The sequence below is a fragment of the Carlito syrichta genome, unplaced genomic scaffold, assembly GCF_000164805.1.
Source record: "Carlito syrichta isolate Samal-C Ts95f unplaced genomic scaffold, Tarsius_syrichta-2.0.1 Scaffold304710, whole genome shotgun sequence".
Classification (NCBI taxonomy): Eukaryota; Metazoa; Chordata; class Mammalia; order Primates; family Tarsiidae; genus Carlito; species Carlito syrichta.
In genome coordinates, this window is record NW_007248806.1 from 10,647 (window position 1) to 82,735 (window position 72,089).

Sequence of the window (72,089 nt, forward strand, 5' to 3'; positions counted from 1 at the left end):
CTCTTATGAGACTCAACGGTAATTAACCAGCATAATTAGTGCATAACAGTGTAGAAAAATAACATGGGGACTGAATGTTGGCAACTAGAGGCTTTCGGCCTCCTGTAGTTAGAAGCTCTCACAAAACCAACATAAGCCACAGGTTCCCGCAGAAAGACTCTGGATGTGTTTTTTGTTTTGTTTTTCCTCTACAGCTACCCTCCAAAGTCTGAATGATACCATTTATACTCATTCATTCCTCCAGATTCTCTAAGCTCTCCTTCACACCCGTCCCCCATGGCCATGTATGTGGACGATCACTTGAGGTCCCCACAGAACAGCTGCACAGAATGATCGTTATGCTTTCAGATCCTGTTTAAAAACGGTTACAAGGGGAATGTTGTTACATCTTTTGTAAAACTGTTCTTAAAGACAATCACTATTATCTTGTTCAATAGCCCTTATATAAAGATTTACATGAAAAATTCATCTCAGAGCTGAATGTCAAGAAATATAATTGTCTCCCTTAGTGAAATGTTGTGCTTCCTTTTTAAAAAGAGATGGGTTATATAATCTCTTTCTTCCTCTTGCTCTCTCCCCGCCTCTCCTGTTTTCACTTTAGCTGCCAGGAAGTTCAGATTTAAATGTTCCAACTGAGGTCTGGTTCCTAACCTGCACTTTCTGATGTCGTCTTGGAAACTGACAGATATATGTTAGAAGTGGAGTAACAGGCTGGGTTTCAAGTGACTGAGGCTCTACTATACAACCAAGAGGCATATGGAAGTTTAAATGATCAAAGTCAAATTAGAGTCACCTGGGAAGAAATAGTTCGTTTAGAAAAAACCGGATGCCAAAATGCTGGGGGGAAAAGAAATCATCTTCATGTAACTTAGTCCCTCAAAGACTCTCTCCAGAGGGCCATTACAAGCAGGATCAGGAAAACAATACCACGTAAAGACTGGAGAGTGGCTCTTAATTACTCTATGTTTCAGCCAATCACATCAGTGGCTCTCCTGTCACCCTATAAAGCAAGAATGAGCAGACATGGCCACCCCTGCCATCACAGAAGTAACAGAAGGCCCAGTCAGACACTGTTGACCCTGGTCAGTCATCACCTACCCATCTGAAAGCTCAGTCAGAACGTTTTTTAAAATAAGAAAAAAAAAAAATGCTAGGATTCCTGGTTCCTGCTCAGGCACTAAGTTCACCAGGAAACTCCCCCTTTTCTCTCCTTGTTATGCAGCCCAAGTAGCGGGTGTTCCCAGTTGAGACGCTGCCCACGACAGGCAATTCTGTTCCTACTCCACCAGGTGTGGGCCTGAAGCTGGAAGCAGGAGGAATACGGGCTCACAGGCCCAGCACCCAAGCCTACCTTCTCTGGGAATACCCCTCACTCCACAGCCTCGGCCGGGGCCAGGGTGTCGGAGGCTTCCCCCCAATGACTTGGTGGTGTATTGAGTCTCACAGATTTGTCATTCAATACACGGCTTCTCTGCACAACCACACAGCTAGTCCCTGTACTATATTTCTCTCAGTTTTCCCTCCTCCACCCACACTTCTGCTGACTTCTCTCCACACAGGAGACACAGAACAGCTGAGGAAACAGCAGAGCAGTGGAACATTTTTGCAAGTGTTCTGAGCCCACCCAACCTGAGGAGAGCATTCAAAGAAAAACAGGAAGAGGGTGAGGAGGAGCTCCCTCAGCCCTCTGCACACAAGCCGGGATTGTCACTCCCGCCCACCCCAATCCCCACAGGGGCCCACTGCTGGGCCTGAGCCTCATGCCCACACACAAGAATATGCAAATGTGTTTTCTGGGAGGATTATAGGATGGAGGCGATTGCTCAGCTATTTCAGACACTGCGTCATGGAGCGCGGGGGCAGCAGGCTCAATCCATTCAAACACCCACCGTGGGAGTCTGAGCAGCACCTTTGGTCTTAAATTGGAATCACTGGAGGCCATCACACAGGCAGAAGGAACGCAGTTCTGAAGATGGATGTGCTTCCATTCTGGCAATCACATTGGACTGCCCAATCCAGAGGACAGACAATGCTGTCTCCGTGTGTGTGATTTAATATTACTCATCTTTCTCCCTTTTTTTCATTTCCCTTCAACTTCTCTTTCAACACTAGACCAGAGCTTTTGAGGCTGCCCGTTTTTTCAGGAATTGGGGGTGGAAAAGGGATGTAAACTCACTTAGTTCTTGCTCCCTCTCTCTTTTGAGATCCCAGCCAGTTAGATGTCTTGAAGTAGGCAAGGACGAAAGAAGATTGGCTAATCTTTATTAAGAAACACAGATAAGTTCTCCATCTTCACCCAGTTTATGGTCTGGGCTCAGTCAAATTGAGCCACATCCAAAGGAAGTCATCACTGACGTCCCTTACTCCCTTTCAGTGACCTCCGGATCAATTATTGGATCTGGTTTAGTAGTATAGGGTTTTTGCGTGAAACCCAAAACCTGTATAAGGGTTATATAACCAATGAATAAGCAAGATTATAAAGGCTCTTGCCTATGAGTGACCCATGAGAGGGTTTCCAGTCCACAGATTAGACTAGTCCTGTCTCCTGATTAAGTACCCAAGCACTAAAATTAAGTCAGTCACCTATTCCTCTTTACTTTGTTGGCATAATTTTTTTTCCCTATTTTGAATAAAAGATTATTTTCGAAGCTGGCCTATCTTTTATAATTAGTCAGTACTACGTGTTTGATGCTGATCTGTATTTACCCATTCAGGTAACACATTTTGGTTGAGTAGCTACAATATGGCGGGCGCTGTCCCAGGCACTGAGGCTACAACTTTACATAATAATGATCCCATCGTGGAAAAACAAGGGTATAAGATCAGACAACTCTTGGCTTGCTGTTCTTTCCAAGAGGCAAAGTAACTTTACATACCCATTGCTGTGCAGAAAACGAAAGTGAAGAATATAGTTCGAAGACATCGAGGAAAAAGGAGAGAGTGTTTGCACTGGCTGACCAGAAATGATCAAGTTTTAAGGTTCTATATTTACCAATTCTGCAGTCAGACTGGTTCTCCATGGCTGCCATCTTAGAGACTGATCTATATAGACTGTAGTTAAATAGTTGATATTTTATAGCATTTTGAAACATCAGACCTTGTAAGGAATGTTTTAAAGTTGGTTGTGAGAACCAGATGGTCAGAAGATACAACACATGGCCATTCCCAAAGAGTAGAATTTTCTTCTCTCCCAAACTCTTACATTGGAGAATCAAAAAGATATATATGAACTTTGCAGCTCTGGGCCTCTTGGGATGAATTATTTCACAGTCTCTCTTGATACCAACCTAGAGAGTAAGACATCGAGGCTTGTATGGATGAAGGTGGCTCTGACGTGGTGTGTCAGCAATAGACTTAGCAAATGAACAGGGTAGTAATTTATGGTCAAGAAAATTCTGCACTTGCTTCCAAAAATTATCTATTGCCAGACTCAGCAGAGATCCAGAGGCTGGAGATTCAGCCCTGGGCTGAGGACTGGACAGACCATTGGCTCTCCTGGCACTGAAGGCTCTTTTAGCACCTAGCTGGAAAACAGCTCCATTTCCAACACAGCTTCAAACTATTGACAGGGCTCTGATGTGGAATTTCCCTTCGCTTCCTAACTTGCTGGACTACATCCACTCAGTAACAAAGAACCCCTTGTGTTGTTCTGTAACTCCTATAAAATTCTGCTAAGCCAGCCCCTCATATACTCTCCTGCAACAAGAAAATTCAAATGAATTCATTGGCAAAGTCTCAAATAGAATAATGAAAAGTCTTATGTTTTAATAAGCACAACTTTGGTCTTAATGAAATGGGTCCTTTCTTTTCCCCCCTACAAATGGGGCTCCAGGATGATCGGGAAAAAGAAAAACATTAATCAAAGGGGATATGAATGGCAGTGCATTCTCTCTTCATATCTATGTTCTTCATGCGACAAAAGAGACTAAGGATACTCAGTGAGTCCCAGGTGTCAGGCTGTGAGGTACGTCAGCACAGCCTGTTAATGACAACAGTTTTTAAAAGAGTGAAAAAAATAAGACAAGCCTGGGTTTTAATCCTGACCCCCAAACTCTTACTGGACTTCCTGCCCTGGCCAGACTATTTGCCCTCTCTGAGTCCCGCATGACAAAGATCACCACCCACCCCACAGGACTGCAGAGCTAATTAACGGAGAGAAGAAAGCTCCCTGAAAGTGCGCCATCCCCCACTCTTCCCCTGCAGCCTTCTGCATGAGGTGGCATCACAGTCCCTCAGAGAGAGGGCGATGAGGTCTCAGGGCTTCAGATTTCTGCTGATGTAAGTATCCAACTGTGCTGATGTGATGTATGTAAACGCCAGCAAGGGGCTGAGGCAGCAAGAGGAATGAGGCCCTTCAGGGCCCTCCCCTCCAGGCTGGTCTTGCCTCAGAGCGAGCGGGGTTGAGCGGGGCTTCCTCACTGATGGCAGCAACGGTGGGAGAGAGCACTCCGGGGCAGGGCAAACCTGATACAGAGGTCTCATAGCACCAAGGGGTTTTGCAGGTAAGGCCCAGGACTCCCCTGAGTGACATAAGACAGGGTTAGCAGCTGGGACTTTGAAATCTGACAAAATGAGGTCTGAATCCTGATTGCCACTAACTGGCTGAGTAACCTCTTAAAGTGTCTGTTTTCTGTTAGAGTTCTCGTGAGGATTAAATGAGGTAACACCTGAAGCACTTGGGACAGGGACTGACAAAGTAGATGCCTGATAAAAGTCAGTTTCTCTCTTTCTCTCATTATCTCTCTCTCTCTCTCTCTCTCTCTCTCTCTCTCTCTCTCTCTCTCTCTGTCCTGGTCAGAGGGTTCACCTCTCTGCTATCTGCTAATTCCTGAAGCCTGGCTTCCAGCAATTGGCATGTTAACAGAGATGTTGTTTTTTGTACTTCTGCCAACATCCCACCCAAATGCACCCTGCCTGATATTAATTCATCCCCTGATCATTATTTTGTGACACTTGTCTTCAACTTGAAAGAAACTATAATTATTGTTCAGTCATATGAAACCTCACATAAACAGTTCTTGACCATGAACATAATCAATATACTTTATTAAAAAGCTAATTTCATGCCATTATTCCTAACACCCATATCCTAACAAAATAGTTTATTTACCTCAGTCAATTTGGCTAAAAAGAAAAACTAAAAATCTCTCTATAAAATATGAATATAAATACTAATCTAGGCCAGACATGATGGCTCAAGCCTGTAATTCCAGCACTTTGGGAGGTTGAAGCCAGAGGATTGTTTGACCCCAGGAGTTCAAGATCAGCCTTGGCAACATAGCAAGACCTTGTCTCTACAAAAAAAATGAAAAAATTTTTCAGGCATGGTGGCCCACACCTGCAGTCCCAGCTATTCAGGAGACTGAGGCTGCAGAACCACTGAGCCTAGGAAGTTGAGGCCGCGATGAACATAATCATGACATTACACTGAATCTGAATTTTCATCATGGTACATGAAGTTGCTCTATAGCTAGAAGATGGGAGGTTAAGAAAAGACCACCTCAGTAGATAAGCCAACATTTACCAAATGCCTACTGGGGGCACAGTCCTTTTTTGAAAAATGTTAGCTTCATAATTTTCCTGAGAGATCTTCCTATGTCTTTTTTCCTAGAAGAATCTTTCAGATTCGACATGCTTTTTGGGGAGGCAGGTATATCTGTGATCACATACAATTAATTTGTTCCTTTATGCTATCAATGCATCATGAAGATGTTCAGATTTACATCATACACAAGCTTGTTATTAGTTTCCTGAGTCAAGTGGTGCCGATTCTGATACCACTAGTAAAAAGTGCATAAAATATGCATAAATCCTGTCTAATGACTGAAGTTAAATATACCCCAAAGAATGTTCTATCATTAAAATTCGCATACATTTTTCTTCCAAAGGAGTGATTATTCTGTGTGGCAGCATCTTTTTATCACAAGCGTGGAGTTCATTGATGAGGAGTGATGGGGCTGCAAATCAGGTCAGCAGCTTACCTAGCTCAGCAGGATTTTGGATGTTTTTGTCCCTTAGTAAGCTGAGTTTAGGGCTCTGAGCTCATCCTGGGGCTCTAGACACCCCCGTCCCCTGCAGAGAGGGCCCCTTACCTGAGGCCCTCACCCTCAGGAGAGTGCTGTCTGCAGTACTCCAGAGTGTAGGTCTCCGTGGCCTCCAGAGTGGCAGGCTGCCAGCGGATGGTAGCTGTGTTCCAACACACGGTGCAGTCCTCAGCATGGATTACAGGTGTCGAGGGTGCTGTAGGGACAGAAACAAGACAACCGTGGGGCAGTGCTAGCTCTGCTCTCCAGCTATCCAGGAGGAATGCTTGGGCATGATTTTGCTTTTAATTTTTTATCAGAAAGTTTATTCTGAGTTGAAAACCCAAAAGGTATCAAAATGTATAGAGTGACATCTTCTGCTTTCCAAATTGCACAGTTCTCACCCATTTCGAAACAGCCTCTAACATCAGCTTCCTATAAGTCCCATAAGAGTTCCTTCAAACATCTATAAGCAAATAAGATAAAAATTCTTGCCCCCTCCCTCTTCACAAAAGGTAGCCATGTTCTTATCATCAGCAGGTGCTCCATAAAGACATGTTTTAAAGGGCAAGAGGAGAAGATGAAGGGGGTAGGCGATTAGCTGTTTTTCCCTGAGGCTGTTTCGGTTGTCTTAAAGGCCATGCAGCCTTGGTTGAGTCTCCTGCTCAGCCCTGTGAGGAGATTTTATCATGAGAATGCACTCCCGTTGGAAACAATTGCTGAAACCTCTGGGCCACCTGGTAACCATGTACTGCGGCCTGAGCCCCTCCCCTGGCACACACGGCCTCAGATGCCAGCCTTGTGTGCTTTGGTTTTAACTTTAGGAAGCAATCCCACACTTCCCACAGTGCCCTATGTGCCATACTGTTTCTTCCCTCCATGCCTCTGCTCATGCGTCTCCTTCAAGTGTAACCTGCTCCTTTATTTAGCACAGCACTTCTTGCTGATCTTCTAAAGCAGGGGTATCCAACTTTTTGGCTTCCCTGAGCCATATCGAGTAAAGAGGAATTGTCTTAGACCACACAAAAATTATATAATATAGTATACATACATAATAAGACTTTAAAAAATATTTTTATTATGAAGTTTAGAAAAGTGAGAACATATAAAACTAGAATATAAAACTAGTGGGAAATTTGGCCTTGTTTTATAAAACCAATCTGCAAATGTCTGGTTTGATGGAAGTGGTCACAATTCTTAGTGAGTTCTCAAGGTGCTTAGAAATTTTTGTTCAAATTTTGTGCATAACTGAAAACAGCTGCTCACAAATGCATATGCTGCCAAAAAGCAATGTCATGAATAAGGCATGGTTATGAACTTCAAAAATGGAACTATACATGAGGTCACAGAGTAAATAAATGCTAAAAAACACATGATGTTAAAAGATGTTTGTGGGACCGTATTGCTAGCTGTCCTGGGTCACATGTGGCCAGTGAGCTGCAGGTTGGGCATGCTTGCTAGAAAGCATTTCATGCAGGCATCAGCTCCAGGAGAATCTCCTTCCCCTGCCCTGCCAGGTTGTCTTGTCAGCCTTCCTCAGGAAGGCTCATGGAATGACCTGCGCATACCTAGACCATGGCCCTCACCACACATTCTCTATCCTCTGCTTTTCTATCTCCCCCACTTGACTATGAGCTTTCCAAAAACAGGATCCCAGTTGTATTCATCATTGTTTACCCGGCACTTTGGACAATACCCAACACATGATAGGTGCTTAATAAATGCTTATTGGTTGATCAAGAATACATGTTGCTTCCTAACACCCCTTAGCACCTCCTCACCTGTTCTAAAAAGTGCCCTTTCACTGGGCAGGCTACATCCAGTGAAGTTCACAGCCATCACCCACACTTGATAGCATCGGTCAGGCTCCAAATCTTCAAAAATGCAGTAGGTTTCTTTCACTGTCACTCTGTATTCTTCTACCAACTCTAGTAAAAAACACAATCATAAACTCTAAGGTGCCATCCAAGTTAAATGAAAATTATAGTTATTTGAAAAAAGCAGCATATGATTTCTTTTTTCCAGCAGAAAACTCAAACTGATAACCTTACAGAAATCTCTATGCGATAACTAGCTTTTCAGAATACATAAGGAAACAATAGCATTTTGAAAAGAGATATTTTGAATGACATAGTATTACTTGTGAACACTTACCAGAAAATAATAGCATATTAGGAAGATTCTCAGCTTCATATACCACAATTAAAGTAATTTATTTCAACAACAAATATTAAAATTGCATAGAGTTTGTGTTAGCGTAAATCTCAGTAATACATTCTCAAGAAAATCTTAAGAACGAATGCCAATAATTCAGAAGAGTATATCATTAAACAAGGACAACCCCATGTTTTCTAAACTTACAAAGCATCTTTACAGATTAGTAAACTATTTTGGTATTTAGTATGACTTTCCAAGTTTCAAATTCCTTCTCATTCCAGAATTCTTTCAACTAGAGATTTCTACAATTTACAGAAATACTTAAATAGCTTTGCTACACCATAAGCTATACTAAGAAGCTACTTTGTTCAAAGTTCAAGTGAACTTTTTTATTTTTGTTCAATTTTTTACTTTTATTTGTATTTTTTTAAGACACAGAGTCTTGCTATGTCATCCCGGCTGGAATGCAGTGGTATGATTATAGTTGGCTGCAGCCTCCAACTACTGGCCTCAAGCGATATTCCTACTTTAGCCTCTGAAGTATCCTGGACTACAAGGGCATACCACCATGCCCAGCTATTTTTTTTTATTTTTATTTTTGACAGTAATAGGTAGGGTCTTGCTATCTTGCCCTGACTGGTCACAAACTCCTGGCCCCAGGCAATCCTTCCTCTTCAGCCTTCCAAAGTGTTGGGATTACAGACATGAGCCACCACACCCAGCCTGTTCATTTTTTTTTGTTCAAAAAAGTAGTATATGACTTTACTTTAGATATTTTTATAGTAAATATGACTCAGTAACATTGTGAACTCCTGCCCCTTTGAGCCAATCTGATTATCCTCACTGAAACTTTCTCTCCTTTAAAGAGAATGGTTTTCTTTTTAAAATTAGCCTATGGTAATTTCAGTTATTCTCCCTTACTATTTTTGAATATCACATCTTCAAACTCCTCCAGTTAAGAACCCAAATAGCTTCTTTAAAAGAAATGTAGGAGCTCTTCAACTCAGCTGGTCTCTTCAATTGCCTCTCTCTTTTCCAGTGAGCTAGACTTTCTGGACAGAAAGTTCAATTTAAGGAATGTCATAAGGACTGAAAAGATGTGTCTCCCACAGTCCAGAAACTGTGACTGCCTTTGACACTGGAATCATTTCTTTAGGTGAAATCCTATTACCCTGGCATTCCCTTTACCAGTGCACAAAATATATGCTACTGGCAACCTTGTTACACAGAGTAAATCATCAGATTTGCTAACTGTCATCAGTACATTTTAAGGCACAGAATCCGTGAGACACATGACAGGGAAGAGTTTGATGTGGAGTTGGGGGGAGTGGAGGAGAAGCACATTTAAAAAGTACTCCAGGCAATAACTACTTGTGAAGAGAAATAATGGCGAGCCATGGCATTTCATGAAACAGCTAGATATAGATGGAGATGAAGTGTGTAACAAAGTGAACAGAGACAAGCAAATAAAAACATAAGCTTTGAAGTCTGAAAGATCTGCATTTGAATCCTATCCCTGGCATGTACAAGTCATGTGGCCTTGAGCAAATCACTTCGCCTCACATCAGTTTACTCATTTGTAAATGGGGATCATAACAAAATAAGGTGTGTTTTTACTATAGTATAGAAATAAGTCCTCAATAAAATGGGAGTCTTAACCAACCTTACACTATGCCTACAGTTATGTTTTATAACTTTTTTCTGAATTATCACAAGACATTTCAAAAGACTTAATAGTAATAGTAAGATGCATTATCATGTGCTCCTGATTGCAAATGGTGCTCCTGAGCTCTGCAATGGGACCCCTGTCCTACCATGTGCTCATCTGGATTCTAAAGCATGCAGGTCCGTCATCAACAAGCAACACAGGACGACAGCACTGCCAGCTCAGACTCCCTCCAACTGCTGGCTTCGCTTGAGACACACCATCCATCCACCCTACTAAGCACTTTCACTTCTAGCCACACATTAACTTGGAACACTAGAAGACAGTAATGCACCTAGGCCCCTGCCTTGAGCAGTGTGAACAGTGCAGAAACTTTACAGTTTGTGGCTTTTATCAAAGGTAGACCTGAGAAGCTTCCAACCATGACATCCAATGCTTCATGTGCGTTCAAACCACAATGACAGACTGTCCTTACACAGCTGATTTCTCCTCCATAAAGTGGGACACATGGCACTTGCCTTTTAGACTTCAGTACTAATAAAAACTTCGTTTCCTTGAAACTCAGGTATGTTACCTCCTTTCTGAAAATGAGACCCACTTAATTGCACCTGTTATTCTGAGAGCTCAAAGCCAAATATGAATCTCAATTAAAATATTCATGTTAACTATGATGATATTCACACATTTTTGTTTTTCTTGATCTTGACTTCCAGATTTTGTTCCTATGTTATTATTTCACTTTATGGTTGCTAAGTTTTTGTTTTTGTTTTGTGAGTGACTATAAATGCTTTGTGGAAAGAGTTGTAATATATATATATATATATATATGTTTAAAAACTTAAATATTAAGGTGCATGAATATACACATGCATTTGTATTTATGTCAGCAATCCTACCATTTACTTCTTGGTCATCTTGTGGCTCTTCCATGCAGTAAACCTGAAATGAGTCAATGACATCTTCCTTGTTCATGCTCCAATAAACAGCAATCGTCGTGCTAGTGGCAGAATTTGGTTCCTGAGGTTCTAATCTAGGAGGCTGTGGAACTGGGATATGAACAAGATTTATTATAAGTAATGCTGTTTTCATTGATTTTTTTTTTTTTTTTTTGGCAATGTACTTATGCTTGTTGAAAAAAATGCGAACACAGAAATACATGAAGTAAAGGGAAGAAAGAGGGCTTCCTTGTTCTCAACAAGCCCCAATCCTAATTATATTCCTTGGATGCAATCACTGTTACAGCTGCGTGTGTATCTCTCCAGAATGTGCTTTACTCATTTGTATACATGCACATAGACTATACACAAAATAAACAAGAATGGATCCCAAGATGGGATCTCTTGGTAATACTCCTTCATAGTCCTATCTTCCGAGCAATAAACTTATACAGGTTAGAGGATACATCAAACAACTTGGTTTTCCTTCAAAACAAAAAGTATGCTTTAAGTATGCTTTGCTAGATAACTAAGGCTGTATCATTGAGTCTATATTCACAATAGAAACAAAACCCTTTTTAGACATACTTTCTATATCTTCAAGACTAGAAAACAATTGCATTAATAAAATATTAAAATATACTTTCTGAAACTACTATCCCATTTTTCTCTTTTCACATGGCTATGCCTTCAGATTCTTTTTATTAAGCAAAATATAAAAAGTTACATAGGAGAAAAGTAGCCTATTAACTAATACAGTATAAGTTTTAGACATGTAGTATAACTCTTGTTCTGAACTTTAAAGACAATATTCTTGAATATTTTCTTAGTGAATTTTTAAGTTTATAATTATGTGTATTGAACATCAATAGTATATACAACACTATAAATCAAGCTCCTATGCAACTTTCCTCCAAAATTTATGACACAAAATTGTTAAGTATATTTTACAAATTAGAGGAAAAGGTTACTCCCATAGTTGAAAAGATATGCTTTTAAATTTATTTTTGTTTTTTTTCCAGTCAATAATTTCCTAAGAGGTAAGGTTACTGAAATACTATGGGACAAATTTCATGAGATTACTTTATTAAAAGTAGACACCAAAGGAAAAGAAAATAAAGGTCAGTTCAGCAAGATGGTAAAAATGAGGGGGAAAAAAATGGGTCTAAAGAATGAAACAAGGCCGGGCCTGTTGGCTCAGCCTGTAATCCCGCGCCTTTAGGAGGCTGAGGTGAGTGGATTGCCTGAGCCCACGAGTTTGAGACCCGCCTGGGCAGCGAGACCTCATCTCTACAATAAATCAAAAAATCAGCCGGGCATAGTAGCGCACACCTGTAGTTCCAGCTACTTGGAAGACTGAGGCGGAAGGATCGCTGGAGCCCAGCAGGTCGAGGCTGAGGTGGCCGGGAGCGGCCACTGCACTCCAGTCTGGGCGACAGAGTGAGACTCCGACTCAAAAAAAAAAAAAAGAATGAAACAAAAAGAGACAAACTGAGAAGATTCAATAGTGATAGGCTGAAGAAATACACAGTTATGAAAACAGGAAGCAGGATGGGAAAGGGTCATGGGCTTCAGTGTAGAGAGGCTGGTCCAAGGTTAAATGTCAGAGCCCTTACTTACTAGATGTGTTATGAGGAGAAAACAATAATAATAGCATTACCACCCAAGGTTGTTATAAGAAGACCCAAGATAATGTATATCAAGTGCTTAGCAAAGTGCCTGACAAATAGCCAGTGCCAAAATTCAGAAAGCAAATGGCCCTGACAGGAGCACAGGACATGAAGTGGGGAGGCAAGAAACTCCTGGAGATGAGGTTGCATGAGGGACCCACCATCTGGCGAATCACAGAAGCCCCAGAGGTAAGACCTGCTTAGTGCACTGCAGGGTATGGCAGAAGCCTGGTGTCAGATCCTCTCTCCAGGACTGACCGGGTTCAGAGTTCCTAATCCTGTCTGACTTCACTGTTTGCTTTCTTAGCAGGAAACCTGTGTCACATTCTAAAGGAGTCTGACCAGATAAATAGAGTTCAGTAAATTTTCATGTTACCCAGGTTCACTGAAAGCCAAGTAGAATGTTTCAGCTACTATTGATTGTCTTTGAAGCAGTGTTTGAGAACTCCTTGAGGCACAAACAATGAAAATGCTATCTTTCTCCTTTTTTAATGAATCATACATTGGGCTATACTGCTTTTTTAAAATGGTAACAGCTTTCACATTTCCCTCTCAGGTAAAAAAACAGACTTAAAAACTGGTAAATTGATCACAAAAATCCACCTAGTTTTAAGGAAGAAGCAAGTCAACACCCTGGGCGCCACTTCTGTGAAGCAGACACACAAAATGTCATTTATGGCTCAGAGATCCATCTCCCCACAAAGGATGTCGAGCCACTGGGACTGCCATGTCCACTATCTGAATTAGCCATCAACATTTAGTGACAATTTAACTCTGTAACTTCTAAAATATAAAAAAAGTCCCCTCATTGCCCATCAGGTATTTTAAAAGTATATCTTTCTAAATGAACAACAGTATATAATGAAACCCTCAAAAGGAAAAGACCAGCTCTGTTCATCAGAATTTCTTAGTTTGCGATCACGGCCGTAGTCTAGTGCCTCTCAAAGGCATTATAAGAAAACACCCTTTTGTTTTGAGACATTTCTAGACAAAATCCATGAGGATAAATGACTGAATTTTTCACTTTATAAAGGGCTTGTGTAGTTTTTGGTTTTGTGTGTGTGTGTGTACTATTGTTTTGTTTTGTGTCTTTTTAGAGGCACAGTAGCCTCTTCCTAGTTATTAAACTAAAACTCTTCTTATAGAAATGCAAGTTGATTATCAATTTAAACACAACAGCTTTTTTTTAAATTATCTTTTGGGGGGATGGGTTATTTTGTTATTTTAGAGATGTGGGCCTCACTATGCTGCCCAGGTTGGATTTGAATCCCTGGGCTCAAGTGATCCTCCCTCCTTGTCCTCCCGAGTAGCTGCCATCCTTAAGATGTTGTGGAAGAATATAGCATCTTTTAAGGAGGACATCTGAGCACATTGTACAGTAAGTAAAACTTAGTAACTTCACTGAACATGGCAGCTTAGAGAAATCTAAATAAGTTTCATTGTCCTGTTTGTTAAAATAGCACATTAAAAAATATTGTGAAGAGTCGGCAGGATGCTTCTGACAGCTGAGTGGGAGGCTCCTGGCTACAGACCATGATGCTGAGCTGTTAGTTCTCTAAGCTCATCTGTTTAGTTTGAAAAAAAGGGTGGGGGGGAGAACTGAATTGAAGGGGGGAAACCACTCATGAGGAAAAAATCTGTTCAACACATATGAAAATATTTGACTTCTTTTTTCTTCTATACCTGGTTGCTAGTATGAAGCAAACAATTATCTAGAAGAGAGGGAGAAAAATCCTATCTAAAAAAAATTTTTAAAAAGGAGGCCCTTTGGTTTCATGGCTCCTTCCTCCCACCTCCTGGGTCTCCCAGCACAGGCAGACAGGCAGGAAGCTTCAGATGGAAATGCAGTCAATCACTAAAATGCTTGTCTCATGCTTGATTTCAGAGTGTAGCTTTAAAATCTTACAACCAACACTTTTCTTTTTTCCAGTTATATGTCCTTGCATTCTAAATCTCTACACGGCAAATAAGCAAACATTGTTATATTTCCTCAAGGCAATTAATATATTAAAATTCTTACCAGCCACTTGCTTTAACATCTGGTCACTTCTCACCAAGCTGTCATCATAATGTTCAAAGAGGGAAAAAGCAGCAGGCATTTTCTCTAAAGAAGAAGTGCTCTCCATTGCAGAAAGCAACCTATCAGGAAACAGATCTCCACATAAGTCAAAAAATTATTAACACACAGGATGAAAGTGAAAAGCAGTTGTTCAAAGTGAAGCTGGTGCTGGCAGTGGTGATCTTCGTAAGGCAGGGCCTCTCACTGTCTCACAAAAAGGATTTAGACAGCTCTGAAGTCTGAAAATATATGTCTATAACCTATTCTTAGTGTTCTTAGGCAAGTGGTAATACTAGAAATTTTATTTCTATGGCCTCTGTAATTAGAGACTAGAAAAGATTCTATCAAATTATAGTCTTAAATTTTTTACCTATAAAGTTGGCACGAAAACTTATTTAATGGTTATTTTCTTTATTTCCTAAAGGGAAGGCTATAAATGCTCAGAGCCCATCTAGAAACTTCTGCACTGAAGGATGTCCTTACCACTCTGCAACCTCAATATTAAGCTTCTAGTCATTTAGGCATTCAAAAGACATTGTTCACCTACTGTGTGCCAGGCACTGTTCGAGGTCCTGGTGACACAGCAGTGACAGAGGAGAAAGCCTCCCATACTTAAAAGACCAACAAAGCCACATAGACTGTGTTTATAGACTAAGTTAACAGCTGTGTAGACCTAAGACTGTCTTAGGAGGAATTCCAACTGAAGCTGAGTCTTAGCGTTTGTACCCAAATCTAGATATCAACAAACAGCAACAACATGGCTAGTGCAAAGGGAAAGAGGGCAAGGAGACTTTGCAGAAGACTCTTGGCGAGCGAGACCTGGACATGGACCAGGAATTCCCTCTGCACCCCTTTCTCACACAGGCCTAAACTCTCTTCCACCCACTAGGTCAGCTGCAGAGAACTACATCGGACTCACTGCCATGGACATTTTGGTTTTCCCAGAACAGACCCATCACACTTGGGATGGAACTTTATTCTTTCAGACACTGGTGCAGCCAGAGGGCACCATGGTGCACCATGGGAGCTGGGAAGCAGAGACAGGGATAAATAGAACAGTGGTCTGTGGCTTGACTCTGAAGAGCTTTTAATACTCCCTGAGAGCTCAATTGTATCTTTTAAGGCAGAGAGAACCACAGAATTGTTACAAAAGGGAAGTTTAGAAGAATATCCTATATGTCTATGGAAAGATCCCAGCAAGAAGGCAGGAGAAGTGTGAGGTCAGCCGGAAGGGCCTACACGATCCAGGTGAGAAAAGACAGCACAAATGACTTTAAGGCTTTGGAGGTGGAGAGGGTGGAAATGATGGACTCAGAATTAACAAAAAACCCTCTCAATACATGTCACTGACTAAATGTAGAGCTTTTGTAGCACAAAAGCTCTGACTGTAAATACCACAAGCAAAGTGTTTGAGTTTTCCCCCACGCACTGACCTGTTCCATTTTAACATCAACACATGAAAAGGCAAGTAGACATCTTTTTGTAAGCAGGTCCTAAAATGGCTACCACTCTTTTCTTTCAGTATTATAACACAAAAGAGCAAAATGGAGAAAACAATGAAGCCCCTTAACAGAATAGCATTTTCTAAGCAAATGTGTTTTTCAAGATATGCAAATGTTGAGTCTAAATATGCTTGACAGCATTCCTTAATTGAAGCATTTTTAGTGTTGAGAAAAATCACTTAATATACAAACACTGTCTTTAGAGATATAATATAAAGGGAGGAAGAAAAATAGCATACCCTTGAACAACACAGAGTTAGTGATGCTGATCCCCTGCACAGTCGAAAATCCATGTTTAACATTTGACTACCCAAAACTTAACTGCTAATAGCCTACTGTTGACTAGAAGTGTCACCAATAACATAAACAGTGGATTAACACACTTTTGGTGTATGCATTATGTACTGTATTCTTATGGTATAATAAGCTAAAGAAAAGAAAATGTTACTAAGAAAATCATAAGGAAGAGAAAATACATTTGCAGTATTGTACTGTATCTATGATGCTGTAAGTTGACATCGCCTGTGTGCAAAATGAACCGTCTATCTGAAATGGCCCAACCACAGCTGCAGACTTCCATCTACCTACAAATCAAGCAGTTCAACTTTTTCTTGTTGTATCTTTTCTCTGCTTCTTGAGCACACCCAGCATCACCAGTGGCACTTGGTATGGGTCCCACAGTGCTATCCAAGGTATATGGTTCTGCACTGAACACAATGGAAAATGCAAGAAAACCGCGAGAGGTCACTTTTTCCTGTGACACGCAATTTACTGGGAGACAAGTTGCTCACATGAAAATGATGAGCATCACATGGGGTTTTAAGCAACACTCTCAGCACCCGAGCTCACTGTAACCGCAACGGGTGACTGTGAAATTACCATGGTACTAGAGCATGCACTATACAGGCATCATGATTTAATAGTGAAGCTTTACATTTCTCTTAACTGAGAATGGGGCCATGTACAGTCTGTAAATGTTTGTGTAGGTTTTGACAAGTTTTAATTATAGATTTGTGCATACATATGGTGGTAAATGGTAAGATAGACTGGTATCTAGGTATATCCTATGCACTCATGACATACCTAATATTTTCTTAATTTTTTTTATATTTCTAGGCTACACAGTTTGTCTTCAAGTTTTTTCAAATTGTCATAAATCTCCAAAAACTTTTCCAAAATATTTATTGAAAAAAACCCCACACACAAGTGAACCCTCACAGTTCAAACCTGTGTTTTTCAAGGGGCACCTATAATTAGCATTTCTTAAGGAACACCAATGATCATTGAGACTTTGAGGTAGAAGTGTTCTTGAAGACATGGAAGGTTTTTTAGTGACACAGTCAAACTTCATGAGGAGAGTGTGTGTGTGTGTGTGTGTACACCTGCACATGTTTAACAGAGCTTTATTTGATTGTTCATATTTCTTTACTAAATCCCAGAATTTTTTTGCCTCTTTTCTCTACAGAAAAATAATGGTTATCCCAAGTGTACTCTTCTTGAGATGACATATGACTTTAGCAAAGATTAAATCATTGTTGATTGGACAATGAAATACAAATTAATTAAAATAACACAACAGATGAACAAGTTTAACCACAAAACCAAAGAAACCGTATTTAGTATTAAATGAATGTAAATTTATATTAGCAATACTCTAAGGGTTAGAAAAGCAAAAACAAACATTCTTTTGCATTTTTAAAGGGAAAAGCATTAGCAAATTTTCATTCACCAAATTTTCATACAAATCAGTATCTTCCTGAATGGATAAAATACAAATAAGCAAATATGCATCTACACTGTCCAGTATATGTAGAATGGCACAATAAATCCATATACTTTTTGGATAAAAATAAATGTCAATCACACTTAGAAAAAAAAATGTATAATTTTTTTAAAAAATAAAGAAAACTGGGAAAAAGTCCTGGGCATCAGTTTCCAGACCTGACTGATGTGTCTTGGATTTGTCATTAGTAACAAGCAGATGCCTAGTAGCAACCTGGGAGATTCAGATGTCATGGATCCAGGTTGTAGCCCCAAGATCTTTGATTAAACAAATAAATAGCACAGGTGATTTCAGCACAACCAGTCTGAGGAACCACTGGGCCAAAGGACAGATTGTTTCAACCAGAAATTTCAACTTTGGTTGTTCATTAGAATCATTTGGGAAGTTTAAAAATGCCCAGCTACACTCTAGATAATTTTAATTGGGATCTCTGGAGACATGATTCAGGCATCAACATTTTAAAAACTTCTTCAGGGAATTCTATTTATAGCAGTGCCAGTGTTATAAAACCCTTATTAGTTAATGCCAATATTACTATAAAAATCATTTTCATAAAACTTACTGGCTATCTTCTCTTGAATGGAAATTTTGATATGTAAAGAATCATCTGTGTGGTTTCAATTATCTAAAAAAATTATGAGACAGAAGTAAAAACAATAGATGCAGAAAAGTACATTTATAAAATCCAACATCCTTTCATGATAAAAACCCTCAATCATCTAGGCATCAAAGGAACATTCCTCAAAATAATAAGAGCAATCTGTGACAAATCCACAGTCAACATCATACTTAATGGGCAGATGTTGAAAGCATTCCCCCTAAGCAAAGCATGAGAATAAGACAAGGATTACCACTCTTACCACTCCTATTCAATATAGTACTATCCAGAGCAATCAGGCAAGAAAAAGAAATAAAATGTATCCAAATAGGAAAAGAGAATGCCAAATTATCTCTCTTCACAGATGATCTGATTCTATATCTAGAAAACCCTTAAGATTCCACTAAAAGGCTCCTAGCACTCACAAACAACTTCAGTAAAGTCTTAGGATACAAAATCAATGCTCAAAAATCAGTTGCATTCCTATATACCAACACTGTTCGAACTGAGAACCAAATCAAGAACACAATCCCATTTATAATTAACCACAAAATAAATAAAAGAAAATACCTGGAAATGCATCTAATCAAAGAGGAAAAATATCTCTACAATAAGAACTATAAGACACTGCTGAAAAACATCAAGGATGACACAAATGGAAAAACATTCCATGCTCATGGTTTGGAAGAATCAATGTTGTTAAAATGTCCATGCTGCTCAAAGTAATCTACAGATTCAAGGAAATCCCTATCAAATTATCAGCATCATTTTTCACAGACCTAGAAAAAGCAAAACTTAAATTCACATGGAAGCAAAATACAGTTCAAATAGTCAAAGCAATCCTAAGCAAAAATAACAAATTGGAGACATCACATTGCCAGACTTCAAGGTTTATTACAAGGCCACCAAACTAAAACAGCATGGTACTGGTAGGAAAATAGACACATAGATCAGTGGAACATAATAGAGAACCCAGACATAAAACCACTGTCTAACAATCATCTTATCTTTGACATAGACAACAAAAACAAACATTGGGGAAAGGATACACTATTTAACAAATGGTACTGAGAAAACTGGCTCACTATATGCAGAAGAATGAAGCTGGGCCCCTTCTTTTTACCATATAAAAAAATTAACTCAAGATGGATTCTTGGCTTAAACGTAAGACCTCAAACTATAAAAACTCTAGAAGAAAGCATAGGAAACAACACTCTTCTGGGCATCAGCCTACACAATGAATTCATGACCAAGACCTTGAAAGCAAACACAGCAAAAATCAAGACTGACAAGTGGGACGTAATCAAACTAAAGAGCTTCTATACGGCAAAATAGACCATCAACAGAGTAAACAGACAACCTACCAAATGGGAGAAAATATTTGCAAACTATGCATCCTACAACAGACTAACATCCAAATTCTATAAGGAACTTAAATGAATTAACAAGAAATGATAATGATAATAACCCCATTAAAAAGTGGGCAAAGGACATGAAAAAGCCAACAAACATATGAAAAAATGTTCAATATCTGAGAAATTCAAATCAAAACCACAATGACATACCATCTCACACCAGTCAGAGTGACTATTATTAATAAGTCAAAAAACAACAGATTTTGGCAAGGTTGCAAAAAAAAAAGGGAATGCTCGTACACTGTTGGTAGACTGTACACTAGTTCATCCCCTGTGGAGAGCAGTCTGGATATTACTCAAAGAACTAAAACTAGATTTACCACTCAGTCTAGCAATAACACTACTGAGTATATACCCAAGGGGGCATAAATCACTCTATCGAAAAGAACCTATACTTGAATATTTCTTGCAGCACTATTCACACTAGCATAAACATGGAACCAACCTAGATGCCCATCAATGGTGGACTGAATACAGAATATATGGTACATAAACACCATGGAATACTATGCACCCATAAAACAGAAAGAAATCATATTCTTTGCAGCAACATGAATACAGCTAGAGACCATCATTCTAAGCGAATTATCACAGAAATGGAAAATTGTGTACCACATATTCTCATTTACAAGTGAGAGCTAAACACTGAATACAAGTGGAAATAAGGGTGGGAACAACAGACACTGGGACTTCTAAGGAGGGGAGGGAGCAAGGGAGACAGAAAGTGTTAAAAAAAAAAAAAACCTACTGGGTACCTGGGTGTCAATAAAATCCCAAACCTCACCATCATGTGATATACCTATGTAACAAATCTGCACATGAGCCCCTTGACTCTAAAAATTAATTTTTTAAAAAAACCTGCACATGTACCCTTTGAGTCTAATAAATAATAAATAAATAAAATCAAGTTTCTAATCTAAATTCACTCTTCCATGTTTTAATATCATATAGATAGAAATTTCTGATTTTTACTCTATGCTGTATCACAATTTGAAATGGCATGGAAGCAAATGGAAGATAATATTTACAATTTAGAAACTTACATTTTAAATTACATTAAAATGATAAAACATTAGACTCAACCAGTAGGAAAGATTACATGTTGTGCTATGGGGCAGAAGGGAAGATTGTCCGATCTGTATGAGAATTCAACATCAGATGCATGGAAAGATAAACATGAATCTGATGTTCTATGTTTTTATAAACAACGTTTTCTAGTTTCTTGTTGAAAGTTTTGGCTTTGGAAAGAATCCTCTTAGACCGTGTTAAAAACAACAATGATACAAAACAAAATCAAAATCATTTAGGTCAGCCAAGCAGAAAGAGACGATAAAATGCATAACTATCTAATTGAAGAGAAAATGAGAGCACATTCTACAAGATTGCATAAGTCATAAGATTACTCGAGGCAAATATGAATGATTCTTTCAAATACTCATATTTAACCAATAAGTATAAGTATTGCAAAATGTTCTATATGCGGTGATAGGAAAGATAGTCTAGGTTAGTCTGAAAGTACAGAAACATCTTGAGGAAGCAGTTAAAAATCTACATTATGATAACTGTTATTTAACTAACGTACATGCAATCTTTCTTCAAAGCTGTCATTTAGCTTTTAAAAACACTGTGTCTAAAAGTAAAAATACCATAGCTCACTAGACATATTTTTTAATTGGCAGATCATTTTCTATAAAGCATCAGAATATTCAAAAGAAAGCATCCAGTCATGCTGTTTGTTCTCAGTCACCACTACATTGTGCCATGTTTTATATACCTTTCATTGATTTCCTCAAATGACTTAGGGAGGAGGGAAGAAGAGGAGGAGGAAGAGGAGGAGGAGAAGGAGGAGGAGGGGGAGAGAGAGAGAGAGAGAGAGAGAGAAAGACTAATTAACCACAAAAAGATAAACCAACCAGGAGCAGTGAGATTACCCATGTTCAAAAATCATCACCCCTCAGTTTCCCTAAGACTGTTCCTCATTAGTGACTTCAGCCTGGGCAGCAAGGAAATTAATACTCAGAAGTGTGGGGGTCTGGCCAGGATGGAGAGGCTTTAGTTTGTGATGGGCTCTGCTCTCTGACTAGCAGGGCAGGCCACAAGTTGCTTATTCACAAATGGCTTAGCTTCGAAAATGGAATTCTCCAAAGCAAGAAAAATGATTTGTTCAGTGTGGGATATATAAAAATGTAATCAGCTTTTATTTGAGTGATATTTTCTCCATGCTTTTCTGTATTTTCCAACTTTTAAAAGTGGATAATATTACATTTATAAGGAGAAATTTTTTTTTTTTAATTTTACAATTTGTTCTCCCAGAGAAAAGGAAATTATTCTTATCAAATAAAGATAAGTTCTCAGGGAATGCAACGTACTTTGTTAATGTTATACTTCATAAGAAGTACCTAACTTAATGTTAAAGTTTGCCTTAATTCTACATAAAGCATCCTAATAAGTTAGTTCTCTTTTGAGGATGACCATATCCACTTCACTCAGATTTGCCCTGACTGGAGATGTCCCTAGAGGCAAACCAAAAGACTAACATTATCCCATTTAGCCTTGTCCTATCTCCACAGTTTCCTAGAGGGTTAGAAGGATGGGGAACTTTGCAAAGAAAGTACCCAGCCATCATAAGATGGTGCTTTCCCCTGCATGACAGTTAGTCTTAGAACTGCCCTGCAGAAAAACATCTCCATGACTTCTGCTTAATCCTGGTTCTGTGGAGAGCCAGCATCTTCCTGAATACTCTAGGGAAGCATGGGGACAAAAGTCCATCTACAAGTTATGTGTTTAAAATAAGGAATCCTGTCCCCAGGAAGCCCCTTGTAAAAACACGAACATTTTATTACCTGAAACATGTAGCACAGTGCATCATCCTTTTGCCTACCAAAGTGCTACTCTCTGCCACTTGGCGAGGCTCAGAGGAAACAGTCTGGATGAGTGGTCACTTCCGATTAGGGAGTGGAAAGATCTGCCCAAGGGTCAGCATGAAAATGCCAGGCATCAGAAGACAAGGCTGACCCTCCTCTGTGATTTTACACAACGGAAACGTGGCATGAGTAGTTTTAAGGCTGCTTTCTCTCCCTCTGGGAAGACGACCAATCCAGTGTGACAAAACGGAACGACTAGGCTGTGGCCTGTCTCCATGATCCTCAGCAGGATCTGGGCATTAAGACCTTCTGGATTGGCAGGGCCTTCACTACAGGCATGCCCAAATAATGTTTAACTGCAGCATTACATAAACCCCACACCGAGATATAAATAATCTTAAGGAATAGTGAGAGATGAAGCTTTAAAAGTAGACATGCTAGAGTGGGCGCAAGGTGTTGGGGCCCATTTTACTTGGCGCTTACAGTCAGGAAGACGGCCTCGTCCAGCTCCTCTGCTTCCCTCACGATGGTCTCCAGGGTATCCTTGGCAGTGTCCATGCTCTGCAGAAAGTGCACCATCTGCTCATGCAGGAACTCCATCTTCTTCCTCTTCACCTCCTCGAAGCTCTGGGCTTTCTCATCATACTGTGCTAAAACCTTCTTCATCATTTCTTCATTCTGTTCCTCTAGCCTCTTCTCATTTTTGCTACAGTTTTCCTGGGGAAAAAAAAAAAAAAAACTCCACTTCTGAGTGAAACAACACATGCCTGCTTTTTAAATTTTTTTTAACACCAGTCATTTAAAGAATTGATATCTGGTGTCCTGATGAGAGAACCAGGCATCATATGCACAGGCTAAATTTCTAACCCACCAACCCCCTTAGCTATAATAGCTTTGTAATAGAGTGGCAGAATTCACTGTAAGAGTATCATCAAGAAAGTTTAAGCTACCAAAATTTTTAAAAAGAGATTTGTATGGGAGTTTTACCCACCTGCTCTCCACATGATGAAACTTGAGAATGGCATCACAGTGACTGGGGCTCCCTGGCCTTCAGGTGGTTGAAAGTGTCAATGCCACTTCCACTCATCACTAAAATTACATGTGAGGGAGGGAGCAGCCAGGATGATGACCAGGGTGCTGCATTCCCAAGTGTTCTCCAATGAGTTGGCAGCACTTGCTACATGGGGAGAAGCACTGTTGCCCGTCTAAACACACCCAGATGCCTGGCTATAGTCACTAGCAGGACTAGTAACAAGGGGTTCATATAATTTACTGACTAAAAGGGATACCTGGGGGAAGGGGCACTAGAAATAATTAGCAACTCTTCACTGATCTACAACAGGAGTAAAGCAGACCTCTCACAAGCAAACCGGGGTATGGAGTTACCTGGGTTGGGGAGCTCTGCAACACCTTCTGCAGTGCCCTTGGGACCTCTGCCACTCCTGGGCCACCTCTATATAGAGACCAAGCATTGCTACCCCTCCCTTTGCTGCAGAAGGAGCAGGAGCCAGCAGAGAGGAGAGCATTCACTCACCCATGATGTAACACCAGGAGAGGCCCACATTGGTCCTGGCATGGGACACTAGGCAGGGACTGGCCCTTGGGCAGTGCTCAACCAAGGAGGGGCAGGATTGTTAAGATGGGAACAATCGTAATGACACTTATCTCACATCATTGTGAGGATTAAATCAGGTAAGCATGTAAAGAAGTCTCCCTATTACAGTTAAGTGCCCAAAAAATGTGTGGCAAGTCTTTTATCCTTAGGCAGAAAGTCCTCTGGCTGATTATGCACAGAGGAAAGACTTTAAGAATCCTCACTTTGAATGGAACAAAACCAACAATGGCAAACAACACAGGCACACAAAACCCCAAATCAGATTCTTTAAGCTCAGACTACAGTGAACAAGCCAGGTTAAAGGAAAATGGATCTGGTAACTTACCTCAATGGTATTAAAAAAGGATTCTATCTCACTAACAAAGGCTTCAATCCTCAAGGACTTTTCTTGTAAATTTTCTAGAAATTCTGCTAATTGAACCTGAGGAAAAGAATTAAGATATCCTTAGTATACGACATTTGGGAAAAGAACTTCAAACAGTGGGCTCCAATTTCCTCATACATTTAGTATGTGTGGTAGTTTTACTGAATTATCTCCACTAACAACTCAGTCTTTAAATTTTCTTTGCTGCTTCATCTAAATTGATTGTAGATAGTTTTATATGACAAACAACTATGAGGTTCCAAGTGAGAACCCAAAGCAACTGTAAAAAGACAGTTTGTCTTCTCATGCAAAAGAAAGGACTTCGTGGTAAATTGATGACCTTAAAGCACACTTGTTTTAATGAACTATGAATTTGAATGCTTTTTCCTTAGTAAGGCCTTGATTTTTACACATTCTGAGAGCAATCTTTGGCCAAACTAGTCTAATATATGTGAGTAGTTTCTTCACATTTGCACCAATGGCCCGAGATGTGCTTGGAAGACCTAACCCTGAGGAGGTGGTCAGTGCCACAAGACCAGAAGTCTACCATACCAAATGATGGAAACTGGACCACAGGGACCTAAAAGTCCTGTTGACTCTGAACGGGTTAAAATACTCAAGGAATGACAGTCAACCACAAAACGTATGGGATGATGGGAAAGGATGACATCTACTTTAGCCATAGTTACAAACCTAGCGGCTAGTCATCAGTCCTGCTAAGCTCAAAAAACAGCAAAACAGAACAGAGCTTCAGCTGTCTGAGTCACTCTCCACCAGGACAGCTGCCTCTTTGATCTGCCTCTCCTTCCCTTGATGGTCCTCCCCTTTCTCCACAGCCCCAGACTCCACTCCCACCAGTGCATCTTTTCCTTGGACTCTTTCCTGCCGTGTGCCTTTTTCTTTCCTTTTTTTTTTTTGTCAGAGTCTCCCTCTGTCATCAAGGCTGGAGTACAGTGGCACATTCACAGCCACTGCAGCTTCGACCAGGTGGGCTCAGCCTTCCAAGTAGCTGGAACTAGAGGCACGTGCCACCATGCCCAGTGAATTTTTTTGATTTATTGTAGAGATGAGGTCTCGCCAAGTTGCCCAGGCTAGTCTCGAACCCATGGTCTCAGGCAATCCTCTCACCTTGGCCTCCCTGAGTGCTGGGATTATAGGCATAAACCACCACACTGGGCCATGTATCTTTTTCTATAACATTCCCTGTCTCTAGAATATGGTCCCTGCCATGACTGCTAAAGGAGCTCTACCTCACTGAAGACTCACCCACCCAAGCTCCACCTTTCTTTATCAGTCCCCTTCCCACCTCACCATTTCACCCCCAGAAGGTTAGTTCCCAGACATGGTGCTTCCACAACCCTGTACTGATATTGGGAATCCACAAGCCAAAATTTCTTTCTTTTTTTTTTTTTTTCACTCTCAATGATTAAAACATCACCTGACACAGAATAGGAGTCAATAAACATTGAGGATGGAGGACGGGAATGAGTGAAGAAAAATGTAATAATAATAGATGAGGTGGACATGGGAGAAGACCTGAGGACTTGGTGATCTGTAAATGCAGCTCCTGAACAGGTACAAATGCCTTCCCATAAGATGCTAGAGAACTATCAAGTTACAACTCTTTTCTTTTTAAAAAAAAAAATTTTATTTTAAAGAGGTGAGGTACAGTTCAGGGTTAGGTATACAAATGTTCATTATGCAGATACCCTTGTTGATGGTATGCCCTCCTCTTCCCCTGGCAGTTTCCCACTACTGCCAATCCCTTTCTTCAACTGATTTTTATTTTGAAAGATTTGCCAACCAACTCTTAATCTTCATGGCTGACAGTGAATGAAGCAAGCTTCCTTGGCTTTAGTGAACTTGGTTTCCACTTTTTTCTTCTCATACTGTTTAGAGAAGATCAATAATTTTTTTAAAAATTTGTTTTTTACTATAAGAAAGGGATGGCTGTAGTGGGACACTGCCAGGGGAGGGGGGCACATAACATCAGTAAGGGTACCTGATCTCTAACCAGGCAAAGTGGGGACCAAAGGGAGGCCCAAACTTTACCTGTATGATGGTCACTTGTGTACCTAATCCTGAATTTTACCCCATATCTTTAAAATAAAATTTTTTTAAAAATTAATAAATAACTTTTTTAATGCTTTTAAGGCAGGAGACATCATATCTCCATACTTAAGAAATTTGTTTCAAATTAACAATATTTAGATAGCTATTTTTTAATTTCTAAAACTCATAGATAAGCAAAACATGATCAAGAAGGAAAAAAAAAAAATTCAACCCTCTTTCTGTTTCCAGTACCCAGTAGCTGTGAGTTAACAAAACCAAGTGTCACCACAGAATGGGTCCCTCTTCCACTGGAGCTAATACATCTGATGTCTGAGATTTCACAAAAGTTGCCCCATTCCCTAGTCCAAAACTTTAACAAGTAAAGTCAACAAAATTTTGCCCTGGAGAAATAGAACCAAAATAAGGCCAGTTGAAAAGGATAAATTTGGTAGGAAAAACAGTGTCAAGATTCTAATATGTTATTCTATTTAATCCAAATGAGTCTGACAATTATTCAACAGTCACCTAACTGAATGATCATATTGAGAATCACTACCATTTGCAAGGCACTGAGCCTAGCTGTATGGACATACTACTAACAGCATGTTCTCTGGTATGTAGCCAGACCTGGATACCAATCCCAGGTTTGCCTCCCAGGTCCTTGGACAAATCACTTAAACTCTCTGAGCTGATTTCATTAACTGAAAATTGATACAGTGACAGGGTTGCTATAAGAATTAAAAGATATCCTATATATAAAGATCTTAACATGGGAGAGGGGCACACCTCATCAACAAGGGTACCAGCATAATGAACATTTGTATACCTAATCCTGAATTGTATCTCACATAACAACAACGAAAAAAAACACAGTGGCAGGTACAGAGTAGGTGCTCAATTCTTGTTATTTGCTAATTTTAAGATAATTCCGGCTACTGTATGGAGAATGGATTGACAAATGAAGAATGGGGAGACCAGTTAGAAGGCTACTGAAAGATAGATGGAAGGCTGGGCACTCCTAAAAGGTTAGTTTTCACCTCCAAAAGGTTGGTTTTCAGACATGGTACTCCCACAACCCTGTACTGATATTGGGAATCCACAAGCCAAACATTCTTTTTTTTTTTTTTTCCACTCCCAATGATTAAAACATCTCCTGACACAGAATAGGAGTCAATAAACATTGAGAACACCTCCAGTCACAGTACTTTGGTAAGCCAAGGCAGGAGGATCATTTAAACCCAAGAGTTCAAGACTAGCCTAGCAACAAAACAAGACCCCTGATTGTATTACAAAAAGAAAGAAAGAAAGAAAGAAAGAAAGAAAGAAAGAAAGAAAGAAAGAAAGAAAGAAAGAAAGAAAGAAAAAGAAGGTAGGAGTCTCAATGTCTAAATTCTGACTTTCAATAGTATCTCTGGGGAAGTGGGGTGTTTATAATCACTTCTATAAGGATACATGTTGTGATAAACTTTTTATCTGGAATCCAGATATAAATGTAGCCAGAAAGAATGCAAAGCAAAAGGAATTACAGAAAAAAATAAGAATTTAAAATCTTAAATTTTAATGTCTTGAGTATTTAGATATACATATATATAACTTGCAATAAAATTTGGCAATATAATATAAATGTGTATTTTTAAAGGATGACATTGTAGATAATAGAAAATAAATTGTGTTTTATGCTCAAAAGTAATTTTAAATTTCAAATTACTTGGTATTTTTGATAATGTTAAGGGCTAATGCCACAAAATGACAAGCCCCTCAAAAGCAATGACTCCGTGTTATCTATCTTGGTATCCCCAAAACCTAGAAAAATGTCTGGCACATAGTATATATAATCATCCTTGATATCCATGGTGGATTGGATCCAGGATCCCCCAGCAGACACAAAAATTCTGCAGAAGCTCAAGTCCCTGATATAAAATGGAGCAGTATTTGCATATAACCTATACACATCCTCCTGCATACTTTGTCATCTCTAGATTATTTAAATACATATACAATGTAAATGCTACCTAAATAATTGTTATACTCTATTTTTTATTTGTGTTATTTTTACTGTGTATTTTTATTTGTTTTTTTTTCCCAATTTTTTTTTTTTTTTTTGATCTGTGATTGGTTGATTCCAAGGATGCAGAACTCAAGGACACAGAATGCTGGCTATACTCAATAAATGTTTGTCAAACTGATTTAACTAAATTCTTGGAGAAGTATTCTTAGTTGCTTTCAGACTGTTCTACTTAAAGATAAATACATGAAATATTGGTCATTTTTAAAACTGAGAAAATGTGAAAGTAAATTAAATGTATAGTACTATTAATTATTTGTATGTTTTACGGCTGCACAGTGGCTCACACTTGTAATCCCAGCACTTTGGGAGGCTGATGGGAGAATTGCCTGAGTCCAGGAGTTCGAGACCAGCCTGGGCAATATAGCAAGAACTCATCTCCACACACACACAAAAAAAGTTAGCTGGGCATGGTGGCACAATGAGTTGTGATTATGCCACTGCACTCCACTCCAGCCTGGGTGACAGAGTGAAACTCCAACTCAAAAAAGTATTATTATTATTACTATTGTTGTTATTATTATTATTTGTATGTCTTAAAATCTATTTACCTTTACAGCACTTATAGCTGTGTCAAGCGTTGAAACCTCATGGTCTTTGTGGGTGCCAAATGCCTTGTCGATAGCAGAAATTGGGCTTTTGCAAGTGTGGCAATATGTATCAACTTGAGACTTTTTCGGTTCCTTTTGGGCCTTTTCAGTTACTAATTCTGATAACTGATCTTTTTCTTGCCTCTCTCTCCCCAGCTCTTTTTGCTCAGCAGATGTACTTTGCCCCACCTCACTCACAAATTCATTTTCACTGATGTGTCCAAGGGACTCTTTTCTTTGAGATAATGCATCTTCAGCTGTAGATTCTGAATACAGTTCTTCTGATAAAGTGTCTTGAGTAACCACTTCATAATTCAGGGATTCAGCAAATTCATACTCATCCTGGACAGGACTATTGCGAAGCCACTCTTCTCTTGGCTCAGGTGGGACCGGGATTTTAGGTTCTTGTAGTGTTTCTTGAACATAAGTTGCACCAGATGCAGATTCTTCTTCTGGGAAGGACACTTGAACTGGGACGTTCAGATTGACCTCTGGACTTGTGTGTCCTGCTTCATCACTTTGACTGCTTGCTTCATCTACACACTCCAGAACCGGATGGGTGTCTTGAAATGGAACTGCATAGCTTATCTGCTGGGTAACCACACTGACTTCCTCAGTGATGGGAGCTTTCCTCTGCATCACTGTGTTACTAGGAGTCTCGACATGGCCTACTGATTCTCCTTCCCTGCAAACAGCTTTCTGTTTTTCCAGACTCTTCTCCCCCAAAATAGTTCCAAACTTCCCCACAACTTCCCCTTCTGCAACTATCGGTTGGCATGAATCATCCTTAGTAACCCATTTTTCTTCCAGACCTTGGCCTTGGTCCTTTTGAGTTACAGATGTGTCTTGGAGAATGTCATCTTTGAGTATGTACTTCTCAAAATATATTCCTGTTCCATCATCGGTGTCAGAATTTCTGCGTGGAAATGATGCCTCAGAATTCACACCATCACCTTCAGAAGCCGTTTCCCCTTCCTTCTCTCCAACAGCTTCTGCATACAGATCCTTATATAAAAATGCAAGGGCGGGTGGCTCCTCCAAAAGCTCTGGATTAATGGCTTTAGCAGTAGTGGGAAATATCTGGGGTCGTGACAGAACTCCTTCCTCTGTATCAAATAAGGGCATCCCAGGTGACTTTGAGTCCACATCTCTGCTTAAGCACTTGGAAGCATTTCTTTCAACTGATTTTGGGATAACCAAAGACTTCTGGGTTTGGGGGGGAGATGATTTGCTATGGTCCCTTTCCAGTCCATAAAAACTTTCATCTAATTTCACCAAGTCATATTCATGTTCTAGGACATGTTCCCCTGAATTTTCTGGGAAAGAGAGAGTTTCTTCTGTAACCTTCTTTGAGGGTTTCTCTTCAACATTTAATTTCTGTGGAGTTGTCTGTTTTTCTGGGTTTGGTGAGATGTTATAATCAATCAAAGTATATTTTTCAAAATAATCCTCCTCACTGGGAAGTGTGGGCTGAATAAAACCTAAATCTCCAGTTTCTGAATCTGTGGAGATGTCTTCTTTTGTCTTATGAGTTTCCTTTTGTTTGTTTTCTTTCAATGATACCACTGTTTCACCAGAATCTTCTAAATTGCTCTTTATTAGCTTATGGAAAACAACTTCCTCACTATCATCATGGAGTGGTATGGTTTTAAATGAGGCTTTCTCTTCCAAATAGTCTAACTTATCTTGCATTTGTTCACTTTCTTCCTGATCAACTGAAGAAATAAAGGCAGGAGCATGAATATTCAATATCTCACAGCCTTCAGAAATGATACTGAAGGCACTCTTCTGATCTTCCAAAAGTCCAGCTGGCTTACTAGTCACTGCAAATTCTTTGTCTTTTGCATGCATGTCTTCAGGCTTCTCGGACACTTCTTTAGTAGAAACCATTTTGTCAGCATTGATTGCTGATGCATTCATTATAAACTGAGCATAGTTGCTTCTTGCTGGAGAAAGTGGTTCATTTACATGGGTTTCTTCCACAGCCTCCAAACGGTGCTTTGAAACAAGAACAGATTGTTTAGGCACATCAGTCATATGATTTTTAGATACATGAATAGTATGAACTGTAGGCCTATCTGGAGTCAATTCTGACCATGACCTTTCTTGTTTCTTTGCTGTGTTAATTTCCGGAGAAGTTCCTGAAGCATGAGTCTGTGGTTTTACAGATGACAGCAAATAGGATGGCATTTCTAAGCTCTTTGTTTCATCAAAAGGACTATCTAAAGTCCTTTCAGATTCTTTAGCTGGCGATCCTTGCTTCATACTTTCTTTTATGATAGCGATGTCTTCTTTTTCCTCTTTAGAATTAACAATGATTTTGGATCTTTCACTGTGGTCTTCATTTTGATAGAGTTGCTGCAGCATCACAGCAGCTTTTGATTCTTCTAATTCAGTAGGTCTAGATTCATGTGTAATTTGTGACTTCCCTATTTCATGATCATCTCTAAGCTCTAATGGGGCCACAGTGTCTTGCTTTTCTGCCAGAACCTTCTTTTCTGCCAACGCATATGACCTGGTATCCAAGTAACCTTTTTCCTCAGTTGGACTAACAGACCCGAGTTTGAATTCCTCTTCAGAAATTATTAAGGAAGGAGGTTTCAGAATTTCTTTCTTTAGTCTGTCTTCACCAAGATCAATTAAACTGCTTTTTGATTCTTTTACTGGCAAAATTATTGACTCTGATTTCTCTGATTCCTTCATAATATTTTCACTTGTGAGGTTGTATGAAGCTGATTTTGGCTGTGGTGGCATCTTATCTACTACATCAAGTGAAAGGAATGATTTTTCTTCTTGATTACTTCCTGGCTTTTCCTTTAGAATAGAAATACCCCATTTAGATGGAGGAGAGATTTCTGGCTTCTGGACTCTTTTACTATCATTAACATGAAGAGGAGCAATATTTTTGGCTTCTTCCATAACCAATTTCTCACCAATGGGTGAATAAGGTTGAATGCCAAGATGTTCTTTACCACAAGTGGAAGTAACTACTGTGCATATGTTCATTTCATCTGAATAGTCTGGTATTTCTTTCTTCCCATAGTCTTCCCTTGACACCTCAGAGTTAGATTTTGACTGTTGTAAAACTTCTACCTTTGATAACACTGTGAGTTTTTCCTTGAAGTCTTGACCTTCACCAGATTTAATTAAAGTACCTCTGGACTCATCAGCAGTTTTAAGGTTTATCTCCAGTAATGAATGGTCAAGTGGTCTCTCAGCTGCATCAAAATCAGCAGGAATTGTATCTTTAGGTCTTATCACAGTCACTGCTTTTTCTACAGATGGACTTGGCTGAGTTTCTAAATCCTTTTCAGCAACTTTATTATCTGGAGTGCTTGATCCAAAAAACCAACTGGACATCCACGATTTGAAAGATGAAATTCCTTTCTTTTCTTTTTCCTCAGGAAGGCCTGACTTAGCCACCTTTGGCTGCTCAGGCAGCTTTTGCATCATCTCAGGTGACTCTGGGGATTGGGGTTCTTTGTTGGCTTGGATTGAGGAGAGAGGTTTACTCTGTGTGGGGATTTTCACTTCAGATGCTGGTTTCCCGCCCTCATAAGCATCATCTACAACCTTTGACTGAACCATTTTTGATTCTTCTGACAACTTCTCTCTAAGTAAGGGAAGTGTTCTCCTCTGTATTTCTTTTTCATTACCCAATGCAGGTTCTGTATCTTCTATCAGGAAATGGGCTGTTTTGACAGAAGAAGGGATAGTTTCTAACTCCATCTGTTCCATGGACAGGCCAGACACTGGTTTCTGGAAGCTTCTTTCAGGAGGCAGCTTGATTTCTTCCTGGCTATCTTCTTTGCAAGGTATGGAAAACTTGGTGTTTGCTTTCTCCGATATCAAACCTTCACTCCCCATGGAAGAATGAATCTGCTTCCCCTCTGCTATGTTTCTCTCTACATTTCCAACTAAAACTAAAGATGATGGTTCTTGGGCCAGCTTTACTTCTTCAGAAGAGTAGGTATTGCTTGGCCAGATCTCTACATTACCACTGGAAGTATCAAGAGTAGATAGTGGTTCTCGTAATGACAAAAGAGCTTCTACAGCAGGATGCGGAAAGACCTGCTCTCTGACTTCATGCATATGGTCCTCATCAGATAGAGCAGTTCTGAGCTGCCCTGTCTTCGTGTCACTGCTGTCAGTGAACTCCAGCTGCACAGACCTTAGTGTTCTTTCTTCATGTTCACTAGCCACACATTCTGGCTTTTCCAACATCCTGTTTTCATCCTTTGGAGAAATAAAGGACTCACCCATTTTTGTTTCTTTAATATCTACAGGCAAGGTTGTCATAAATGATTTTGATTGTTCCAAAGGCAAGTCCTCTTTCATAAACAAAAAATGTTTAACATCCAGATCTTGTTTATCTACAAAAGTGCTTACTTCAGGAGATTTAACAGTTTGATCTGAATGAGGTGCTTTTTCAATCTTCTTTTGTTCCACAAAGAGGTCAGAAGAAGTGACCTCTGATGGTTCTGTTATACTCTGGGGTACATGAGATGAATCTGAGTGGCCTGTTTCTTCATTTAGTTTAGTTACAACACCTCCCCTCACCTGTGCCTGCAATTTTCCTGATGATGGTAATAGGTCTATTATTTGATCCCCCCCACTTTTAAAGATAGCTGATTGGTTCAACTCTGATAATCCTTTTAAAGAAAAGGTATATGGCTGAAGTTCTTCTGGTTTGTCTCCTTCAACTAGAGAGGCAGGTGCTTCTTTTGGTCCTAGGCTGACTACCTGAGGAGAGAAAGGTTTAATTTTTTCATTCTGAGGTTCCTCCTCAAGGCGTGATGACACCTCTGACATTGCAGGCACTGTAGTAAACAAATGAAGCTCCCTATTTTCTTCTTTTCCTTCTCTGCTCCTAAACTCAGCTAGGCCCTTTTCTAAAATAGAATCCTCTGTTTCTGTTATGGAGCATTTTACTTGTTTTGGACTTAGGGATTCACTTTGTCTACCTAAAACACTAGCAAATCCTGACCCAGCACTTAGGAATTCTGGTGGTTGGTGTGGCTTGTCCAAAGAGATCTCTGTTAGAATAAGATCTTGTTTCTCTGACAGGAAATCTCCTTGAGCTGTAGAAGAGATCTCCATTGACGGTTTGCTCTTATCATCACTCGGGAGCAGAAATGTTGGAGTTAACTCCTCTGACAATAAATCTTCCAGCTCAGGAAAAGAACTTGCTATTTCCTCATTTCTGCCTTTTGAAACTTTATGTTTAGATAGAGGTGACACATTTTGTGATGAAGGAAGTTCAGTTTCTTCTTTCTTTATCTCCCCACTTAGGTTGTACAACATCCCATGTTCAGGCCCTGAGGCAGATATCAAGTTCTTTTTCTGTGATAAAACCAAATATTCAGAGTCAACAACTGTAGAATATGAAAGACTTTGTTTGTCGTCTACTTTTTCTTCCTCAGATACATCTGAAAGCTGAGAAGATGTTTTGGTTATTGGCAACCCAAATTTAACATCTTCAGTTTCTACTTTTGACAAAATAGAATGCGCTGATATAGAGGAGATACTTGGAGGTGAATCACGTTTAACTTCTTTCTCTGCTTCTGACCAAGCTAAATGTTTGGATGAAGACATTTCAGTGGGGGAAACACTATTAATTGCTACCTTTTCCTCTTCTCTGAGAACTGAATGCTCATCTGCAGATGTTACCAGTGGTGACAAACCACTGCCTAATTCACCCTTTCCCACTTTTGTTAAGTCTGAACAATCTACAGGGGTGGCAAAAGATGAATCTGTTGGGATTTCTTCTCTCACTAATTTGGTTAAGTTTGAATCAAGCTTAGCTACAGAGGGCATAGTTGTAGAGGAACTGGGTTCAAGTTCTTTTTTGAGTTCTTCTGACAAAGCTGAAAATGCTGGTGCAGGTGAACCATGTTCAACTTGCTTTTCCACTCCTGAAGAAACTGAGAGAGACACTCGAGGTGCACTTATTATTTCAGAATCATGTTTCATTTCTATTTTCACTGCTGACAAACCCTCAGGTTCAGATAAAGATGTTTCCTTTAGAGGTGAATATGGTTGTATTACTTCGGGCTCATTCTTCAAAAGCATCCTCTGCCCTGGTTCAGAAGTCATGTCCGGAGCTGCATTGAGTTTGACACTCTTCTTTGGTTCATCTACCAAGTGAGGCAAAACTGAATGTTTCATCCCAGACCCTGGAACACTGGGATGCTGAGGCTCCAGTTTTTTATCCTGTGATGCATGTGTTATAACTTCATGAAAGTCAAGCACACTTTCTTCCTGTTCGACTGTTGGCAAGGTCACCTGTTCATCTGCAGCTTTCATAGTGAGTGACTCTTTGGGTTCCTGCTCTTTCTTAATTGCATGGACCGAGTCAGGTGAAACTGAGTGCTGAGGTGCAGGTTTGGTTTCTTCCTTTACCATGGATGATTGTGCAAGGAAAGAAGCAGGTGTTGTAGCTGCTGCTAAACTCGCCTTCATTTCTCCCTTCCTTAACTCACTGGTTAAATATGGTGGGACCAAGTCTTCAGACTCAGGCTCTAAAGATGCTTGAGTTTTCTGCTTCTGTGCCAAAATAAGATATTCAGACACAGATGTTGAGGTTGTTTGAACATCTGGTTTAATTTCTGCTGTCCCCAACGTATTTGTTGAAGGTGGCAGACTCAAGTCTTCAAATGCAGACATCAACAGGAAAGGTTCAGCCTTTTGCTTCTGTGATGAATTGAAATGCTCAGGTACAGGTGTAGCCACTGTTGATCCCATTTCTTCCTTGCCTACTTCTAAAAAGCAGGAATATCCTGAAGCCGACCTTGCAGTAAGTAGTGAATCAGACTCACTTTCATTTTGCTCTGTTTCCAGAAGTCTAAATGGTGGGATTGAAACTTGTGATGCTGAGTCTGGAGAAAAAAGTCCAGCTTCTTCAATTTCTTCATCTGACAAAATAGTGTGATCAGATGGGGATGTTAAACATATTGGAGAATCATACTCAAATTCTCTTTTCTCTCCCTCCTGCTTTGCATACGGTGGAAATGAGAATTCTGACACAAATGCAGAATCTGGAGAAAAGGGTCCAATGTCTTCTTGATCTTCTTCTGGCAAATCCATAGGTGAAGAGGCCCCTTTTAGATTTAGATGGAATCTGTGCACAATGTCTTCCTCCTGTGACTCTGGTGTTGCAAATGGTGGCAGTGAAAATTCAGAAGCAGACGTGGAAGAGGGAGTGTATCGCTCCAGCTCTACTGTCTCTTCTTCTGATGAGAGCACAGGTTCAGATGCGATGGCTGACAGTGGTGGGGCCTGACATTCAAAAGCCTTCTCAGTTGGGGGTGGTGGGAAAGAGTGTTCAGAAGCAGGGGCCACCACTGGGGAACGCGACCCAGCATTTTCCTTCTCTTCTTCTGACAGAATCGTGTGCTCTGAAACATCTTTTGGTTTTAATAGGGACACACCAATTTTTTTCTTCTGGGATTCCTGTAATGCATTTGGTGAAGCTGCCTGTTTGGGGGTCAATTTTGAATCTGGCATGAAATGCTCACTTCCTAGATCTTCTCCTTCCAATAGGACCATGTGTTCTGATGCAGCAGGAGAAGGCAGCAGTGACTGGTGTCCTGAAGTCTTCTCAGCTGTGGATGGTGGAAGAGAGTGCGCAGACACAAAGGCAGTAGCTGGGGAACACGGCCCAGAGACTTCCTTCTCTTCTTCTGATGGAAGCCTGTGCTCAGAAGCACCTTTTGAACTGAGTGGAGACTCACAGTCAGTTGCTTTCTTCAGTAACTCTTGCATTGCCTGTGCCGGAACTGAATGTTCTGAAGCAAATATGAAGTCTGGTGTGTGGTGCCCGCTATCTGACACATCGTCTCCTGATAGCACCACATGTTCTGATGTAACCATTGAGAATAGCGGAGACTGGTATTCTGAGGCCTTCCCAGCCATGGGTGGTGAGAGAGAGTGCTCAGACACAGAGGCTGTGGCTGGGGAATAAGCTTCAAGTTCCTCATTCCCTTCTGACAAAACAGAGTGATCAGAGATAGCATCTGCATTGGGTGGAGAAACTGGCTCAACTTCTTGCTTCTTTAGTTCACGGTTCAAGTCCTGTGGAACTGAATATTCTGATACAAAAGCAGAATCAGTAGAAACAGACTCATTTTCCTCTCTTTCCTCCTCAGAAGAAGCGATGTGTTCAGGTGTTGATATCAGTAATGGTAGAACGGGCACCTCTTCTTTGTGCTCCACTTCAGGGGCCAGAAGTGGTGGGAAAGGCTGCTCAGAAGCTGGTGGACTTTCTGGGTAATCAAGTTCTATGATCTCATCTTCCACTAAATTTGAATCTTCAGGTTCAGGAGCAGCAACTATTGGTAGGGAAGTTTCCACTCCTTCTTTCCCTGGTTCTTCCAACACTGAAGGCTCGGGAAGAGAAATGGATGGCTCAGGCACATTTTCTCCCTTCTCTTCACTGACACTGGGATGAGGAGGGGACAGTTGTTTAGAGACTGGCTCTTCCTTCTCTAGTGAGGTCATGTCCAGCTGCTCTTTATCTAGGCCAAAACCTTCCTGGACAGACACTTCCAGAGCTGGTGACTCTCTCTCCAGGGCATCCCTCTCTGCCTCCAGAGAAACAAAATGGTCGGCAGAACACATATCTTCCTTCACCTGAGTTAGAGAGGCTGAGGCCAGATAATCATCCCCAGAAGTCACGACTTCTTGTGAGGCAAGCTCAGATTCTGCCTGTGCTATTCCCAGAACAGTCGCTGCTATGGTGGGTGTCAGAGAGAAAGGCTCTGTTTCCTGAATTTTTGCTTCAAGATCTGGCTGTTGTGACTGTGGAGGCCTGGGCTGTGCTTCCCGCTCTGCTGTGTCATTACTTGAATAAGAGGAGACAGTATGCTCAGAGGCAGATTTGGCACTTAGTGGGGAATCAACGTGAGCTTGCTTTTGATCTTCATGACTGAACACAGAAGTCAGGGACTTTGCTCCTTTGTAAAGTGCAACCCTACAGGGTGGAGCAAGCTCTTTTGCTGTGTCATCTTCTATGCTTTGGGCTACTAACTTTCCTGTCTTGGAGACTATATTAGAATCACTACTGCCCATATCTGGCTCTAGACTAATGGATGCATCTTTCCCTTTTCTATAATGTATTTCTTTAATTACATAACCCTTTGGCAGTGTTCCATAAAACTGCAAAGGAATTAATTCTTCTTTCACTGAATTAAACATCTTAATTTTATATTGCACAGTTCCTATGTAGACTGGCCTTAACACTAAGGGCTTGTGTTCTTTGTATATTGCTCCAGTAATAGGTGGTGTATTCGAAGCAGTCTTCTTTTTTCTTGTCTTATCATAAATGCTGGTATATGATTTCTCTTTCCCGGCGTTTAGTACCTGGCTTTCTGAAATTAAACGATTGTCTCTTTTGTTTGTTGGAACATCTTGGGACTCAAAAGAATTTCTTTTTTTGTTGCCTTTCCGACGTAATGATGGCGAGCCATGCTTTGACTTATGAGCTCTTTTCCGAGTCTTTTTAACTTCATCCATAATAAAGAAAACATTTCCTGGAGGAGAGTTCACAGTCGACCCTGCCAGACTACACACACCAGAAGTTTGACTTTCTTCCGAGGCCCAAGGAGTAGAAGATCTACTTGAGTTGGTCTCCCATGTTATTCCACTGTCTTCCCGTTGAACTGTCACCATGGAAAAAGAGGGGTCAGATATGATACACTCCTGCTTGGTCTTGCCCTCTTCATCCTGGTCTGATGACCTAAGGCAAATAATATTAATAATTACATTTTATAATAAAATAGCATCATTAATTAATTATTAGGACAACAAGTAAATATCATATTTTACCAGGTAAAGGATTAATCTAAAATTAAAATATAGGCATCTTGCTACCCACATCAAAAAGGATGTGTATCAAAGTTTGACAATCAAAATCAAGTTGCCAAATACAATGCCACATCCCAAGTTGGAATGACCCAATATCCCATAAAGTCAAAAAAACTAAAGCTGAATTGACCATCTTCCCTCATTGGGATTGTAGTCCTGACCTTATGGGCTCAGCCGTCACTCAGTCTGACTCCAGTTACCAGGGAATTCACCATGACTTGCGTCTGTCTCCATTCCCACCTTTGCCACCTCCCCTAGTGTCTCATTACTTCCCTTCTGGATCACTGCCATTGGCTGCAGACTAGCTTTACTCAACATTTCAGCATGCTATTTCCTGCTTAAAAATCTCAGTTAATTCCTCGTCTCTACAGGAAAGAAAGGTTCAAAATCCTTAGCTCTTTGATCCTTACCTGAGGTTGTTTCCAAATATCAACCTCCACTCTAGCATTACACGGTAAATTTCTATCTTAACTATATAATTCATTGTCCAGTAAATAGATCGTGGGAGTTCTAAGCATGATAGAGGGAAGGCAGGTCATTGAATATAGAGAGATCACAAAATCGTCAGCCCACTGCTGTGCTTCACTTTCCTCCTCTATAAAATAGGGCCAATAGCAGAAACTACCTCATGGTGTTGCTGTGAGGAATAAATCAGCTAATCCACCTGAAATGCTTAGAAGTGCCTGGCATGGAGTCAGTGCTCAATAAGCATTATCTGTAACCAGGCCTTCCATACTGTCCTTGCTCTAGAGATCAAAGGAGCCTGGATGTGGTCATTTTCAATTGCTACAGATATATGGCCTTGGACTGCTCTCGTTTCACTCTGAGATGCTGGCTGTGGCTGCCCCTTCCATTGCCATCAAGCCCGTTCCAGACACTGCAGCACTCTTCTCTGGAGTTTTCTTCCACCTCCTTCTGACCAGTGTTTATGCTTTTCCTCCATTTAGAACGCCTGTCCCCCATGACACTCACCTCTTCTACATGTGTAAATTCTATCTACTCCTTGAGGCTTGGTTTAAAAACTTCACTGTGACTATTTCTGATCAATCCCAAAACCATGCTTGCTATTACTTCTTAAACATATTTCCTTCTAGGAATATGGGTGATAAATCCCAACTATAGACTGACTCATACCTATCTATAACAATAAAAACAAAAAGCTCTCTATGTTAAAACCAGTAAGCCTAAGTATTAAAGTAAGGCACTTAAAAAAAAATAAAGTTGGATTTAGGTCCCTCACTAGTTCATTTTTGTCATCAATCACTGCTTATATCAGAGATTCTGGATTCTGGAACACTTTAAAATCACCTGTGGGGAGCTTTTTAAAAATATTTACACCACCTTCTATTCCCCTTCTCAGAGATTCTGATTAAATTGTACTAGGGTAGAATCTGGCACTGCTATGTTTTTATGTTGTAAAAGCTTCCAGGTGATTTCAACATGCGTCCAGAGTTGAAAAATCACAGCCTAAACAATCCGAGCTCTGAAAAGTAAATAGCACATTCTTTCTTACTCTAAACCCTTCCTGGTTTGTTAGGTTGGCTGGGGACCAGAACCACTTGCAGGTATATTCTACTCCCCTTCATTAAACTTCAGAGTTTCTTGAGTTGTTTATGGCAGAGGGGTGGTGGCTGTCCTGGGGTCTCACCTCCTTAGTTCTCAGCACAGCCAGATGGGGCCTAGGGCAACTGGAGCCCTGGGCACCAGCCTGCTATAGCAGGCAGCCCCATCTACCCATCCTGGCTTGCAGTAAACACCACGTTCTATGCCACAGGTGGAAATGGTTGGGGAGAGGTATTTTCTCCATTTCTCTGGCAACTCTGCTCTCTATTGTTTGCTTTGGTATTAAGAATTAATGCTCTATCTTGGTCCTGAATTGAGTCTTATTTTAAAAACTTCGCATGTTCTTTTACATACCTAATTAAAGTTATTCCACAGAATTTCAACTCATAAAACATCTTCCTTCCTCCACATCACTTAACAGAAATAGGCTAAAATTAAACATTAAAGTTATGACATGCATCTGGGAAGTCGGCATTTTGAATGCCCATGATTGTAGCAACAGTATGAAATCCAATTATAAATTCAATTTAGAGTTAATTATTGTTTACTCAACCAGAGAAATTTTCATTACCAGCAGGGATGAGTTCATAGGTGCTGAGGAGAGTACCAGAATGGTGGTCACAAGAAGTACAGCCCTAATGAGGTAAATTCACTCAATCAATCATTTGCTTATTCGTTCACACATTTCTTTCTTCATTTAATAAACTTCTATGGGGTTTAGATACTAGGTATACGACTATAAAGACATAGAACCTTCTTATAGGAAATTCAAAATCTAATTAACAGGGAGTCAGGACTAAACATTTTAATACAATGTGATAAGTACTACTACAGAAGTTAGGAAAGATAAAATAAGAACACAAAGAAGGAAAGACTTCACAGAGGAAAGATGCTTATATTGTTTTGCAGAAGAAGAAATACAAATTTGCCAAATGAATGAGGAGAAAAGATAGTGTGAGGATGGAGATGGGGAAGAAGAAGATCACAGAATCTGCAAAATGTATATAATGAACAAACAGTCTAGCTCACTAAGAGACCCGAAATCAAATGACAGAGCCAACAAACTATATAGTATCAGCACGTGTAAAGCCATAGCCATACTATACTGTCTAAAGAAACAATGTATTAGCAGAAGGGAAATGGTCACCATAGAGTTCAGAAATGCTTCTACTCAAGAACACAAGTGTTCTCATCTATGTACATATAGCTTTCACAGTTAAAAGATATTGGCACCAGGTGCAGTGGCTTGCACCTGTAATCCTAGCTCTTTGGGAGACGGAGGTAAGAGGATAGCCTGAGCCCAGGGGTTCCAGACCAACCTGGGCAACTTGGTGAGATCTTGTCTCTATAATAAATCAAAAATTAGCCAGGCCTGCTGGCACATGCCTGTGATTCCAGATACTTAGAAGGTTGAGGAGGAAGGATTGCCTGAGCCCAGCAGGTAAAGGTTGCAGTGGCCGTGAGCATGCCACTGTATTCCAGCCTGGGTGACAGTGTGACTCCAACTCAAAAAAAATTTTTTTAAAAGGATATTGGCTATGAAGATCATCTTACCCATTCCTCTCTGACTGCATTCTCACAAAGCAACCTTCTGATTATTACTTAGGTTCCCATGTAGATTCCTCTAGAGGAGTGTGATGAAACAAATCTAATGACTTTGGAGATTTACTTATTTCCCCCTTTCAGAGTTAGGCAAAAAGAAGGTTTAGTTGATCCGAGTTAGATCAAGGAAACAGACTGATGCCAGAGATGAGTGACAAAGGCTTGCTCCCCTTTCTTTTTGAGAATATCCTTTATCTCATTAAGGAAATTTCCTTCAATTCCTATTTGCTGAGACAGTTTTTTTAAAATTATGAATCAATGTTAAATTTTATTAAATAATTTTTATGAAACTATGGAGATAATTGTATTTTTCTTTTTTATCCTGCTAATGTGATGACTTAGAGCGATTGCTATCTAGACACCAAACCAACCTTGAACTCCTGCATAGAACTTAACATGGCTATGATGTATTATACATTTTATATAATGCTGGCTTAGTTTGCTAATACTATTTAGACATTTTGCTCCCATATTAGTGAATAATACTGGCCTGTAATCTCCTTTTCTGTAATGTGCTTGTCAGGTCTCCAGTCAAGGTATGTTGCCTCACAGGACAAGTTGGGAATTGTCCCCTTCTTTATTATTCTCTGGCAAAGTTCATTAAAAATTGTACTATTTCTCCCTTAAGTGTTTGGTAGAATTTAGTGGTAAAGTCATCTGGACCTGGAGTTCTCTTTGTAGTAATGTTCTTAATTACCAAATTAATTTATTTACTAGTTACACCGAGCAACCCCTTTGGGTCCCCTCCCACTGTGGGAGCGTCTCTATCCTCTCAATAAATCCTGCTTTCTCACACACAAAAAAAAAGTTATATGACTATTTAGAATTTTTTTGTGTGTGTGTTAGTTCTTATATTTTACTTTTCTAAAAATTTATTTCACCTTAATTTTTAAAAAGCATTGTATTAAGGTTGTTCAGAATATCTTTTTAGGGTTTTTTAAATGTTTATAAGATCTAAAATTTTATATTTTTTAGATTGTTTTAATTGTTTAATTGTTTTTGTATGTCTTTTCTTTTGTTTGAGTCAGAGTCTCATTCTGTCACCCAGGCTAGAGAACAGTGACATGCTCATAAACAGGGCTCGGGTGACCCTTCCCCCTTAGCCTTCCAAGTAGCTAGAACTATAGGTATGTGCCACCACACTCAGCTAATTTTTTCTTGATTTATTATAGAAAAAAGGTCTTGCCTGGTTGCCCAGATTGGTCTTGAACCCCTGGACTCAGGGAACCCTCTCACCTCTGCCTCCCAAAGTGCTGGGATTACAGGCATGAGAATCCACATCTGGTTTTCATGTCATTTCAATGTATCTATTGGTTATTTGTACATTCCCCAATTTTTTTCTTTGTATTTCCAGGAGTTAACAATTTTGTTAATGCCTTCAAATAGATCTTGGCTTTACTAATGCTTTTTATCTCATGAAAGTCTTCCTATTTAAAAAAATATATATATGTAGGGTACAATTCAGGGTTAGCTATACAAAAGTTCATTATGCAGGTACAGTTGTTGATGAGGTGTGCCCCCCCACCGCCAACAGTTTCCCACCACTGCCAGTCCCACCCCCACCCTTCCCTGGCAGTTTCCCACTACTGGAAGATCTTGTCTTTATTATTTCCTTTCTTTGGTTTTCCTTGGTTTTAATTTGGAGTTATTTTTCTACTTTTTTGAGATAGATTCTTAATCATTTAATTTCCAAAAGATATGTGTTAACAGGATTGGGCATGGTGGCTCACGCCTGTAATCCCAGAGCTTTGGGAGAACAAGACAGGAGGATTGCTTGAGACCAAGAGTTTGAGACCAAACTGGGCAACATAGTGAGACCCTGTCTCAACAAAAATAAAAATAAGCTAGGTATGGTGGTGCATGCTTGTAGTACTAGCTACTCAGGAGGCTGAAGCAGGAGGATACCTTGAGCCCAGGAGTTCGAGCTGCAGTTAGCCATGATTGTGCCACTGCACTCCAGATTGGGTGACAGAGCAAGACTCTGTCTTTTAAAAAAAGAAAGAGAGAGAGGGGTGTTAAAATTTCCTACATTTCCTACTGTAAGTGTGGACTTGTCTCTTCTTGTAGTTCTGTATTTCATTTATACATTTTGAAGCTACACTAATAGATACAAATAGATTTTAGAATAGTTATATCTTTCTGGAAAATTTAACTTTTAATCATAATGAAGTGTCTCTTTTACCTGTAAATAATGATTTTACTCTAAAGTCTACTTTGATACTAATAAAGCTTTCCTTTGATATAAATAAAGCTATACCAGTCACCTTTTGGTTAATGCTCACATGATAATCAACAAGGGTACTTGCATAATGAACATTTGTATACCTAACCCTGAATTGTACTCCACATCTTTAAAATAAAAAAAGTTAAAAGTTAAAAAAAAAGTTCACATGATATATCTTTCCTAATTTTTGCTGTTAACCTTTCTATGCCTTTATATTTTAGATGTGTCTCTCATAAGCAGCATATAGTTTTTTGTTAAAGTTCATTCTGACGATTTAAATGGAGCACTCTACCAATTTAAATGAAGCATTTATTCCATTTAAACTTAATATAATTATCAACATATTTGGAGTTAAATTTGCTACCTTAGTATTTGCTTTCTATTTGCACTATTTTATATTCTTTTTTTCTCTCCTTTTTAGACTTATTTTGGATTGAAATTTTTATTACTCCATTTTCCCTTTATTAGTTTGTCAGTTACATTCTATTTTATTATTCTTTTAGTGATTACTCTAGAAATTACAATATATAGCTTTGACTCATTAATATCTAACATAAATTGATATTTTTATCTTTCCAGATAACACAAAGACCATGAATTACCTTAATTTTAATTTATGTCATTGTAATTATATATTTTAGATTAAATGTTTTTAAGTCACATAAAGCATAATTATGTTTATTATTTTAAACTGTAAATATTTATTTAGATGTACCTCGATATGGAACATTTTTATTTGCCTCATTCCTTCCTATATCTGTGAGAATCCAGTCTCTTTAGTATTTTCTTTGGTGTGAATATTCTGGTGATAAGTTCTTTCTACTTTTTTCATTGAAAGTCTTTCTCATTTTTGAATAACATTTTTTTCAGGATATAAAATTCCAGATTGGAAGTTATTTTCTCTCAGTACCTTAAAAATATTTCATTGTCCTCTACCGTCCATTGTTTCTATTGATAAACCACCTGTCTGTGTAAATGTTGTTTTTCTGAAGGTCATTTGGATTTTTCCAGTACTACCCACACACACCCAGCCATTTTTAGGATTTGATTGTTGTCCAGTTTTTAGAGGTTATTATAACATGCATAGGTATCTTATACTGCTTGGAGTTTGTATGATTTCTTGAATTGGTACATTAATATCTCTCATCATTTTTGAGAAATGGTTGGCCATACTCTGTTCAAATATTACTTCTGCCTCATTGCCTTTCTTTTTACCTGAGATTCCAATTTCCCATCAATTAGGACTTTTCACTGTATCCTATCTGTACTTCATTTGTATGTTTCCAATTTATCATTCAATATACTAAGTCCGTCTTCAACTGTCTAAACTGCTTACTAAAAAGAATCAAATGTGTCACTTTTTATTATATTTTTAAGTTTCTGAATTTTCACCTTTTTAATTGTTTCCAGTTCTCTGACAAAGGTTTCAATCTTCTCTTTTATTTCCATGTCCCCCATCCCTACAAATAAGTTAAGCATTAAATAAGCATCATTCTCATAACATTTCAGTTGTGCCCTGAGCAAGCATTAATTACCCACTGTAAGATGAGAGCTTAAAAGATTGTGTGTGCTCTGCTACTTCTCCATTTCTAAGTCTTTGCTGATAAACTTTAATTTATATTTTCATTCTGTGTTCATGTCCCCTTGCATGGTAGGAAAGGAATGTGATGATTTCTGATAGCTCTCTCTTTCTTTCTTTCTCTTCATTCAATATAAGCTCAAATAGAGATCAGTAACTTATTGAAAATTAAGTTATTTAGAATCATGAATAGAAAGAGTTTGTGGTTTTATAATATTTTACAAGTGAGGAAACATGAGGAAGGTATACGCATATACAAATTGAAAATTTTAAAGAAAATGACTAGACATCAAACTGGAGCCACCAAAATAATAATTCCCCATATTTCATCATCAATATCTTTGTTTCAAACTGATATTCTCATCCTTCCTTTTTAAAAAAAAAAAAAAAAACTAAACTTCTGAAGTGAGATAGGTCCTCAAACTATTTTTTATCTAAACATTAAGATTTGTAACTACAATCATGTGTCACTTAAAAACAGGGACACGTTCTGAGGATTTCATCATTAGGTGATTTTGTCATTGTGCAAACATCATAGAGTGTACTTACAGAAACCTAAATGGTGTAGCCTACTATAAACCTCGGCTATCTGGCATAGCCTATTGTTCCTAGGCTACAAACCTATACAGCAGGCAGTTGTATCACAATGGTATTTGTGTATCTAAACATATATAAACAAAGAAAAAGTACAGTAAAAATGCAGTATTATAATCATATGAAGACATCGTTGTATATGTGGTTCACTATTGACCAAAATGTTATCATACAGCACATGACTATATTATACTTTGTTTCTATTGAGCTTAAGATTTGTATTCTAGGAACTGGCAGTTCCTTTCTCTGATCAGCAGTTAAAATAACATAAAAGTTCTTTATAATTTTGAATAATACCTTAGATTTGCATGATGCTTTATTCTACTCTCAGGCAATCATAGTACACTAACAGGAAATATATCAAACAAAAAAGAAGGTAATGGGTAGGGCATTTTTCCAACTAAATCTTTTAAAATGCATTAAACATCAACTGTTATAACAACAGTGAAGTCACATATGACCCTGCTTATATTATAGACTTTTAAAGATATGTTTTTGTTTTGTTTTGCTTTTTGTTTTTTTAAGTCAGTCTCCCTCTGTCGCCCAGGCTGAAGCGTATGGCCACCGCAGCTTCGACCTGCTGGTCTCAGGTGATCCTCCAGCCTCAGCCTTCACAGGTATGTGCCACCACACCAGGCAAATTTTTTTATTTATTACAGAGACGAGGTCTCACCATGTTGCTCAGGCTGGTCTTGACCCCCGAGCTCTGACAATCCTCTTGCCTTCACCTCCCAAAGTGCTGGGATTACGGGTGTGAGCCAACACGCCTAGCCAAAAGATGCATGTTAAAGTGTAAAACACCAAGCAAGTTTGTAATCTTTAATACAGTTAATGTTTGAAGTGGGTCTTTAAAAAATTATATTCTTAAAAATATAATCACTAATTCTACAATTAACATTTCACCAAGAATTAGTTTAAAAACCATATCTTTAGCAGAAAAAAATAGCATATGCATTGCTGAACAAAAGTAACACAAAATAGCTTAGGCTAAAAGGAGCTTATAAACCATTAGAGAGTTAAGAAAAAAATTCATGAAGCCATGAATGAGAAAATTAATTATACAGCATTATTTTGTCATAATAGAAAGTGTTCATGTTGTAAATATACTAAAGACCATCCAAGCTCATTGTGGATAGAAACAATGTGTCTTATTTTCACAATGACCAAATATTTCAGAAACCTAGTTATCTTCCCTTTCATGAACTCTATGATTCAGCTAAACATAGGCCTTTCCCTTCATGGCTCTTCTTATATATTTCTCTTCACTTGGAATGAATCACCTCTGTACATTTTGCTTCTTATTTCTTTAGGGACCAGCTCATATGTCAGCTTCTCCATGCAGCTGTCACTGAAAATGCAAGTCCAAAGTAATTTTCTTCCTCTGAACTTCTAGAATCTTAATGTAATATTCTCCTATGGTATCTACCATCCTACATTTGAGTTATTTTAATGTATATCTTAGCTCTCCTGTAAGACTGTAAACTTCCTGTGAGCAGGAATCATGTCTTTAAGTGCTTCTTTTCTTTTAGAGGTTCTCCTTATAATGTCTTTCCAAAGCATTCAACTTTGTTTTTAGAGGAGGGACAACAGCACTATTACTTTTGTACCCATATTTCATCAGATTATGCAATAGTTAATTAAATCATGCTATAGCAATAACAAATACAACTACTATAAAAAGGTTCTGGAACAATTACATCTGACCCTTAGTAAAAATATGACTCAAAAGAGTAGGTATTTTTAGAGTAGCCTGCTCACAGGAGTGGTCAGTTTGTCTTGGGGTATTTGTCTGTTTTACAAAACAAATGCAAGCTTTGGCTACTCCAGTCAAGTAGATTTAAGGAAAAGTACTTTAAAACGTTTGTATTACTCTTTCTGTACATTTCTAGTTTCCATTCATCAGTGTTTACCCCCATGAGGTTTCTGCTTCAGGTAAAACTACAGAATTTCTTCAATCACCATTGACTTTCAACTGACTTTAAATTGAAGCCCAAATTCAAGATTCATTCATTCAATAAGTATTTGTTGGGCTCAAATTATATACTAGGTAGGCATTATGTCAGGTATCGCCTTTTACAGTAAGACTAATTTTGGTGCAAATTTTTAAAAGGTCTTAAGAGTTCACTTCAAATCAATCTATTTGATCTGAACTATGGATTTGTGATACAAATATAAATTAACTTTATCTTATTTTATTCTTCTGAAATCTAGGATATATTTGGATGTTGCTACTGGAGGTAGCACCACACTAAAGCAAGCTGTGTCTGCCTAAGCCCTAACCTATAAAAGGACATCACTAAACACAGTCAGCATTCTCCCAGCTCAAAGAACACTCAGGTTTGTATGTGAACATTTTCTTGTGTCATCTACACAAGAGAAGGAATAAACTATGTGATAATAAAATCCACATCTTTTTAGCTTTTTGAAAGGAACATTTTATCTGTAAAACCTCTTCAAATACATGATAATAATTTACTTAAAATAGTTAGCTGGAACACTAATTTCACATTCTAGATGTTTCTTCTCATGTAGAAGCCCAGCACTCCTAGCCGAGCATCCCCTTATCGCTCTTCCCCATTCTACTCTGTTCCTTGTGCTGCAAAGTATATGAAGAGTCCACGACTGGGTACATACATCTGCCTATGTCTGAGAGTCAGTATTAGAAAGTGCATTGTTGTCCTATAACTAGGCCACACTCTCTGATTTCTGCTTTATCAGTAATAAAGTTGAGATTCTGATCTCTATCTACATTTCCCCAAGTCATCTATTAACTGTTTCAGAACTTGGACAAGGGAAAAAGGTTAATTCTACTTGACAAATCCCAATATAAATCAATGGCTACATATCTACTAGATAGTAGGCCCTAAAGGACATCACATGACAGCAGAAACAGACATGATAATTTACACACCTGTGAGAATCCACCACAAACCAATCAAATTTTAGAGAAGTCCACCAGCTGGAGCTCAGTGATGCCCCAATCACACACAGGCCTCTCTCAGACGCACACAGCATGTGTACATCATTATTTGTACAAGCTTTAAGAACTCCGGAACCCAGTAGTAGACACAATACTCTATAAGCATCATAGACCAATATTAAAGGAGCATTACTTATAGGCAGTGATAAATAATGTTATACCTACTGCAAAAATGTCTATGTGTTGGGAAGAAAAGGATTGACAATTTGAACCCAATTATGCAAAAAAGACAAAAATTGGCATTCCTAAAAGAAACAGGCTTTGCAAATGCCGCCGCCTTGAGCCTTTTCCCATCAGCCATGGTCAACCCCACCATGCTCTTCAAGTCGCCATCCACAGCGAGCCCTTGGGCCACATCGCCTTTGAGCTGTTTGCAGACAAAGTTCCAAAGACAGCAGAAAACTTTCATGCTCTGAGCACTGGAGAGAAAGGATACGGTTATAAGGGATCCTGCTTTCAGAGAATTATTCCAGGGTTTATGTGTCAGGGTGGTGACTTTACACACCATAATGGCACTGGCGGCAAGTCCATCTATGGGAAGAAATTTGATGATGAGAACTTCATCTTGAAGCATACAGGTCCATGGCAAATGCTGGACCCAACACATACGGTTCTCAGTTTTTCATCTGTACTACTAAGACTGAATGGTTGGATGGCAAGCATGTGGTTTTTGGCAAGGTGAAAGAGGGCATGAATGTTGTGCAAGCCATGGAGGGCTTTGGGTCCAAGAATGGCAAGACCAGCAAGAAGATCACCATTGCTGACTGTGGACAACTCTAATAAATTTGACTTGTTTTATCTTAAACTACCAGAACATTCCTTCTGTAGCTCAGGAGAGCACCCCCTCCACCCCATTTGCTCGCAGTATCCCTATAATCTTTGTGCTCTCACTACAATTCTTTGGGTTCCATATTTTCCTTATTCCCTTCCATGTCTAGTTGGATTGCAGAGAAATAAAAACTAAATAACAAACAAACAAAAAAAGAAAAAAGAAACGCCTTGCATGCCTAAGCCTTGGGCCATGCTAGCTGTACAGCTGCCCACCACCAGGTGCTAACAGGAGAGAGGAAATCCAGATTCTAGAGCTTGCTCTGGTACTCACCAGGTGTCTGGCTCACAGCAGCAGTAATAATAAGTTATACCTGCACATCACTTAATGACTTTCCAAATACTTTTGCATATATTATTTCCTTTATCCCTTAGATTTGTTGTTTGGATTAGTCAACAAATATTTAACACATACCACATACCAGACAATTCTAGGCAAGAGGATATAGCAGCATGGGTCTAGGCATGGGTCACAAAAGCCTCCCACATGTGGTCATCCATACTTTCTCCCAACCACAGCTTGAAGCATGGCACCATTAAGTGCCACATGCTGAAGATGGCAAAGTTACAACAGGTCAGGTGCCCGAGGCCCTCAGGCATTGCTTGGATAAGAGCTGCCCTACCAGAAACCATGCACTGGACTTTTAAGTGAGCTAGAGGGAAATTTTTATTATATAAAGTCATTGAGATCTGGGAACTTGTTAATAGCAGCTAGTGTTACCTTATCTAATACAAACACTAACTCATTCACCTCTCAGTCACCATTAAGCATCTCAACATTAAACAACTCAACATTAAACATCTATACTCCTTGGCATACAAAACACTTTTGTGTTATGTGTGTGTATATGATTCATTTTAATTATGAAAGTAAATGAAAATATTCTTGTTATAGAAAATTAATCTATATAAAGTATTCCTTCATTAACACCACCCTGATTTCTGTCCCATTACCAGAGATAACCCAGTTAATCAAGAAAATTTTACAGAAAAAAAAACACCTGAGCCTGGTAAAATAAATAATAAGAATTCTGTTTTGAAAGTACTAATAAGTACCCATAATATGTAAAGTAGTGGAAATATAAAGAGGTATAATACAGTTCCCACCTTCCAGGAACAGAGAGAACAACTTGGAGATATATCAGCAAAAAGATTATTGTCATATAGGGTGACACATGATTTAGTAGAAAGAATGTACAAAAGACATCAGATGTGGTACAGAGAAAGAACATTTTTAACTTTGGGACCCAGTGGGGCAGGCTGTTTGAATACATGTGTGAGAGGAGGGGTCTGGAAGACAACCACAGAGTATGAAAGACTGATATAAGGTTTTGAAAGATAAAAATGAGTTTCTCAGGAGAAACAGGTTGCAGGCAGTTAGAGGCAATTCAGGTAAAATGAGCAATGTATGTAAAAGGAGGGAGGTGTGAAACCATACACTGTGCCTGGGTGTGCTTTGGGGCATCTCTGCAAAAGTCAGCAATCTTCTTGGGAGTCATCAGACCCAGTGGTATTATGCAGATGCAGACTGGAAAATACCCATCACCCTGTTTTTCCCAGGGTTTGTCTATCCTGACAATTCATGAATGCTGGGCTGTGCGTATACTTGTTATTAACAGCCAAGGTAATGAGTTACTGAGTGCTTAAGACATGTGCCTGACCTTACAACCAGGACTACTTGAAGGTATGATCCATTTGAAAGTAGGTTTCAAAGTAGTGACTATCTTGTTTCCTATCCCCAGCCCTTCCCAACCCAAATGTTAATTGTGGACCACATGTATAAACTTCTCCATTTATTTCAAGTAGAAAGTAACTACATAGTAGTGGGCAAAGGTATTAACATGACTCATTCAGAATCCTGGATTTGTAGAAATCATTTATTTGTCTAGAGTTTAAAAGAGTCAATTATATTGGACAATCGATTTATAAATATGTGGAGAATATCTTTTTAGGGCTGACCATGAACTGGAGCTTTTACTCAATTTCATAAACTGCAGGCAAACAAGTGAATCTACCAGATTAAAGTGAAAAGCCTCACCCACTAAATTTTCCACTATTATCGAAAACTAAGGACAAAAAGATGTGAGGTCCAAAGAACCAAAATAAATGGACTATGGTGTTACAGGCCTGGTTCATAGCTTAGTGACTCCTTCAGACCAAAACATAGGCAACTCAATTATCCATAGTCTTGGTGGAGTTTCCTCAGTGGTGGCACTATGGACTTTTGGGGCTGGATAAGTCTTTGTGATTTGGGGGTAAGGGAGGAGGTTACCATCCTGTGTGCTAAGGATGTTTACTGGCATCCCTGGACTCTATCCACTAGATGCCATTAGTACCCCAATCCCAGTGTGACAACCAAAAATGTCTTCAGATATATTCTAGTTAAGAACCACTGAGATAGGTAGACCCAAAAGTGAGAAAAGACCATCATCCACAGCCAGAATCAACCTTGACTGAGGATATAAGTGGATACCATGCAGAACAAGGGTATTCATGTCCTGGAATTCTCAGCTGAGGATTTAAACACAGGCTCAACTGTTTAGCACTGGAATTCTTCAACAGCTATTGAGTATTAGTGACGAGCAGAAATGGTATCCCATCAGCCACATTGTCAAATTCCCAGGAATGCTGAATAGCAGTTACTAAGATACAAAGCACTTCATCTGAATAGAATGTGTGAGATTGGGATCTTTGTAAAATAAATCAGTAAGCCAGGATAGACTTCTGCCCAGCTGTTACACTGACATTTTTTTATTTGTACTACAATTATAACTCCATAAAAACATGAGGCTCATTGGTCCAAAAAGTAGGAGAAATCTGATTGGATTTCCTTGGTGGCCCTTCAGCAACTTGTTAAATTTGCAACAAAGAAAGAGTCCTTCGTTGTAGCCTTGACAATGATAATAATAAATTTAAAAACAAAATTCAGCTCATCTATACAATGGAATCAAGATTTGTCCATATGCCCTACTATAGCATTTGGCAAATTTTTCTTTTCCCTGTCATTTTTTAAGGAAAAAAAAAACAGCAAGGCCTCACTTCAGCAGACACTGCTGGGCTGAGCTGGAGGCTGGTGCAGCACATACGTCCTTTCCTCCTCCCCCCTTCGCCCACCCCACCCCCAGCTCCAGGAGGGAGGGCCTTTTTGCCTGGTGCCAGCAAAACCTTGAGTGTCAGTGGGCAGCGCTCCTGGGCCTGCTTGGATAAGCCTCAGAGATTCCACTGGAGGCACAGTGAGGGTACCCTCCAGCTATGGAGAGAAGCATGCTCCAGAACCTTCTGTGCCCTGTGCACAGGAGGTGTGCAGGGTGGGTGGGGCTTAGATTGTGACTGAGAAACAACTACACACCTTCTCTTTAATTTCCACTGAATTTTGATCTAGTCTCAAAACTAATGCTGCCACAATGTGACAGTTACTGACAAAACCTCAGATACTTTCTGCTGGATCAGCTCTGGATGGGAACAAAGTTAACACCGTTAATTTGTGGTTTCTGCAAGTGCAATACTAGAAATTATATTCTTTTCTTTCTTTTTTTTTTTTTGAGTTGGAGTCTCACTCTGGCACCCAGACTGGAATGCAGTGGCCGCTCCCGGCCACCGCAGCCTCGACCTACTGGGCTCTGGCGATCCTTCCTCCTCAGCCTTCCAAGTAGCTGGAACTACAGGCAAGCGCTACCACGCCCGGCTAGTTTTTTTGTTTTTGTTTTTGTTTTTTATTTATTGTAGAGATGAGGTCTTACCAAGTTGCCCAGGCAGGTCTCGAACCCACGGGCTCAGGCCATCCACTCACCTCAGCCTCCCAAGGCGCAGGATTACAGGCTGAGCCACCAAGCCCGACTAGAAATTATATTCTTTTGTGCACATGCACAATGTTTCCAGAATTTCCCAACCTCCAATTTTTTTCTTTATTCTCAAACCATGATCTATAAAGTGTGGGAAACTATATCTTTTTCTGAAAGTAGATAATTTCCTTCCCCAATGTGGCCTGGAGGGGAACTGCAACCTGAGTCCCTCTCTCATAAAGTCTGGTAACAAAGTTCAAATTGACAACTACACTTTGTGTCTCTCCTCCTCGACTTTTCAGCAACTGTCCAGGTATTTTACGTTCTTTTTCCCTTTGTACCACATCTAGTGCCCATCACACTTGAATCAAGTTCTGCAGTGTTAGGTTGGGGCAGATGCATGGTTCCTATGGAGTTGAAAGGTCAGCAGCAACCAGCTGCAGGCAGAGAAGCACCCAGAAGAGTCAGCTAATGGTCCCATCATTGGGCTCAGACACCACCACCAGAAAAACACAAGAAAATCCTTACCTGGAACAAAACCAGACAGCAAATCAAACTGAAAAAAGGAAGTCTTTAAAATTCCAGAGAGGGGGAAAAAAAAGTTTAAAACAAATCCCTATTGATACACTAGGAAATAACTTGCTAGTCGCTTGTTCTAGCCCTTCTGTTTCTGACTTGTAGAATCTCAAAAGTGGAGGATCAATGATATAATTTGTTTTCCGTGGAGTACTATAACAGAATAAATGAGATTTAAACTTTAAAGATGAATTTCCCATAATATTCTCTTATTACTCACCCACAAAAGATAAAGACAGAAAAACCAAATAAAAAATATGCATTTGATCCAGTAATGGGTTTTTAAAAGCATAATATTAGCAAACTTTGCTAATACATATTTCCCCATTCTTCAGTTGAACTTGGATGAAAGTTTAAGAATTTTAGGTCCAATCTTTAAAAATACATTTTTTTCCTAATTATGAATCAATAAATTTCACTATAGAATATATATGAAAACAGAAAAGTGCAAAATAGAAAACTAAAATAATCAGTAGTAATCTCAAAGATGACCACTTTTATTGGTGCACAAGTTATCTGGTATATTTCCTTCATTTTCAGTGTATCCCAAGATGTGCCTTTTTTTTTTACACAAATAGTATGTACTTTTTTAAATTTAAAAATACATTCCGAACACTTTTTCATGCTATTAAGTCTATTAAACATTCTTTTTTACTTTTTTTTTTTTTTTTTGGACAAGGTCTTGCTCTGTTGCCCAAACTGGAACACAGTGGTATAAGAATAGCTCACTGCAGCCTCCAACTCCTGAGCTCAAGGGATCCTCCCACCTCAGCCTCCCAAGTAGCTGAGACTGCAGGCATGCACCACCATGCCTGTATATTTTTTCTTTTCTTTTTTTTGTAAAGACAGCATCTCAAACTCCTGGCCTCAAGTGATCCTCACAACTCAGCCTCCCAAAGTACTGGGATTACAGTGCACCCAGCTAAACATCCTTTTACAACAGCTATCTCAATTTTTTTTTTTTTAATCTCAAAATCACTTTACACTCCTAAAAAGTATTGAAGACCACAAAGAGCTTTTGTTTATGTGGGTTGTGTTTATCAATATTTATAGCATTATCAATTAAAACAATAACTTTGAAAATTGCATTAATTTATCTAAAAACCAATTACATGTCAACATAAATACCATACTTTACAAAAAGTTCTATTTTCCAAAACGCACAAACAAAAGCATTTAGTGAGAAGAGTGGCATTATTTTCTATTTTTGCAAATCTTTTTAATATTTTACTTAACAGAAGACAGCTGAATTCGCATATCAGCTACTGTATTCAAAATGTAGATATATTCCATTTTAGTAGAAGCATATAAAGAAAAAGTAGCCTCACAGAGCTGTGTAGCTGAAAAAGGGAGGAATAACTTTCAGATAACTGGATATTTTCTTTATACCACACCAAAGCCTGAAAAGTAGTAGTTTTTAAAAGATGAGCTGCAATGTGGAATCTGAAAAAAAAATCAATCAATTTTAAAGAGTTGAAAAAGTAAATAATGACTGTACATTCAGTAGACTCAAGTGTTGTATTTCAAGTAAGGGCATGAACTCACTAAAAGTCAGCTCAGTCATGCTAGTAAATCAAAGTGTGACTGAGCTGGCTCTAAGTGAGTATATAGTATACTATACCATAAAAATAGTTTTGACCTTGTGGATGCCCTGAAGGGAAGCCACACTCTGAGAACTGCAGCTCTATAACTGCATATTTAATGGTTAACACAACACTGGTTATCACATAACACATGATTCACCCAGTAGGCAGTTGTTGAACATGTAGATTGTTTCTAAGTTGTTGCTATAATAAAAAATGCTATGACAAACATCACTATAGATCCATCTTTTAGTACATTTGTTTCTACATCTTAGAGAGTAGGATTTGAGGGTCAAAAGCAAAGTAATTTTTTCAGGCTTTTTACACAAATATTCCCTCTAGAAAGCCTGACCAATTTGCATTTCTGTCAGTAGTGTGGAAAAGGACCTCACATTCTTACCTACACTCTTATCAACACTGAGTACCATGTGAGCCCTGTCTTGACGGCTGATTTGAGAAAATCAGTGTGTGACTGAGCTGGCTCTTAGTGAGTTCAAGCCCTTATACGAAATACAACACTTGACTTTACTGAAGTCCGTGCTGGCAGAGTATTTCTCTGATACTTCCACCATGACATTTATTTAATGCTACTTTGTATTATTATAATTAGCATTTACCGTGGCTCACCACAGCCTAGACCTTCTGGGCTCAGGCCATCCTTCTGCCTCAGCCTCCTAAGGAACTGGGACTACAGGCATGCGCGACCAAGACTGACTAATTTTTTTTTTTATTTTTATAGAGACAAGGTCTTGCTATGTTACCTAGGCTGGCCTTGAACTCCTGGGCTAAAGCAATCTTCTCACCTTGGCCTCTCAAAGTGCTGAGACTACAGGTGTGAGCCACCATGCTCAGCCAACCATACATTGCTTGTGACAGAAACCATGTGTCATTATCTCCATATATATCACGTGCTAAGCCCATGGGATAAATATCGTAAGAGGTAGTGGTAGAAACAGCATTTTTCACCTCCAAGAGGCCTATATGTAAATCCTGGCTTTATCACTTACTAGCTATGTGCTGTGGTCTGAATTTGTCCCCCAAAATGGATATGTTAAAACTTAGTCACCAATATGGTAGTATTAGCAGGTGGATCCTTTGGGAAGTGGTGGAGTCATGAGGACAGAGCCCTCGTGAATGGAAATGACAATCTTATAAAAGACACTGAAGGGAGGCCCCAGGCCATTCTTCCCCTTCTACCATGTAAAGATTGAACACAAGTCACAAGCCCCCACCCCAGACGCACAACCCGCAGTTCTTTCCAGCCTCCAGAACTCTGAGAAATTCATTTATGTTGTGTATAAATTGTGTTGCTGCAGCAGCGCAAATAGACAAAGACACAGTAGGAACTTGGACAAATCACCCCCCTTTTTTCCCCTAAGTTTGAAGGTCATCATCAGCTAAACGGGGTGACTAATATCTACTTCACAAGGCAGTCATGTTGAAACGACCCAAGTAGAATTTGCTGTACAATACATAGCAAGCGACAAACATTCCATGTGTTTGTTCTCTTCCTTTCCCTCTCTAAGGTTGAATTAGAGAAATACAAACTTTGGAAGTCTACAAACCCACTTTCGTTTATTAATGAGCCTATAATTAAGGCATAAGCCACCTCTTTAACAATGAATACCTTTGAAAGGTGTAATGAAGCAAAACTGATGTTTTCTAATTATTCTTCCCTGTGTCACTCATTATTCATTCAGTCAACATCTCTGAGTGTACATTATGTGTTCCAAAGACGAGTTACACAAAGTCCCTAAACAATTAGAAATATAAAATGAAATCCTTTTAGCGCCAGAACCACTCATGGAGTTATGCTGAGAAGGTTGTCCCGTTGCACATCTCAGTGACTGCTGTTACCCCAGTTATTTTGGATCAAGGTTGACAATCATTGCAGTGGGGCTTTAGGATTGGTATATGCTAATGTGACCTTGTTTTTATTCAAACATTAGTCAGAAAGCGTTCACATTTTCTGACAACCCACACAAAGGAAATTAGAAAAAAGACACTAGTGAGATAGATACAGTCCAGATTAGAGTTCATTCCTGGTTTTGATTTAAAATGAAAAGAAGGCAAAAGCAAGGAGAGTTCTTCGTGCATAAGGAGTGCACCCCGCCAAAGCATGCAGCTGAGGGGGTGGCTGGCCATGGCATCGCCAGAGACAGCACCATGAGCCATGGTCCTGGTTGATCACGCTAAAGAGGGGCGAGGAGAGCAACACTCTTCCAGGCCCCACTGTGCAAGCGCTGGGTCCTTGTCCTCACATGCAGCCCTATGTCTCCCAGACTCTGAGGCTCAGAGGCCAAAGGGCTCTCAGCAGCCTGTTCTGGAACCCCGCTGGTGTTTAGTCTTTCGCAACTCCAGGCAAGTTTAAAGTCCAGGACTCTGATTCTTGAGGACAAGCTGAGATGGACCAAGACCTTCTGCTACCAGCTCCTGGGCATATGCTGAAGGGAGTGTGAGGCGCTGCAGACCTCTCTTCAACTCTGTATTCAGGAGTTTAAAATATTTGCCGTGGGGAGGCATGTGGGTGGGAAAGATAAGTTATTTCAGGTTGAAGTAGGTTTTTAAAATGTTCTGATGGCATGTTGTGGTGATTAAGGACTAATGACAGGTTGGGCTTCAGCATTGGGGCTATTGATGCCCAAAAGATTCCTGGATGGGAGGGGAAAAGTATTTCTGGACCTAAGGGGCATGGTTAGTCCTGAAGAAGGGCACATGTGCAGTCAAGGTCTGGGAGACAATTTTTAAAAGCTGTTGCAAATGTTAAGACGAGGTTAAGGCGCTACTGGTGGTAAGAAGCAAACTCTCTCAAAATAGCTTAAATAGAGGGGATTTACTTTAAAAAAAATAGAGGTAGCCGGGCTTGGTGGCTCAGCCTGTAATCCCACACCTTGGGAGGCTGAGGTGAGTGAATTGCCTGAGCCCACGGGTTCAAGACCCGCCTGGGCAACTTGGCGAGACCTCATCTCTACAATAAATCAAAATGAGCCGGACGTGGTAGCGCGCACTTGTAGTTCCAGCTACTTGAAAGGCTGAGGTGGAAGGATTGCCGGAGCCCAGCAGGTCGAGGCTGCGGTGGCCGGGAGCGGCTACTGCACTCCAGTCTGGGCGACAGAGTGAGACTCCAACTCAAAAAAAAAAAAAAGAAAATAGAGGTTTCTCTCCCTCTCTCCTTCCCTCCCTTCCTCCCTCCCACCCTGCCTCCTCTCTCCTCCCTCTCCTCTCCCTCCCTCTCCTCTCTCTCACTCACTCTCTCCCTCTCTCTTTCCCTCCTTCCCTCCCTCTTTCTCCTCTCTCCCTCTATCCCTCTCTCCCTCCTGCCCCCTCTCTCTCATGGCTCAGCATGGCTATCCCCAAATTTCACCCCCAGTTCTAGAATCTACACAGTTATCTTGGCAATCTTAGTTTCCCAGGAAGATTAAGAGAGAAACTAAGAGCAATTGCAGAGTCTCCTGGTTTTCAGATAAGGTGTTTTATTGCTTTTCCCTCTTCTAATCTCTATGATCCAGGCAACGAAAAGACGAGGGTAGAAAAAGCAACACCACCTCACCTCTTGCTTTGTTGAAGGATGGGACCTCTCCTGGGTGACAGCGCCAGTGCAAACAGCTTTCAACCCTTAGACATAGGGTGTGCTCACAGAATTCTGAGCCACAAGGATTTCTTGGAAGTGCTCAGCTTTGGGGGACTGTTTTAAAGTATCAGAAACACTTGAATGTGACTATGGTATGGTTCCCACACTACCCTGTGTGGTGAGCCACCTCCTTAACACCTTCCACACTCTGGGCTCTCTGCCTTGATGGATAGTTTCTATTTGGCATTGAAGAACTTTTTTTCTAGACACCAACTCAGACACCAAATACAGAATTACAGACACCAGATTCACGTCTGGCTTCTTTCACTTAGCATGATGTTTTCAAGGTTCATCCATGCCATAGCATGTACACTTGAGTGTGACCATGGTGTGGTTCCCATCCTTCCCTTTTTGTGGCCAAATAAGATCTCATTTTATGAATATACCACAATTTTCTTTACCTATTCATTGGTTAATGGACATTTGGGTTGTTTCCATTTTTTAGCTATTATGAATAATGCTATCATGAATATTCATGTACAAGTTTTTATGTGGAAAAGTCTGTTCATTTCTCTTGGGTATATGCCTAGGAGAGGAATTGGTGGGTAGTGGGGTAACTCTGTGTTTAACTGTTTGAGAAACCACCAGCCTTCTAAAGTGGTTGCACCATTTTATAGTTTCATTGACCCTATATGAGGATTCCAATTTTTCTTCATTCTCACCAATACTTGTTATTATCTGTCATTTAATTATTGCCATCCTAGAAGCTATGAAGTGGTATCTTGTGGTTTTATTTATTTGTGTGTGTGTGCTATTTTAACTAATTTATTCATTTTTATTGCTATATGATAGCTATACATATTTTGGAGATACACGTGATAATTTGATACAATTATATAATCAAACAGATAATTAGGGTATCCATCACCTTAGTTATGTTTTGTTTACGCTAGGAACACTTGAATAATTCTCTTCTAGCTATTTTAAAGTGTACAGTTGATTAATGTTAGCTAAAGACACCCGACTTATCTATCAAACACTAGGTCTTCTTGTATCTCAGTGTTTATTTGTACCCATTAACCATGCTCCCCTCCCCATACCCTTCCCAACCTGTGATAACCACCAATCTACTCTCTATCTTCATGAGATACACATTTTTATATCCCACACAGGAGTGAGAGCATGCAGTATTTGTCTTTCTGTGCTGCTGCAAATGCCAGGATTTCATCCTTTGTTACTGCTGAATGATATCCATTGTGTATATGCGCCACATTTTCTTTATCCATCCATCCATTGATGGGCACTTCGGTTTTGTTGTGATCTTGATTTGCATTTCTTTGATGGTTAATTATATTGAGCCGCTTTTCATGTGCTCATTGGACATCTGTATATTTTCTTGGGAGAAATGTCTGTTCAGATCCTTTGCCCATTTTTAAATTGGATTATTTGTCTTTTTATAATTGAGTTGTAATCACCCATCAGACCAGTTTTGACACCTGGTTTGAGGAGTTGTTCCTGACTGTTTAAAGACTAGTTCTCAACCCTTCCCAAGATTTACAAGCTACCAAGTCATTTTCTGCTTGACTTCATCACAATTAGCTTCCATTGCAACTCAAACCCTAATTGACGAAGATTCTGGAACCCATGGCAGCAGCCCTCACCCAGAGAAGATAACTTACAAAAGACTTTACTAGCGAACTGAAACTTGTCCAGGGGCAGTGTGGTTACTAAAGCCTGGGTTTCTGAATTCATGATTCTAAACTGTGAAACTATACAAACTCAGTCTAAGGAAACTGATGGGATTGACAAAACTTTGGCAGGTTGAGCAGCAAGTATGAACTGAAAGAGAAAGAAATAGAAAGACAGATTCTCAGGAAGATGGTGGCGGAGCCAGTCAGACTAAACGAGTCCCAGTGTGACTGAGTGGATGGAAAATTTTGTGTACTTGTCAGTGAGTAAGCAGGTGAGTGGCTCACTGAGTAGGGACTCGAGAACAAGTGGCCAGGGCTCTCCTGGTTAAGCAGTCAGTGCCACAGCTGCTCTGCTTGGTCCCTAGAGCTTCCTGGGGTGCAAAAGCTGAGCACCATTTTTTAAAACATCAACAGGCCAGGCTCGGTGCCTTAGCCTGTAATTCAGCACTTTGGGAGGCTGAGTGGATTGCCTGAGCCCACGGGCTCAAGACCAGCCCGAGCAACTTGGCAAGACTTCGTCTCTCCAATAAAAATCAAATTTAGCTGGGTGTGGTAGCAGATGCCTATAGTTCAGGCTACTTGGAAGGTCAAGGCAGAAGGATCGCTGGAGCCCAGCAGGTTGACGCTGGAGTGGCTGTGAGTGTGCCACAACACTCCAGCCTGGGCTACAGAGTGAGATTCCAACTCATTAAAACAAAACAAAACAAAATCAACAAAGCCCTTCCCGGTAAGAAGCTGCCAGGAGAGACTGCCAGCTCCAGGCTCTGCCTCACCACCGCAGTGCCTTGACCAGACTCTGGCAGCAAGGACTGGGAGGGAGCATGGCAAGGGAGCCCAGAGGCAGAGCACCACTGGAAAAGACAAAAAAAGCTCCCTGCCACTATCTTGAAAACTGGGCAGGAAAGTGCTCCGGCTTGCTCACCATAGCGCAACAGACCGGACCTGATCTTTGTGACCAGCAGATTAACTACTCAGGGGCTGATTGTGACTAGAGGGAATATCCCAAAAGCACAAGCACAAACACCAGAAGGATAGGATGAGTGCTGAGTCTCAGGTGCTGCATGCCCTACCCTGATGTAACTGTGACCAAGGATGTGGCCAGAAAAGGATGAGGAAGACCTCAGAAGAGATCAGTGGTGAGTCCAGCACTGACCCAACCCCCTCCTCTCCAGCAATTCTCTGAATGTCAGACCCACACGGCTGGGGCACGACTGAGAGGGACAAACCCTGGCGGAGCCTGGACATCAGCTGCAGTAGGACTCCATTCTGGGATAAGCCTGGCCAGGGTGCCCCCTGCCAGAACCTGGGGAAGAGACAATCCCACACCTTCCCACTGGAGGGGATCCTCTGGTCATAACAGAGTGGAAGGGGAGGACTGAAGCCCCATCCGCCCCCACTGTCCCCGCCTCCTTCCCTGGGAGGGACACTGGGGAGACTGTGAACAAGGCTAGATCAATGAGGCCAAAGCTCTGCAGGAGACAGCAGAGGGGCAGCTGAGAGGAAAAATTACAGAACCTGCCACAAGAGGGCAGGTTTTTGTTGTTGCAGTTAATTTTTTAATATTTTTCCTTTGTGCATGAATGTGTATGTCCTCTTTCTTTCTTCTTTCATTTTTTTTCTTTTTTTTTTTAAGAGATGAGGTCTTGCCATGTTACCCAGGCTGGTCTCGAACCCCTGGACTCAGGCAATCCTCTCACCTCCACCTCCCATAGTGCTGGGATTACAGTCATGAACCACTGCACCTGGCCTCTTCTTTTATTTTTTTGTTTTCCATTTATGTGTGTGCATGAAGGATTGAGCATTCATCCTTCAGGGTTTTTTTGTTTTCGTTTTTGCTTTTTGTTCTTTTTTTAGTTCAATGTGAGTGCGAATACATGGTTTGATTTGAATTCCCCTTTTTTTCTTCTCTTTTCTTTTCTATTTTTTTCTCTTTCTCTTCTCCTTTCATTTTGGGGTGTGTGTGTGTGTGTGTGTGTGTGTGTGTGTGTGTGTGTATTTGGTTTTCCTATTGTTTGTTGTTGTTGTGTCTTTTGTTTTGCCAGTTTATTTTGGTGTCCGTGTGTGTGTGTGTGCACGTGTGTATGTATGTGTGTGTGTGTATTTAATTGTTTTTTGCTTTGGTATCTGCTCTTGTTCTTTTTTTTTTTTTTTTGTCCATCTCATTTCATTCTACTTTTCACTGTTCTCCTTATTGCTGTTACTGTATCTTGAACTAGGGGGTACACACACATACCCATTGCATTATTATATAGAGTGGTGGTGGGGAGTGGGTCTCAGGGAACCCATACCACAATCAGTGAACATTGTGATTACAAGTAGTTTCGGAGTCATAGCCTCCCATCCTCCACCTTATTCAACTCTCAAAACTATAAGAGACAGCAAAGTTTCCCACCCACAGCCCTGTTTCAAAATAAAACAAATTCAGAGCCCTGATCAGAGAACAATAGAGAGCTGAGCAAACATCAGAAGTGAAAGCCTCTCCCACTGCCACTGAATAATGGAATTAAAGAAAAAAGAGAGAGATCTGCCACAAATGAGGAAAAATAAGCAGAGGAATACAGGTGATTACTGATATTACAAAGAGAAAACACCTGAAAAATCAGACCTCAGAGCCCAAACAATGGAAGTCACCAATGACTGGCCCCAGAATATAACAGGAATTAGAAAATTAATGGAAAGAGTGAATAAAACTCAAGAAAGACAAGATGCAACACTAAAAGAACTTGTAACAGAGATTTTGGCTGTAAAAAAATTTCGTCCAGGAAATAACAAGATGACAAGCATGGAAAGCAGAATTAATCAAGCAGAAGAAAGAAGCTCAGAACTTGAAGACCAAAACATGAAATTAACCAAATCTGTTAAAACCTAGAAAGAAAACTCAAAAAGAAAGAAGAAATACTCCAAGAGACATGAGATTATAGGCCAAACCTACACCTGATTGGTATCCCAGAAGATGAAAGAGACATGGAAGAATACCTTGGAGCAAGTATTCCAGGAGGTTATCTAAGAAAACTTTCCCCATCTCAACAGAGAAGTGACCATCCAAATAAAAGAGATACAGAAAACCCCCACAAGACATCAAATGAGAAGAGCAACCCCTAGACACATAGTAATTTGCTTACACAAAGTAGGCACAAAAGAAAAAATCCTAAAGGCAGCAAAAGAGAAAGGTCAGACTACCTACTGGGGAAAGCCAATCAGAATGGCAGCAGATCTATCAGCAGAAACACTACAAGCTAGAAGGCACTGGAGTCCAATATTCAAAGTCCTCAAAGATAAACAATTTCAACCAAGAATCTCCTACCCAGCCAAGTTCAGCTTCATCAGCAATGGAGAATTAAAATCTGTCCCAGACATCCAATCCCTAAGAAATTATGCAGCTTCCAGACCAGCTCTACAGAAGATGCTGAAAAAGGTATTAAGTACAGAAGAAAGAAAAAAAGAAAAGAATGACCACACACTTCCCAAGAGAACAGCAGATCACAGAATTAACAGAGAATACATTGCAATAGCAAACTTAAAAACACACACATACATCAACCCAAAAGCTAAAAGAAAACAAAGTAAAAACTTTATAAGAAACTTGGTGAGACCTCATCTCTACAATAAATCAAAAAATTAGCCGGGTGTGGTAGCACGCGCCTGTAGTTCCAGCTATTTGGAAGGCTGAGGCGGAAGGATCACCTGAGCCCAGCAGGTCAAGGCTGTGGTGGCCGGGAGCGGCCACTGCACTCCAGTCTGGGTGACAGAGTGAGACTCCAACTCAAAAAAAAAAAGAGTTTCAGGATGGGGATAAACAATCACATTTTAATAATCAAATGTGAATGGTTAAATGCACCACTTAAAAGACACAGAATGGCAAACTGGATAAAAAACCATGACCCAATAATTTGCTGCATCTAGAAACTCATCTCACCACAAGGGACCCACACAGACTCAAAGTCAAAAGATGGAAACGAGTTTCCAGGCAAATGGATCACAAAAGAAGGCAGGAGTCGTGATCTTAATATCAGACAAAACAAGCTTTAAGCTATCAAAAATTTTAAAAGATATGAAAGGACACTACATAATGATAAAAGTTTCACTACACCAACAAGAAATATTCATCCTAAAAATATATGCACCCAATACAGGAGTGCCAGCATTTATAAAGCAACTACCAAATAAACTAAAAAAAGATATTATCTCTAACACTATTATAGCTGGGCACTTAAATAGCCCCCACTCTAGATAGATCATCAAGGCAAAAAATCAACAAAGTGATCTGGAACTTCAACTTTATGGACTAAATGTACTTAATAGAGTACTTACAGAATACTCCACCCAACAACCACAGAATATACATTTTACTCACTACCACATGGAATGTCCTCCAAGATCTAAAACATCCTCAGCCATAAATCAAGCATAAAAAATTCCATAGGATTGAAATATTGCCATGCACCTACTCAGACCACAGTGGAATAAAAATAAATATCAACACCAACAAAATTTCTCCAAACTCACAAAGACATGGACACTAAACCACATGATGCTGAACAACTACTGGGTCAACACCAAAATCAAAAAGAAATTAAAAGACTCCTGGAAACAAGTGAAAATAAGAATTATCGTACCAAAACCTCTGGGATGCCATGAAAACAGTTATAAGAAGGTAATTTATGTCTCTATGAATACATATCAAGAAAACAGAAAGATCACAAGGTAACAACCTAACAAATCACCTAAGGGAACTGGAAAGACAAGACCACCAAAACCCTAACTTTAGTAGAAGAATCCAGATCACCAGAGTAAAAGCCCAAATACGGGACATAGAAACAAAAATAATCATAGGAAAAAAAAATCAATGAAACAAAAAGCCGGTTCTTTGAAATAATAAACAAGACTGATGGATCCCTAGCCATAATGACCAAGAAAAAGAGAGAAAAAGCCCAAATAAACACAATTAGAAATGCAAAAGATCAAATCACACAGACCCCAAAGAAATACGAAAGATTATCAGAGATTACTAAGCACACCTGTATGGAAACAAACTTGAAAACCTAAATGAAATGGAGGAGTTTCTGACCTTACACAATCTCCCAAGGATGAAACAAGAAGACATTGAGACACTAACTAGACCAATAACAACCCTGGTAACTAACTTCATCATAAGAAAACTACCTACAAAAAAGAAAAAAAAAACTCTGGAACGGACAGCTTTCCAGCAGAATTCTACAAAACATACAAGAAGGAACTGATACCAATCCTATTAAAAGTATTCCAGGCAACTGAAAAGACAGAATTCTCCCCAAATCATTTTACAAAGCTAACATCACACTGATACCCAAACCAGGTAAATTCCAATTAAAAAGAGAGATCTACAGGTCAATATCCCTAATGAACATAGATGCAAAAATTCTCAACAAGATTCTAGCAAATTGGATTCAACAACACATCTCAAAAGTCATCCACCATGACCAAGTAGGGTTTCAATCCCAGGATGCAGGGTTTATTCAACATCCACAAGACCATAAATGTAATTAAATACATCAACAGATGCAAAAACAAGAACCGCATGATTATATCATTAGATGTATAAAAAGCTTTTCATAAAAGCATCCCTTCTTGATTAAAAACCCTCAAACACCTAGGCATAGAAGGAGCCTCAAAATAGTAAGCGCTATCTATGATAAACCCACAACCAGCATATTGCTAAACGAACAGAGACTAGAAACATTTCCCCTGAAAACCAGAACAAGACAAGGTTGCCCACCCTTACCCCTCTTGTTCAACGTTGTGTTGGAAGTCCTAGCTAGAGCAATTAGACAAGAGGAGGAAATTAGGGGTATCGAAATAGGAAAAGAGGAAGTTAAGTTATCCCTCTTTGCTGATGATATGATCCTATAACTCAAAAACCCAAGAAAATTTGTCAAAAACCTGCTTTCACTGATAAAGGACTTTGGCAAAGTATCTGGGTACAAAATAAATGTGCAAAAGACAGTTGAATTCTTATACACCAACAACAAGCAGGCAGAGAACCAAATAAAAAGCACAATCCCATTCACGATAACCACCACAAAAAATGAAATACCTTGGCATCTTCCTAACCAGAGAAATCAAAGGCCTTTATAATGAGAACTATAAAACACTGCTCAAAGAAATCCAAGAAGACACAAACAAATGCAAAATATATTCCATGCTCATGGATAGGAAGAATCAACATTGTTAGATGTTCGTCCTACCCAAGGCAATCAACAGATTCAATGCAATACCCATTAAATTATCAACATCACTCTTCTCAGACCTGGAAATGACAATACAGAAATTCATTTGGAAATATAAATGACCACGAATAGCCAAAACAATCCTCAGCAAAAGAAACAAAGCAGTAGGCATCACACTTCCAGACTTTAAACTTTACTATAAGGCTACAATAATCAAGAATAGGCATATGGACCAATGGAACAGGACAGAGATTCCAGAAGCAAAACCTGTTTCTCAACCAACTCATCTTTGACACAGCCTCCACCAACAATCACTGGGGAGAGAAGAACCTATTCAGTAAATGGTGCTGGGAAAACTGGCTGACCATATACAGAAGATTGAATCAGGACCTCTACCTATCAACATACACAAAAATCAACTCTAAATGAATCAAAGACCTAAATGTAAAACCTCAAACTAAAAGGACCTTAGAGAAGGCAGGAGACACCCTTATGGAAATTGGAACTGACAACCAATTCCTGATCAAAATCCCAAGTGCCCTTGCCATAAGAGATAAGATACACAAGTGAGATCTCATCAAACAGAAAAACTTCTGCAAAGCAAAAGAAACCATAAAGAGAGTGGAGAGACAGCCCACAGAATGGGAAAAAATATCTGCCCACTGCATATCTGACAGAGGCCTAACATCCAGGATCTACAAGGAACTCAAACATGCCAAAAGGAAGAAAACAAGCAGCCTCATTAAAAAGTGGGTGTCGGTGACCAGCACTGACCAAGGGTGGGTTAGGACCCGCACCGGAGAATCAGGAGACGGCGAGAAGACCACTCGGAGGCAGTCTTCTGGGAACAGTCTGATCAGGACTGGAGCCAAATTTTGTTCGGACTCCTTCCAACTTATATACCATTTTCTATACCCTCCAGCAGTGTGATAATCACTTACTGGGGGCGTACAAGTTCCGTGATTTACAAACTATGCATCACAAGACCACCACGAGATCTGCAATTTCCAAGCAAACAATTCGAATTCCATGATGCCTGCCGTGCTTACATTAAGGTCACAGGTGCACAATTTCAATACAAATCATTCAAAGTGTTTTCCATAATGTTCAATGAATCATTCATATTATACTCTTTGTTCTATACCCTGATTAATACAAAAAACTTTTCTGAGTTAACTCTAGGTTCAATCCAAGTTCACTGACTCCAAATATTTTTAACGATTAATATTATCAACTTAACACTATACTATAATCTATAAGTTTACTTAAATGACTTAGCTGTTAGTTATACTATTATCCTATTACGATATAATGTAATGCCTTATAACTCAGTTGAAACTTATTCTTAAACTACCAAACTTTACTATAATTCATATGTTTCATATGTCTAAACTTTAATTTTTATATGATCTAGTTATTGGACTTTAATACTATGCTATATCCTATTAAGCTAATACCTTATCGTTAATTCTTTTATAAATCGTACAGTAACTATTACACTTGAATAATGTAGCAAAAGGAAACAAAACAGCAAGCATAAATTTATGCAACTATGAGTGTATATGTATATATTTTATCCTAACAAGTCTACTCTAAAAATCAAATAGTAGCTGTCACACTCTTGAACAAGGAAATGCAGGGCTTCCAAGATGGTGGCCATGGGCTGAAGCAGACAGAGTTTTGGTAATTAACGAAACAAAAGAAAACGTTCTACCTGGCTAGGGGCAGGGCGACAAAACTATCATGGTAATTTAGTTTCTAATCTTAGCCCTAGGGGAAACAGCTTTCGGGAACAAGAGCTGACTACCCAGTCTACCAGGAAATAGAAGTTAAAAAATATCTAGAAAGAAGTAAAACTTAGAAAGACAGAGAGAAATAATTCTGCTATGCACTTTCCATCAGGTGTATTGAGATTTACTTATAAGTTTTACTGCCATGTATGCACACTGGTCACTAATCACACGCCAATATTATAGGTATAACTGATATCCTACGTCAGCGGCGATCTTCCAGATGGGCCTTTACAGGCCTCAGCCATGTAGCTATAGATGTTGGCTCCCAACAAGTGGGCAAAAGACATGGATAGACACTTCTCAAAAGAAGATATACCGACAGCCAACAGACACGTGAAAAAGTGCTCAGCCTCACTCATCATCAGAGAAATGTAAATCAAAACCACACTGAGATATCACCTAACCCCAGTAAGAATGGCCATCATTAATAAAACAAACAACAGATGCTGGTGAGGATGCAGAGAAAAAAGAACGCTTCTACACTGCTGGTGGGAATGCAAATAAGTGCAACCTCTTGGGAAAACAATGCAGCTATTTCTAAAAGAACTAGACGTTGACCTTCCATATGACCCAGCAGTCCCCCTACTGAGAATATACTCAGAGGAACTGAAATAATTCTACAAAAGATAACTGCACACGCATGTTGTTGCAGCACTATTCACAATAGCAAAAACATGGAACCAACCGTGCTGCCCACTGAAACTGGACTGGATTAAAAAAAATGTGGTACACATACACAATGGAATATTATACCACCATAAAGAAGGATAAACACGGATGTCACAGCAACTTGGATGAATTTAGAGTCTATCAAACTCAGTGATCTATCACAGAAACAAAGAACAGAGTACCACATGTTCTTACTCATAAGCGGACTCTGAACATTTAATAAGAAAGGGATTGGCAGTAGTGGGATACTGCCAGGGTGGGTAGGTGGGGAGGACACAACATCAATAAGGGTATCTGATCTCAAACCAGGCAAAGTGGGGACCAAAGGGAGTCCCAAACCTTACCTATATAATGACCACTTGTATACCTAATCCTGAATTGTACCCCACATCTTTAAAATAAAAAAATGAAAAGAAATAGACATATCTAAGAAGGGTTGCTGTTTCTTGCCATTTTCTCTAAGATACAGTGGACCACTGGTGCCAGTGAGTGACAGATACTGCGGCTGGTTTCCTAACGCTGGCACTTCTCTCTCTGCGTTGGTCCTACAGTCACAGATCTGTGTCACTTTGCATCTCCTGCCCACCTAGGCTGATGCCCAGGGACTCCACTAGAATTCTCCTCCAAGGAGGCAAGTCTGTACATGAAGTAGGGGTCCTGATACTATTAAGCGCTTGAACCACACTTTTGGTTATCAGGCTGTTTATACTTAACACACCAACACTGCAAGCTCTGTATACACTCCCCTTCTCTTTATGTATCCTGGCTTCTCTAAGGAGTCAGGAAAATAAGAATGTCACTCCTTCCCAGAGTTATCAGTGACTGAGGCTAAGGGTTTGGAGCCAGGTCTTTTCTGGTTTCCTGGGTGACCGCCAAAGCTCACTCTTGTGAGTGGAGTGGTCTAATGCACAGTGTGGCACCCAATCCGCTTTGGGTGCCCTCCTGCTCCTCTTCTAAGCACCCACTTCCCGCTGTTTCCTTTCTAGTGCCCCCTCTCCCAGGAGAGCAGCCTAGGGATCCTGTATTTGAAGGGATCCGTTCAAAAGTGACTCCAATCTAGAGCAGATACTGACAGTTTTAACCATCTGTTAAAGCTGTTGCATTTCTATACATTATTTATCTATTGCAAGTCATCAAAATGCAATCCATTGACTGCATTTTGCCAACATCAGTGACCACTTCTCCATGCCCTTTATTAGTCTGGCAACTAAGCATAAGACAATTTGCTAGGAGGTGACAATGTGTTACCTAGTGTTATCTAGAGGGAAGAAATGAGATACTGGGCAGGAGATGTTATGGTGAAATCCAACCACTTAGTCGCTCAACACTCATTTCTCAAGTACCCATTGTGTGCCAACACTGTGATTTACCAACACTGTGTTCCAGATGTTGGCCACACAACAGAGAAGCAAGCACCCCAACCCCCACCCGCATGGAGTTGACATTCTAGTGGGCAATAATAAAGAAAGAAAACAGAGAACTTAGATAGGGACAGTGCTCTGAAGCATGATAAAAGGAATGATAAATAATGTGACAGTGTCAGCCCGTTAATCCCACACCTTTGGGAGGCTGAGGTGAGGGGACTGCCTGAGCCCATGGGTTCGAGACCCGCCTGGTCTCTACAAG

The 72,089-nt window shown here is 39.7% G+C and overlaps 1 protein-coding gene and 1 pseudogene across 2 annotated transcripts; one reads left to right on the forward strand and one right to left on the reverse strand.

Annotated features, from left to right (window-relative positions):
- Positions 1 to 6,092: 6,092 nt before the first annotated feature.
- On the reverse strand, positions 6,093 to 39,670 carry CMYA5 (cardiomyopathy associated 5; the record flags this gene model as incomplete). Its single annotated transcript, XM_021713745.1, has 9 exons — positions 39,633 to 39,670; positions 29,320 to 39,094; positions 24,613 to 24,708; positions 23,156 to 23,389; positions 21,583 to 21,605; positions 14,472 to 14,590; positions 10,743 to 10,892; positions 7,805 to 7,951; positions 6,093 to 6,240 (listed from the first exon to the last, which is right to left on the reverse strand). Coding segments are annotated over exons 1-9 (10,730 nt in total), but the record flags the coding sequence as incomplete, so codon positions are not given.
- A 10,393-nt stretch (positions 39,671 to 50,063) lies between these two features.
- LOC110595854 lies at positions 50,064 to 50,736 on the forward strand (annotated as a pseudogene). The gene has a single exon (XR_002482115.1). The product of XR_002482115.1 is annotated as a peptidyl-prolyl cis-trans isomerase A-like (transcript).
- Positions 50,737 to 72,089: the final 21,353 nt, after the last annotated feature.